The sequence below is a fragment of the Lactuca virosa genome, chromosome 6, assembly GCF_052849685.1.
Source record: "Lactuca virosa cultivar CGN04683 chromosome 6, Lactuca_virosa_CGN04683_v6, whole genome shotgun sequence".
Lineage (NCBI taxonomy): Eukaryota > Viridiplantae > Streptophyta > Magnoliopsida > Asterales > Asteraceae > Lactuca > Lactuca virosa.
The window spans coordinates 214,375,085-214,447,173 of NC_136431.1; the positions used below are offsets into that span (position 1 = coordinate 214,375,085).

The 72,089-nt window shown below is 38.6% G+C and overlaps 1 protein-coding gene and 2 long non-coding RNA genes across 3 annotated transcripts; 2 read left to right on the forward strand and 1 right to left on the reverse strand.

Annotated features, from left to right (window-relative positions):
* Window positions 1–31,483: 31,483 nt before the first annotated feature.
* Window positions 31,484–33,948, forward strand: LOC145120470 (uncharacterized). Its single transcript, XR_013714202.1, has 6 exons — window positions 31,484–31,716; window positions 31,810–32,034; window positions 32,957–33,054; window positions 33,146–33,242; window positions 33,317–33,562; window positions 33,671–33,948. It is a non-coding gene; the product is annotated as an uncharacterized LOC145120470 (long non-coding RNA).
* Window positions 33,949–36,100: 2,152 nt separating this feature from the next.
* On the reverse strand, window positions 36,101–36,625 carry LOC145118833 (uncharacterized). The gene is made up of 3 exons (XR_013713516.1): window positions 36,559–36,625; window positions 36,260–36,367; window positions 36,101–36,133 (listed from the first exon to the last, which is right to left on the reverse strand). It is a non-coding gene; the product is annotated as an uncharacterized LOC145118833 (long non-coding RNA).
* Window positions 36,626–46,464: 9,839 nt separating this feature from the next.
* Window positions 46,465–47,532, forward strand: LOC145119229 (putative aquaporin TIP-type RB7-5A). The gene is made up of 3 exons (XM_079054847.1): window positions 46,465–46,665; window positions 46,760–47,010; window positions 47,099–47,532. Exons 1-3 carry the CDS (start codon window positions 46,539–46,541, stop codon window positions 47,471–47,473), a joined length of 753 nt encoding a protein of 250 aa, XP_078910973.1. The 5' UTR covers window positions 46,465–46,538; the 3' UTR covers window positions 47,474–47,532.
* Window positions 47,533–72,089: the final 24,557 nt, after the last annotated feature.

Consider the following 72,089-nt stretch of genomic DNA (forward strand, 5'->3'; position numbering starts at 1 on the left):
CTGAACTGCCGACGGCAGGTCTCGGACGTAAAACCACCATTCTGAAAACATATCATATCAAACGTCAGAATACTAATATAACTGGAGGGATCATATACACTACAAGTTCCCTGGTCTTGTCTCAGCCTTCCTTGATTCGAGTACGGATCCTCTGCTTTCAGTAGTACGGGCCCATACTACCTTCCACATCTATCCGTACTTTCCCCAAGAACTGCCTCGACTCCACCAAGTCCCTTCTACTACTACTTCTCTCTGCTACTCTCATCCTAGGCTTGCCCTAGGGTAATCACCAACCCACTCTCCGCCATCAGCTGCGTAAGAAGTCCCTGCTTTCTTCCCCTAACTAGCTCGCGAATACTATTACATATTACTCAGACTAGATAATTCTTCGAATGAGAGATCCTACCCTACAACGGTTGGACTCAAACAAGAGTTGCGAAATAGAGCTAGACCTAACCTTCTGAAATTATTTAGTCCTTGCAATATCTAACTTAACATATTTGTTTACTAGTTAATGAAAGACAACTAGAACTCCTAAAAGCATAAAGCAAGCAGCATTCGGGCATTGAGTACACATAATCGAGCATATACTACTCTGACTATCATACTGTCTAATCTGTACTAGCATGTAGTTCTCATAAAGCTGAACACATATAACAGGCACATAAGGCATCCTTCCTAGATCCTTAGTCCTAATCTAGCATGTTGTTCTAATAAAGCTGATAATCATAACATAACATGATCTTGTATGGGTAATTTGGGAGTACTTACTTGAGCTCGGCTGATTGCATGCACCACACCCTTTTCTCTTTTCAAAGTTCTTTTCTTTCTAAAAATTCTTTTCGCTTTTTCTTTTGAAAACTTTATACCATTCCCTTAGTTTGAGTTCAGACACACTCGGAAGTGTCCCCGAATCCCTCAAACCAAGGCTCTGATACCAACTTGAAACATCCCAAAAATACAAGCCAAAAATTTCGTTTTCAAAATCATTTAGCAAACATAAATATCATCGTCATAGCATAAAACCATAAAACATGTATCTCAAAGTCTCATAAAAACTGTCATCATATCACAATCTCATATAACATATCAGAGTAAACTCCCAGGCTGAAGAAGGTGGTGTGTGCCATGCGATCATCCCGAGCTCTTCCCTTTGCTACCGGAAGTACCTGAAACCAAACTGAAAATGTAAGCACGAAGCTTAGTGAGCTCCCCCAAACTACCACATACCATACTCATAATATATAACAATCACATAACTCTGGAACTACTCCCAACTGCATCGGGACGAATCCCGACATCGGCTTACCCGGCATCGGACTCCTGCCCGGCATCGGGCTCACCCCAGCATCCGACTGCATCGGGCATCGGGCTCACCCCGGCATCGGGCTTGCCCCGGCATCAGGCTCACTCCCGGTACATACACAGCATATATCATAAACATATAAACCAGCATACATCGGGCTTACCCCGGAACATATAATTCATGGCATAAAATCTAACATACATCGGGCTTGCCCTGACATCGGGCTTACCCCGGAACACATAGCATATACATAATCACATACACTGCCTCGGGCTTGCCCCGACATCGGACCGGAGTCCGAAACATATAACACATAACACATAAACATGCATGAATCACAAAGACATCAAGCATACATAACTACTTCTCGGGACCGCCCCGGCATCGGACCGAAGTCCGGAAACATATATATTGCTTCGGGCTTACCCCGGCATACTACAACTACTTAAATGGGCCGGCATTGTGGCCGTAGACCCGTTCCAACTGGAAGGAAACTCACCTCGTGTGACTGACTGCTACAACTCTGGGTGGGAAATCTTTGTCTGCTGCTCCGGCGACCCTCCGGCTATAAAATCCCATAAAGGTACTTAGTCAAAAGCTGATAACTACTCTTAGGGTAAAACGACCATTTTACCCCTAGCTAAAGTCAACACCATGGTCAAAGTCAACTTCCTAGTTGACCGGACTCGCCGAGTCCCAATCTTCTCAACTACCCCAACCCGACTCTACTCGTCGAGTTTAGCAAGAACTCGATGAGTTCTCCTTCAATCATAACATCGAGACAATCTTCATCTGACTCGCCGAGTTTTTCCTGAACTCGTCGAGTTTATCTTCATATTAAGAACGTGTCCAGTCTGTGACTCGCCGAGTTGTATGAACAACTCGTCGAGTCCGTCTTCATGAGTTGGGAGATGGCCTTGGACTCACCGAGTACGTTCCTGCACTCCTCGAGTCCCATGGTTTCCAGGTCCATGGCTTTGTCCATTTCACTGAGTCCCCTCCCTGGACTCATCCAAATCCCTTCTGAACTAAAATGGGTTCCTTGGAGTCATAACAGTTTTGGGAACCAACTCACGACTCGCCGAGTCCCAAAAACGACTCGCTGAGTCCATGCATGTCCAAGACTAATAATTCGATTTATGATGGGCAAAACTCATCCAGAAGGTAGATCTAAGCTCCTAAGATCGGTATAACACGTAAAGCCAGGAACTTTACGTTCATGCATGGGACTTTTATGCTCAAGAGACCACAAATGAGGTTTATTTCATGCTTGGGGTTCTCATGGCCATAAAGATGGCACCTTTATGCCATGAGGACCCTCTAAGGTTGTAGATCTGAGTGCAAATCGACTTGGGACGTCCAAGTCTCAAAGGTCAAGCTCCTTCGACCCAAAACCTCATAAAGATGAGCACAAGGAGATCTAAGAAACTACAAGTCAAGTATGATGCTTGATTACCAGAAAGTGAAGAGAAGATGATGTTGTTCTTGGATCTACAATCTTCTCTTGAAGTCCTCTTTCTTCCTCTTCTTCTCACAAGCTTCAAATACACCCAATAACTCACAAAATCACAAAGAAAGCTCAAGATCACTTATGGAGGGTTAGGGTTTCAGGATTGTTGTTCAGGAGGTGATGGAGGATGGACAAGAGGCCCATAATGTTGCTTAAATAGGGTGCAAACCCTAAATATTAGGGTTTTCCCCAGACTGGCCTACTCGTCGATTCCAGGCGCAGACTCACCGAGTAGATCACTTAAAACCCGCGCCCAAACCTGGCATCTACTCGACGAGTTAGGGCTACAACTCGTCGAGTAGGTCTTATGACAATAAAAGGATTAAATTCGTACCAGAAATGGGGCATTACACTCTGAACCGACTGACCAAGAAGTCGGTGACATTCCGTTGGGGGCCTGTACAGCAGGCAACCTTCGAGACTCTCAGACAGCGATTATGCGAGGCACCGATTCTGACTTTGCTAGAGGGCGTCGACGACTTTGTAGTTTACTGTGACGCTTCGATCATGGGCATGGGTGCGGTATTGATGCAACGGGGTCACGTGATAGCTTACGCTTCGAGGCAGTTGAAGGCTCACGAGGCGAACAATTCTACTCATGATTTGGAGCTAGGGGCCATAGTTTTCGCCCTCAAGATTTGGCGAAATTACCTCTATGGGGTTCGTTGTACCATTTACACGGACCACAAGAATTTGAGGTACCTCATGGATCAGCCGAATCTGAACATGAGGCAGTGTCGGTGGTTAGATGTGGTGAAGGATTACGACTGTGATATCCTTTACCACCCGGGAAAGGCCAATATGGTGGTCGATGCTCTTAGCCGCAAGGCAGTGGCGGCTCCGAATAGAGACATATATATGAGGATGACAGTGATTACTCCGTTGCTGGAGCAGATTCGAGAGGCGCAGTTCGAGGGTATGAAGGAGGAGCGCCGGAAGTGTGAGCGGATCATAGGCCAGGTGGCCTCATTTGATTATGACAGTCATGGGTTGTTGACCCTGCATGGGAGGGTCTGGGTTCCGTACTAGGGCGGAGTATGACAGGTTCTGATGGATGAGGCCCACAAGTCGAGGTTCTCCATCCATCCCGGGGCGACGAATATGTATCGCGATCTTCACCCAGATTACAGGTGGCCCTATATGAAGCGGGACATTGCATGGTATGTGGAGTGATGCTTGACCTACAGGAAGGTTAGGGCCGAACACCAGAGGCCTCACGGTAAGATGAAACCGTTAGACATTCCCGTGTGGAAATGGGAAGATATCACTATAGATTTCATCACCAAGCTTCCCAGGACCGCACGTGGAGTAGATTCGATATGGGTCATCGTGGATCGGTTGACCAAGAGTGCTCATTTCATCCTGGTCCATGAGAGTATATCGGCTGAGAAGCTAGCCGAGATCTACGTTCGTGAGGTGGTGGCACGTCATGGAGTGCCCGTTTCGATGGTGTCAGACCGAGATGTTCGTTTCACTTCCAGATTTTGGAAGTGGTTTCATGACGAGATGGGTACTCGTCTCCACTTCAGCACCGCTTTCCACCCTGAGACGGATGGACAGAGTGAGAGGGCGATTCAGACTCTCGAGGACATGTTGCACGCATGTGTTTTGGATTTCGGTGGCATTTGGGATACTTATCTTCCGTTAGCGGAATTTTCGTATAACAACAGTTACCACGCCAACATAGACCGACCTCCCTTCGAGATGATATATGGGAAGAAGTGTATGACCCTAATCTGTTGGGACGAGGTCGGATAGAGGGTCATGGGGAGTACTGAGGTAGCACAAAAGACTACTGAGAGGATCCAGCAGGTCCGGAGCAGGCTCCAGACTGCTCAGAGTCGGCAAAAAAGCTATGCCGATAAGCGTCGTTCAGACTTGGAGTTTCAGGTGGGCGACATGGTTCTCCTGAAGGTGTCACCTTGGAAAGGTGTCATCCGTTTCAGGAAGCGGGGCAAGCTGGGCCCTAGGTACATCGTTTCGTTCAGGTTTTTGGCTCGGGTGGGCCGGGTTGCTTACCATTTGGCTCTTCCAGCATAGCTCAGCCAGATCCACAACACTTTCCATGTTTCTCAACTGCGGAAGTGCTTGGTGGATGACTTAGCGATCGTGCCTATAGAGGATATTCAGGTTGATGACATCCTGAACTACATCGAGAGACCAATAGCTATTCTCGACAAGAAGACGAAGGACCTGAGGAACAAGAGGGTGGAGCTGGTGAAGTGCAATGGCAGCACCGCAAGGGCTCGGAGTGGACTTGGGAGCCCGAGGAGGAAATGAGGAAGCATTACCCAGAGTTGTTTCCCGATGCAGCTGACTTCGAGGACAAAGTCTAAGACAAGTGGGGGAGAATTGTAACGCCTGGTTCCAGGTACGCATTTAATTATAATTTATTCATTTTTGAAGAGCAACTCGACGAGTTGGGAGCCCGAAAATCATTGAGTAGAAATCAGAATGGACGCGGGTTTTTAGCAACCTACTCGATGAGTTGAGAGCCCTCGACTCGACGAGTAGGGCTGCCAGAGTGAAACCCTAATTTCGGGGTTTTACACCCTATTTAAGCATCCTAATCTCCACTTGCTGACCTCATTTCCAGCCTCCAAGTCCCAAACCCTAGATTCAGAAACCCTAATGCATTTGTGAGCTTGTGAGCCATTTTTTAGTGAAACTTGGTGTGTTTTGAAGCTTGTGAAGGAAGGAGAAGCTTGGGGGTTCAAGAAGAAGCTAGTACATCTAGAGACTCCATTTCATCCTCATCATTTTCTGGTAATCAAGTCTCAAACTTGCTTAGTAGTTTCTTAGATCTCTTTATCCTCTTTTTATTGATTTTTTGGTCCAAGAAGCTTGATCTTTAGGATATGGACGTCCCAAGTAGGTATACCTTAAGATCTGGAATCATGGAGGGCTTTCATGGCATAAAGGTGCAAACTTTATGGCCATTGAAGCCCCATGCAAGCCATAGGGTGTCATTTTGGCCTTTTAAGCTCCAAAAAGGCCATGCATGTAGAGAAAGAAGGAATCTTTACGTGTTCATGTAGTGTTTAGAGTCTAGATCTCTGTTTGTATGCTTTAGTTTGGAGTATGGGTGGCTTGTGGTCCAAGATCTAGGTTCTAAAGGGTTAGGGTTTGAGCTAAACCAATTAAGCAAAGGTATTAACGGGTAAAGTTCGAAACTTTACCCTTAAAAGGACATTTTCAGTATATATGAGAAGTATGAAGCTTCTATCTAAAGAGTAGGGGCTTAATTCATTAAGATGGCCCAAACAGACTGAGGAACTCGTCGAGTCCATAGAGGAACTCGATGAGTTGAGTCGATTTGTCCCGATTCTGAATAGGGTAGAACTCGACGAGTCTGAGGAGGGACTCGGCGAGTTGACTTGAGTTATCACGACTACAAGTAGCAAGGGAAGTTGGCGAGTCAGGGAGATGACTCGAAGAGTTGGATCGCGATTTCAGGATTTCTGATTTATGGAACTCGGCGAGTTGATGGCTCAACTCGGCGAGTTGAGTCAACCCAGAATGTTGACTTTGACCATAATGTTGACTTGACCATAATGTTGACTTTGACCAGGGGTAAAATGGTCATTTTACCCTAAGAAGGATTATTGGATTTTGACTAAGTGTTATTGTGATATGATAGCCGAGGAGTCTTCGGAGCAGCCGTTAGAGATTCCTCGCCGCGAGATTTCACAATCAGCTTTGCGAGGTGAGTTTTCCTCCAGTAGGAACGGGTCGAAGGCACCAATGTCGGCCCGTTTATGTATGTTAGTATATGCCGGACTAAGGTCCGATGTAGGGTTGTGCCCGATGTAGGTTTATATGTTTCCGGACTTTGATCCGATGTCGGGGCAAGCCCGAGGAATGTTTGTATGCTTGATGTCTTCGTGATTCTTGCATGTGTCGGTTAGAATGTTTCCGGACTTCGGTCTGATGTCGGGGCAAGCCCGAGGAAGGTTGATATGTATGCTAGATGTTTATGTTTATATGTATTTGTTGATATGCTTATGTATACCAAGATTTGCTCGATGCCGGGCAGCGCCCGATGCCAGGCGGGGCCGATGCCGAATTTCGTTCCGATGCCCGACGGGGCCCGATGCTGGACTATGGTCCGATGTCGGGCGGGGCCCGATGTAGTGGGCTAGGCCCAAGATATGTTGTTATATTATTATGTGATATGTGTATGGTATGTGGTAGTTTGGGGAGACTCACTAAGTTTCGTGCTTTCAGTTTTCAGTTTTGGTTTCAGGTACTTCCGCTAGTTGGGGGAAGAGCTCGGGATGACTGCATTGCACACACCACAATGCTTAGCCTGGGATGATTTACTCTGATATTTGGACATGTGATTATGATATAGTGTTTTGATATGATATTTTGAGATATTACCACTTATGTTTTTATGAGATGATCTAGATTACTACAGTTTTATTCATAAATTAATACGAAATTTTTGGACCGTATTTTTGGGATGTTTCAGTTCGTCAAGTACTCAATCATGGTGGTCTTGATAGACCCGAAAAGCTTCGGTATCTGACCTGGGATAATAGTCACAACCTCATAAGAAATCAACGCCCTAATCTCATCCTCAATCAACCATGGTCTATCATGGCCACTCGCTTCAGCTCCTGACTCGAATCTCCTCATGACCACCATACTGAAAATAAACCAGAAAATATTAGATGAGGCACATTTCATACCATATGAGTTATTCTAAACACCAAAACCCTAGGGGTTGTGACTTCCCTGCTACGCGTACGGGTATGCTTCCAGTAGTACGGGTCGATACTACCTTCCACACCTACCCGTATTTGTCTCAAAAGGTCATCACAACGACCCTAACAGCACACACTAGAATACATATACATCCTATTCTAACTCCCTAGAGAAAGGCTATATATTCCTCAACTGGTCGTCTGCTTACACATAACCCATCCATGGAACTTCCAACACTTGCTAAAAATCCCCTCATAAGCACTACTTACTCCCTAGGCTATTCTAGGATCCACACCTCACGCTACCATCAACTGCTAAATGACCACCATTGGTTCCAACTAACTACTGCATGAATACAATCACATGCAACATAACTTAAATAATCTTATATTAAAAGATTCAACCCTACGACGGTTGCACTCAGATAAGAGTTGCCCCATAAGACCAAATCCTTTACTCTAAAATTATTTAACCCATGCAACATGTGACTTAACGTATTCAATTAATAGTTAATTCACACCCGAAAGAGTCCTGTAAAAATAAGCAAGAAACTCTATAGGAAATAAGGCATCATACATCATACAATTCTATCATGCAATTCCTGAAGATCCCTATCCTAGAACTAGCGTGTTGTTCTACCATATCGTAACAAATAATAGTATGGGTATCTTGGGGTATACTTTCTAGCTCCGGTTGATCGTATACATTGGATCCTTCCTTGGTTATTTTGAAAACAATTTTGAAAATCATTTAAAAACTTTTTAAGTTCCTTAGTTTGAGTCTGGATTCACACGAATGTTCATCCAATTCTCTCAAACCAAGGCTCTGATACCAACTTGTAACACTCCGAAAATCAAAGAAATTTAAAATTTTCAAAATCAACCATTACCCAACATTGTTTACAAAAAGAGACATTGTTTCAAAATCATTATTTCAAAACAGAGTTCCCAAGACCCAGTGACATAAAAAAGGGCAGCTGTGTATGATCATGCATTTGCTTTCCCACGATCCTCAGATGTACCTAAAAAGATAAACTAAAAACTGTAAGTCAAAGCTTAGTTAGTTCCCCCAAAGTACCATGTAACAGCCCAAATTTTCAACAAAACTTTTCATTTTAAGTAACAAAATCATTTCCATAAAATATAGCATTCCAATCACATTTGTTTTCAAAAATCCATGACATCAGATAAATTATTCAAAACATCAGAGTGTCCAAACTAAAATGTGGGAGAGTGCACGCCGCGCCATCATGCCAGGCCTTTGCCCTTAGATCCTGAAGTACCTGAAACAACCAACAAACTGTAAGCTAATGCTTAGTGAGTTCCCCATAACATACCCCACATAAACCACATAATCACATAGCCATATAAACCACATATATACTACATAAGCTATGCATACAAACATATAAGGATGTCGTGGACTCCCTCTAAGGTCTTACTCCAAGATGTCGTGGGCTCCCCCCAGGGTCTTATACCTATGCGCCATGGGCTCCCCCACATGGTCTTTAACTGGAATGTCATGGGCTCCCCCACATGGTCTGATATCCAGCTGCCACGTGATCCCCCCGGGGTCTTCCATGTAAGTATCTCAAAGACAACTAGCATATCACATATCACATAAACAACTAGCATACCCCATTCATACATACTAGGCATATTGTAACACCCGTAGATCCGGGCTAGTCAATTTAGAGATAATAGGGGTCGAAAACGACTTTTTGACAAAAGATTATTTAGAATAAATAATCTTAACCAAGTTTTAGAACACGTCTCAAGGGTTCCGTACATATAAAAAACGTTGAAATCCGAATTATAACGAAGAAGTTATGGTCCGTCGAAGTTTTACGGCAAAACCGGCACGACACCGGGAGACGTAAATAGTGAATTTACGATGGAGGACTTTTTATCCTTATAAATCTAAACAAAAGTTGTAGTATACGTTAAACCGAGAACATACAAAAAAAGAACGCCCAAATCTGACTTCGTATGAGGAAGTTATCAATTTTCTAAGATTTGGCATAGCAGTGCACGGCTCGAAACTCGAATTTTAGTTCGAGCGGTTTTTGGCCTACGCGACCTAAATGAAAATTGAAGATCTCATTAATAGGAACTCAACGTTAAAAAGACAGACGAAAACAGAGTCTGTATGTAGAAGTTATGAATTTTACGCGGACATTTAACAGTATAATCTCCTCGTATTGTTAAATTTAAGATCGGTCGAGAATTAGCCGACGGAGTCAAAATGAAAGTTGTAGATCTTATTTTTACCTACGTGTGGATATAAAGAACGTCAAAAAAGGAGCTCGTATGTGAAAGTTACGGATTTTAGAAGTCGGAAGTGTGCTGTGCGAAAATGGGTGATGTGGCACAATCTTGGCCATTGCTTTCTCCCCAAGTCTTGCCACAAGATGGTGACATGTGGCACCAAGTTCAGCCATATTTCACCCTATAAATAGAACCTCTCCCACCCTCATTTTCTTCACACCTTTCTCATTCTTTCTTCTCTTTACTCTCTCTTTAGAACCTTTCCCATTCTTTCTTCTCTTTATTCTTTCTTCACATCTTTCCCAAGTTAAGGGAACCTCCCTAGCACGAGGCGGAAGCCCCGGAGTGCTCGACGGCTCCGAGAAGAAGAGCTTTTCGGCTCGGGAACGCTGCTCCAAGCAAAGCCCGGTTATCTATAAAACCCGCTGTAAGTGAGCTACGCCTACACTATTTTTAATATAGCTTTTATTTAATTATAGTAACGTTATTAGGAACTTATAATAAGTACTTGGGCTATTATTATGGGTTATATAAGTATTGTTTAACGCTTATATAATAGTAATAATAGCTAGACTATTAATTAGTCTCGGCGAATAATAGACTAAACTCTAGTGGTAATAATACTAGGTTTCGTCGAAGGAAATTATTTTTAAGAAGCGAAGCGCTGTCTGAGTTCAGAATCACCACCTTTTCAAGTGAGTGCATAGTTACTTTGATCTTACACATATATATGAAGTATTTTATATAAATTACGTGCTACGTGTTCATATTATCTGTATACTTGCTATCTATGCTGGATGAACGATTTTATACATGTTTTAAATGATTTAAACTGTATATGTATTTTATATCTACAAAATGTGTTGGGTAAAACATGGTTAGATGTAATAGTTACTGTGTGACAAAATAAAATAATGAGAGGCCTCGTTATAGATGTTATTGATGATCCAGTCATCTAGCGGAGTATAGATGATGACCACGGACTATTCTAGACAGTCCAGTGGAACGCTAGCAGGCTCGCAACCTGTAGGTGTTTATTTGAACTGTGTGCTCACCAGCACTACTCCATCCCCCACATGTTTGCCTTATTTGACATGAATTGCTGAGGAACCCCCGAAGCATGTGTTGTCACCCCGATGAAAGTCCTTAGACTAGGTCCCTTGTGTTATGTAATGCTCGTGTTTCTAGGCTAGGCATTAATATTGACATTATAGTCTAGGTTAACCTTTGTGACTCATTTTGGAGAAATGAAAAGGAATTATGTGAATATTATGTGTTTTATGTGTTTTATGCTTAATTATTAGGGTTTAATTAATTAAGAATAAAAATGAGCGTCAAAATTAAATTTTAGATAAAGCCAATATCTATTAAGAAACTTGTAGTGGGCGTGACAAGGATTACGGATATATAAAGAATGCCGAAATCCGAGTTATAACGAAGAAGTTATGACCTGTCGAAGTTTCGCGACAAACCGGCACGGGGCCGAATGTCGTAAAAAGTGAGTTTTTGATAAACTACTTTTTGGCCTTAGTGATCTAAACGAAACTCGTAGTGTTCGTTAAACCGAGAGTAGGTATAAAAAGAACGCCCAAATCTGACTTCGTATGAGGAAGTTATGATTTTTCGAAGTTTCAGCTTAGCAGTAGACAGCTAAAAACTCAAATTTTAGATCGAGTGATTTTTAGCCGACACGACCAAAACGAGAATCGAAGGTCTCGTCATTAGTAGCTCAACGGTAAAAATTCTGACGAAAACGGACGTCGGATGAAGAAGTTATGAATTTTTAACGGATTTCCTGTCCCGGTCTGTTAAAAATAATAATATAAAAATTAAAATCAAAATTAGCTGACGAAGTCTAAACGAAAGTTGTAGAGCGTAATTTTACCTACGCGTGCATATAAAGTTATGGATTTTAGAAGTTTTTGCACAAAAATCGAGAAAATTCGCATAGTCACGTTTTTGCCACGTCACCCTCGCTTAGATCGTGCCACGTGTCCGAAATTGGTGAGTCATGCGAGCCACGTGTCCGAGCTGCTGAGTCATCCGAGCTGCTAAGTCATCCGAAGGGGTCCACTAGGAGTCCGACGCGTGTCCTATTCCTCGTGTCCGAGTCTCGCAGAAGGAGGCCACGTCCGAAGTCTCGGACTACACCTCGGTCCAATCAGCGGCTGCCACCGAGACTTCGCACATGCGAGCCATGTGCTGCGCACCCTCGCCCTGCTGCCGCGTGTCCTCGCCTGATGACTCTCCCCTCCTGAACCGACTTCGGACCCCCTATAAATAGAAGGGTCCTGCAAGCCTTCTCGGGTACTTTTGGGATTTCACCATCTTTCACCCCTTTCTTCATATTTTCTTCATCTTAACATTCCCCAAAGCCCCGGTATCGATTATAAGCCCCGAAATACGCCACGAAGTGCCCGTGAAGCCCGGAAAATTTATCTTTTCGGTTTCGAAGCCCGACCCTCGCAGAGCCCGGTTTCTGAATAAAACTCCCGGTTTTATTAGAAACGAACGTTTTAGGAAACGAATTGCTGCCCGATTTTTATCAAAACATGTGAGTGTATAGCCACTTTCATTTTACACATAGATATGAAGTATTTACCTTATAATACGTGCTATGTGTAAATATATTAATTGTTTATTTGAAGTGACTGTTGAGTTGATGTTTTATACAAGTTTTAAACTGTATAAGTATTTTTATCTACAAATATGTTGGGTAGAACATGGGTAGATAGTGATGTGTGATAAAATAAAAGTAATGAGAGGCCTCGATGTGATTTGTGATTCAGTCATCTAGCGGAGTTTGGATGACGACCACATACTTTCTAGACAGTCCAGTGGGAAACATTAGCAGGTCCGCAACCTGTAGGTGTTAATGAACTAGAGTGTTCATTCGCTGTACTCCATCCCCCTCATGGTTGCCTTTAGGACATGTATGGCTGAGGAAACCCCTTAGCAGTAGTGTCCATCCCGATGATATTCTTTAGGCTAGGTCCCTTGTGATAAATGTTTAGGGACGTAAAGTGAGGATAACGGGAACGGGTAATCAGGGTTATTGTTGATTGGTGAACTTAATAAGTTTATTATTATTGTTGGTTGAAAACCCTATATGCTCACCAGGCTCCCAAGCCTGACCCACTCAGCTTTTTATGTTACAGGTAGTGGACCCCGAGCATAGTCGGAGGACGATGAGAGATTTTGGATTACAGGCCAGTAGTTGTAAATAACTGTTAAAAGGCTTATAATGTCTTGTTTATGCTTTTGATCTGTATCGGAACATGACATCCCGAGGTTTTGATATGAAATGAAATTATATATTTCTTAAAGAAAGGTTTTGACAAACTTTTATCATATTTTGTATTGGGGACCAATTCCATAACATCTTTTAAAAAGATTTCTCTGATTTTACTTTAAAAAGCATAAATTAAATCGGTCTTTTCTGGCCGAGAAATTAGGGGATGTCACAGTTGGTATCAGAGCATTAGTTTAAGCGAACTAAGAAATTGTAGGATTTCTAGACTTAAACTTAGAATGCTAAGTGTTGATTGTGAAATGAGTGTCTACCATATTTTAGACACGAGCACTAGTTTATTTTAGGAAAGATGCCTAAAATGCCCTTATGTGTTAAATGTTATGTGTTTGCCATGTGTGCCATTATTTGTTCGGATCTATGGTCTGTTGCCGACCGAATCTGGAAACCTTATGTGTGTAGGATTCTAACCGTACGATTACGAGATTAGAACTAACATATAAACGTTTCAGAGTGATAAGGGAATTGAAATGTCTAACAAGGATAAACACCTAAATTCGCCTTATTCGGTATATAGATTGTAATGGCAAGAACTCGTAGTGGAGTTGCAAATGCAAACGGAAACAGGGATCAACAGCCTCAACCTCAAGTAGTTGAGCAAGTACCTGTTGTAGGAGCTGCACCTGAGCCAATAACGATGGCTGGGGTACAAGCAATGATACAGACGATGTTGGATTGCCAGATGGAGGAGACAAGGCGATTACTACAACAGCATAGGGAAGAGACTACGATACCTGTTGAACAGCCTGTATTGAATGAAGGGCAATCAGTAGGAGGGAACTATAGTGGGACTCTTGGTCAAGCCAACCCACCGATAGTTAGACAAAACAACCAGGATGGAGGAGCTGATGGACGCGGATGCAAATATAAAGATTTCATGGCATCTAAACCACCATGTCTATCTGGAAGTCCGACACCGGTGGAAGTCATGAACTGGATCTCCGAAATGGAGACGATGTTTGAAAGCTGTGAGTGCAGCAACAAACAAAGGACCGCACTTGCAATTCCTCTGTTAAAGTCTGGTGTGTTGAGCTGGTGGAAGTTACTAGCTGATTCGATGCCCAAGGGAGAAGCTAGTAAGATGTCTTGGGAAGACTTTGTGCTACAACTGAAATTGTAGTACTGCTCTGAGCAGGACCTTCTGGAAATTAATAATGAGTTCCAGAATTTAAAGAAGGGAAAGATGAGCGTTACTGAATACGCTGCTAGTTTTACAGAAAAGCTGAAGTTTGTTCCTTATCTAGTTCCAACTGAACTCTCTAAGGTTAACAAGTTTGCCCTCGGATTACCAGCGGACTTTGGTCCGATGGTTAAGCAAGCACCCACTTTGAAAGCCGCCATCTGGGCTGCTAAGAATGTGGAGGTTTAGATCAGGGAGAAAGGTCTGGAGAGGGCAGAAGTTGGTGAAAAAAGAAAATTTGAAGGAACTTCAGGTTCCAACAAGAGAAGCAAATTTTCTAAGTCTAAGAAGTTTGGAGGAGGAGGAGGTGAAGTGAAATGGTGTGAGAAGTGCAAGAAAAAGCACTCTGGGAAATGTAGTGAGGAGGTGACTTGCTTCAAATGTGGAAAGACTGGGCATTATGCCAACGTGTGTCCGACCGACAAGAGGGTATGTTTTGAGTGCCATGAAGTCGGGCATGTTTTAAAAGACTGTCCAAAGAGGAAGGATACAACAAAGCCAAATCTACCACCAAAGCCGAAGGCGAGAGCCTTTCAGATGACCCTTGAAGCTGCAAAAGAAGAAGTCGATGTCGCTTCAGGTACCTTTCTCGTAAATGAATTGCCTGCCCAAATTTTGTTTGATTCTGGAGCCAATTACTCCTTTATATCGCATGAATTTGTAGAAAACTAGCTTTGCATGTAGATAGACTAGTTAATGCCTTATTAGTCGAGATTGCTAGTGGCAAGTTTGTACCTGTTAGCCATCGTATGAAAAATATCATCATTGACTTGGATGGGAATAAGTTCCATGAGGAATTATTGCCTATTGAGTTAAATGGATTCGACATAGTTTTAGGAATGGATTGGCTTAGCACCAATGACGCCGAAATATTGTGTAGGAAGAAAATAGTAAAAGTAAACCCGCCAGGGAGAGAGTCGTTTATGGTGTACGGAGACAAACACAGAGTAACTCTGGAATCATTTCCCTAATGAAATCCAGAAAGTGTTTGGCCAAGGGGTGTACATCATATTTAGCGTTCTTGATCGATGCTAAGAAGGAAAAGAAGGAGGTGCAGAATATTCCGGTGGTGTGTGATTATCCGGAAGTCTTTCCCGAAGATCTTCCCGGATTGCCCCCTGATCGACAAGTGGAGTTTCGTATCGACTTGTTACCAGGAACGACGCCGATAGCAAAAGCACCGTATCGATTAGCGCCAACCGAAATGAAAGAACTTATGACACAACTTCAGGAGTTATTGGACAAAGGTTTCATTCGACCTAGTTCATCACCCTGGGGAGCCCCTGTGTTGTTTGTAAAGAAGAAAGACGGGAGCATAAGAATGTGCATCGATTACAGAGAGCTGAATAAAGCGACGATAAAGAACAAGTACCCGTTGCCGAGGATCGATGACCTGTTCGACCAATTGCAAGGTTCAAGCTATTTCTCGAAGATCGATCTTAGGTCGGGATACCATCAACTGAAGGTGAGAGAGCAGGATATCGAGAAGACTGTGTTCAGAACAAGATATGGACACTATGAATTTTTGGTTATGTCGTTCGGATTAACCAATGCCCCAGCAGCTTTCATGGATTTGATGAACAGGGTTTGTAAACCATACCTTGATAAATCCGTGATAGTATTCATAGACGATATCTTGATCTATTCGAAAAGCAAGCAGGAGCATGAAAAGCATCTGCGTGAGGTGCTAGAAGTCCTGAAGAAGGAGAAGTTGTATGCGAAGTTCTCCAAATGTGAATTTTGGATTCAAGAAGTCCAATTTTTAGGTCATGTGGTTAACCAAGAAGGAATAATGGTTGACCCAGCAAAGATTGAAGTTGTGATGAAGTGGGAACAAGCAAAAAGTCCTACGGAGATTAGAAGCTTTTTAGGATTAGCTGGATATTATCGAAGATTTATCCAAGGCTTTTCTTCGATCGCTACTCCATTAACAGCTTTGACCCACAAAGGAGCTACTTATGCTTGGAATGAGAAGCATAAGGAAGCCTTTGAGAAGTTGAAGAAGAGACTGTGTGAAGCACCGATTCTTTCGTTACCTGAAGGAGTTGATGACTTCGCAGTCTATAGTGATGCCTCTGGAGTTGGGTTAGGATGTGTTCTGACCCAAAGGGATAAAGTGATCGCGTATGCCTCGAGATAATTGAAAGAGCATGAAAAGAACTACCCCACTCATGATCTGGAGTTGGCAGCGGTAGTATTCGCCTTAAAGATATGGAGGCATTATCTTTATGGTACTAAGTGTAAACTTTTCACTGATCATAAGAGTCTTCAATATCTCTTTAATCAGAAGGAATTGAACATGAGACAGCGGCGCTGGCTGGAACTACTCAAGGACTACGACTATGAGATACTTTACCACCCTGGTAAAGCAAATGTTGTTGCTGATGCTCTCAGTCGGAAGGTAAATCTTGAAAAGAGAAGGCCAAGAGCGTTGAGAATTGAAGTTGTCTCGACAATTGTGGAAAGTATAAAGAAAGCTCAGGAGGAAGCTTTAGAGAAAATTGACCGTAAGGAGGAACGTTTGGGCAAAACGTTGGTGTTTGATACAAACGGTCAAGGATTGAAGGTATTCAAAGATAGGATTTGGGTACCTAAGACGGGAGGAGTAAGACGTCTTCTGATGGAAGAAGCTCACAAAACCATGTACTCGATTCATCCCGGCAGTACGAAAATGCATAGGGACCTAAAACCCTATTACTGGTGGCCGACTATGAAGCTCGATGTTGCTAAGTATGTGGCCGAGTGTCTAACTTGTGCTAGGGTTAAGGCACAACATCAGAAACCGTATGGGAGTTTAGAACCTTTACTTGTACCCATGGGTAAATGGGAAGATATCACTATAGATTTTGTGACTAAACTGCCCAGAACAAGGAACGGTCACGACATGATTTGGGTGGTCGTTGATCACTTCACTAAGAGTGCGCGTTTCATAGCCGCTAACGAGAAATGGTCTATGGATAAACTTGTGAATTCTTATGTGAAGGAAATTGTGAGGCTACACGGTGTTCCGTTAATGATTGTATCCGATCGTGACAGCCGTTTTACCTCAAGGTTTTGGAGGAGTCTACAAGAGGAATTGGGTACCAAATTGTGTTTGAGTACAGCTTACCATCCGCAAACCGATAGTCAGAGCGAACGAACGATTCAAACATTGGAGGATATGCTGAGAGCATGTACCCTAGAATTCCAAGGTAACTGGGATGAACACTTACCTCTAGTAGAATTTTCCTATAATAATAGTTTCCACTCAAGCATCAAGATGGCACCTTATCACGCTTTGTATGGAGAAAAGTGTCGAACGCCATCATGCTGGTTGGAAGCTGAGGAAAAGCAGTTTATGGGACCTGAAATAGTCCATCAGACTGCTGAAAAGTTAAAAGTGATAAGGGAAAGGATCTTAGCTGCTCAAGATCGACAAAAGAGTTATGCTGACAAGAAAAGACAACCGATATCCTTCGATTTTGGAGATTCGGTTTTACTTAAAGTCTCGCCGTGGAAGGGACTTATAAGATTTGGTAAGAGAGGAAAGTTGAGTCCAAGGTTTATTGGACCATTTAAAGTTCTTCAGAGGATCGGGAATCAAGCTTACAAGCTAGAATTACCAGAAGAACTGGAGGGTATTCATAACACATTTCATGTGTGTTATTTGAGAAAGTTCACGGGAGATGTGCCCGACATAATTCCCATTTCTGAGTTAAGGTTGGATGAAAACAAGAGGTTGATCGAAGAACCTGAGGCAATCGTTGACCGTAAGACTAAGAAGCTGAGACGCAAGATGGTCGATTTAGTTCTTGTGCGTTGGAAACATACGAATGGGCCAAATCTCACTTGGAAAACGGAGAGTGACATGATGAGTCGCTACTCGCATTTGTTTGCTGATGTGTGATTCCGGGGACGGAATCATCCTAAGGGGGAGAGAATTGTAATGCCTGTGTTTCTAGGCTAGGCATTAATATTGACATTATAGTCTAGGTTAACCTTTGTGACTCATTTTGGAGAAATGAAAAGGAATTATGTGAATATTATGTGTTTTATGTGTTTTATGCTTAATTATTAGGGTTTAATTAATTAAGAATAAAAATGAGCGTCAAAATTAAATTTTAGATAAAGCCGATATCTATTAAGAAACTTGTAGTGGGCGTGACAAGGATTACGGATATATAAAGAATGTCGAAATCCGAATTATAACGAAGAAGTTATGACCTGTCGAAGTTTCGCGACAAACCGGCACGGGGCCGAATGTCGTAAAAAGTGAGTTTTTGATAAACTACTTTTTGGCCTTAGTGATCTAAACGAAACTCGTAGTGTTCGTTAAACCGAGAGTAGGTATAAAAAGAACGCCCAAATCTGACTTCGTATGAGGAAGTTATGATTTTTCGAAGTTTCAGCTTAGCAGTAGACAGCTAAAAACTCGAATTTTAGATCGAGTGATTTTTAGCCGACACGACCTAAACGAGAATCGAAGGTCTCGTCATTAGTAGCTCAACAGTAAAAAGTCTGACGAAAACGGACGTCGGATGAAGAAGTTATGAATTTTTAACGGATTTCATGTCCCGGTCTTTTAAAAATAATAATATAAAAATTAAAGTCAAAATTAGCCGACGAAGTCTGAACGAAAGTTGTAGAGCGTAATTTTACCTACGCGTGCATATAAAGAACGTCAAAAACGGAGCTCGTATGCGAATGTTATGGATTTTAGAAGTTTTTGCACAAAAATCGAGAAAATTCGCATAGTCACGTTTTTGCCACGTCACCCTCGCTTAGATCGTGCCACGTGTCCGAAATTGGTGATTCATGCGAGCCACGTGTCCGAGCTACTGAGTCATCCGAGCTGCTGAGTCATCCGAAGGGGTCCACTAGGAGTCCGACGCGTGTCCTATTCCTCGTGTCCGAGTCTCGCAGAAAGAGGCCACGTCCGAAGTCTCGGACTAGACCTCGGTCCAATCAGCGGCTGCCACCGAGACTTTGCACATGCGAGCCATGTGCTGCGCACCCTCGCCCTGCTGCCGCGTGTCCTCGCCTGATGACTCTCCCCTCCTGAACCGACTTCGGACCCCCTATAAATAGAAGGGTCCTGCGAGCCTTCTCGGGTACTTTTGGGATTTCACCATCTTTCACCCCTTTCTTCATATTTTCTTCATCTTAACATTCCCCAAAGCCCCGGTATCGATTATAAGCCCCGAAATACGCCACGAAGTGCCCGTGAAGCCCGAAAAATTTATCTTTTCGGTTTCGAAGCCCGACCCTCACAGAGCCCGGTTTCTGAATAAAACTCCCGGTTTTATTAGAAACGAACGTTTTAGGAAACGAATTGCTGCCCGATTTTTATCAAAACATGTGAGTGTATAGTCACTTTCATTTTACACATAGATATGAAGTATTTACCTTATAATACGTGCTATGTGTAAATATATTAATTGTTTATTTGAAGTGACTGTTGAGTTGATGTTTTATACAAGTTTTAAACTGTATAAGTATTTTTATCTACAAATATGTTGGGTAGAACATGGGTAGATAGTGATGTGTGATAAAATAAAAGTAATGAGAGGCCTCGATGTGATTTGTGATTCAGTCATCTAGCGGAGTTTGGATGACGACCACGGAATTTCTAGACAGTCCAGTGGGAAACATTAGCAGGTCCGCAACCTGTAGGTGTTAATGAACTAGAGTGTTCATTCGCTGTACTCCATCCCCCTCATGGTTGCCTTTAGGACATGTATGGCTGAGGAAACCCCTTAGCAGTAGTGTCCATCCCGGTGATATTCTTTAGGCTAGGTCCCTTGTGATAAGTGTTTAGGGACGTAAAGTGAGGATAACGGGAACGGGTAATCAGGGTTATTGTTGATTAGTGAACTTAATAAGTTTATTATTACTGTGGGTTGAAAACCCTATATGCTCACCAGGCTTCCAAGCCTGACCCACTAAGCTTTTTATGTTACAGGTAGTGGACCCTGAGCATAGTCGAAGGACGATGAGAGATTTTGGATTATAGGCCAGTAGTTGTAAATAACTGTTAAAAGGCTTATAATGTCTTGTTTATGCTTTTGATATGTAGCGGAACATGACATCCCGAGGTTTTGATATGAAATGAAATTATATATTTCTTAAAGAAAGGTTTTGACAAACTTTTATCATATTTTGTATTGGGGACCAATTCCGCAACATCTTTTAAAAAGATTTCTCTGATTTTACTTTAAAAAGCATAAATTAAATCGGTCTTTTCTGGCCGAGAAATTAGGGGATGTCACATGTTAGATGTTTTAGGGACGTAAAATGAGGATAACAGGAACGGGTAATCAGGTTTGTTTGGTTTGATAAAGTTAATAAACTTATTTATTGTGGGTTGAAAACCCTATGTACTCACCAGGTTTCCCAACCTGACCCACTCAGTTTATTTATATCACAGGTGTTGATATGAAGTCACATTACACTGAGAGATTAAGGAGATATAAATCACTAGTGATAATGAATGTAAGTTCTGTTTATGCTTATGTTTCTGTATTGACGATGACATCCCAAATTTTTTAAAATGAATAAAAATATTTTTCTTCGGAAATGCTTTGATAACGTATTTATCATGTTTTACTGGGAACAAATTCCGCGACATTTTTATTAAAAGAGGTACTCTGATTTTTATAAAGCATAAACAAAATCGGTCTTTTCTGGCCGTGAAAATGGGGATGTCACACATATCAATAATGATTCCATCATAATCATCACAACTAACTGAATGGGCCGACCTTGGTTCCTTCGACCCATCGGTATGGTGAGGAGACTCACCTCTGTGTGCTGAACTCGAAAGCTGCTCGCCTAACCGTCTGAAACCACGAGTGCTGAACAATAATACAATTAACCCTTAATTAGGATTAAACACAATCTGATTGAAGGACCCAATTACCTAAGCCCAAGTCCTTTGATAAAGGCCCAAGAGTCTTTCGCTTTGTTAATGGGCCCGAAATCCATGTCCAAATCTATTAATGGACCACATGGCCCAATAAGGCCCAACTAAAACAACTATGGTCCCAAAACACAATATCAGCCCAAAACTCTAAAAAGGAACCAAATCCAACGTTTAATAAGGCCCAATATGCTTTCAAGCCCAAAACAAGCCCAAACCCATCTGAGTGCGTATGCCTTGCGTACCACTCCAGTACGCTCAACGTACTATCTCTTCAATTCGTACGCGTTGCGTACATGCTACTGCGCGCGGCGTACAAGTCAGGCATGCAGAAATGACCATTAAGCTCTTAATGCTTGGGATATTAACGTCAAGCTTTAGATTTCAGTCCATTAAGACGTTCTAAGGCATAAAGTTGGCAACTTTATGCCCTTGCATGCTCTATATGTTCCCAACAACCCCTTATAACCCATTAAGACCTTTCCAAGGGTCTTAACTCATGCATGAGGTAAAAACACTCATCAAGACTGCATTTTTATGGTATAAATAAACTAAGGGACCTCAGATCTACTCTTCCTAAGCTCTGGAATTGCTCAAACTCCCATGAGATGATTCATGAACACAAAAGGGGACAATATAGCAAACACTAGCTCAATCTAATGAATAAGATGGCAAGATTAAAACTTTATACCTCCAGAAGCTCCTCAAGGTGAACTAGATGCAGGATCTTGAAGCCCAATGCCACCCCAAGCTTGCTTACTAACCTCTTCTTCTCGAATAAGCTCCAAAATGGCCACCAACACACTTTTATGCTCTAAAATCACACTCTCAAAGGAAAACTGGGATAAAGGGACAAAATGAGACTTTAGAGGCTGATTAGGGTTTGGTCCAAGTGGCTTAAGGATAAATAAATAGGTCTTAAGTTGGGGTTTTAGGGTTTTGGTCCTCTGTCGCGTAAGCCCCGCGTACCTACATGTACGCCTCTCAAACTCAATATTCCTTCGCGATCCTTCATCCATAGTACGCTAAGCATACACTTTGGTACGCCCAACGTACAAAAGGGACCATTTTTGCCAAATTAAATCATTTCAAAGGGTTAGAACGGTTTACCTGATTTGGAGTGTTACATACCTAGAACACCACATAGCAAACAAGCATAAAAATATGAGAAGCCAGCCTGACTGGACCGCCTCGCAGGGCCTACAACCTATTTGGACCGCTCTGCGAGCCTTCGGTATGACTGGACTGCCTCGCAGGACCTACAGCCTATCCGGACTGCTCTACGGGCCGCCGGCCTGATTGGACCGCCTAACAGGGCCTACCGCCTATCCGGTCGTCCCCGGGTGTCTTGGCCTACAGCAAAAAGAAGGACCGCCTCAACTAAACATAATATGTCGACATATGCAATAGATAACCATAAACACAAAGCCAACAAATACAGATACTCATACAGATCTACTAAATAGCTACAAACTAGCATAATAATATCCTAACCAGGATAAAATAATCTAGTGGCCCGGCATTGGTCCCTTCGACCCACGGGTACAGTAAGGAAAACTCACATCTCATTCGGAATGTAGGCTAAATAAATCTCTACTCCAAAAATGAGCTCAATGATCAATTAACCAAAACTAAGGACCTAATCTTAATTAACAACTCAAAATACCCAAAATACCCCTAGATCAAAACTATGATCAAAGTTCAATGTCAATGAGTCAACTCGGTCAACTCAACTAAGTATGCGGGACGTACTCAGCTCCTACGTTCGGCGTACTCAAGCTTTGACTGAAATCGGGTCGTTGACCCCATACGTGCGGCGTACGCTGGGTTACACACAACTTATGCACTGAAACCCTTTTTCCTCAATAAGAGCTGAATGCACTAAGCTCTCACGTACCAATTGCAGATCCAAGGCCAAAATACCACTAAGAGTCATAAAGTTTTCAAATTTATGACTTTGCATGCCCATTAAGTGCTTAATACGAACAAACTTAACTTCTTAACACCTAAAGACCTTCTAGAGCATGCATGGGCAATAACTTAGCATCAAGGTCTCATTTTTATGACTCAAGGCCGCTCATTTGGTCTGAAAGGACGTCTTGTTTGGTTAAGAGCATGTCATTCTAAAGAATCACCATAGTTGGGACCAAAAATGCCCTAAATGAAGAAATGAATAGATCTATAAGATAAGATGATCAAGCTAGAAGCTTTTTACATCCTGGAGGTTGCTAGAAAGTAGAGAATTCCATATCCAAGCTTCTTCCAAGCTCCAAGGTCCTTCTACCACCTTCTTCTTCTTCAAGAACACCACCAAAACACACAAATAAGCTCAAAATGCACTCTTCTCACTTAGGGTTAGCTAGTGGGACAATTTTTAGGTGGACGCTGATGAGGGTGAAGGTCTTGGGGCCATAAAGAAGATTATATAGGGTGCAAACCCTCAAACTAGGGTTTTAGGTCTGAACAGCATACTCGAGCGAGCGTACCTGAGGAGTACGTCGGGGGTACACGTGCAAAGCCCACTTCCTTCATGCATGAGTACGCCATGCGTACACTCTGAGTACGCACGGCGTACGAACCAAAAATGCCAACCTTTTTAAAATTTAGGCTTAAATATGTACCTTCTCGGAATGGGTGTTACACTCGAGGTGGTCCGGATAGGCTGTAGGCCCTGCGAGGCGGTTCAATCAATCCGAACGCCCGTTGAGCGGTCCAGATAGGCTGTAGGCCCTGCGAGGCGGTCAAGTCAGGCTGAAGGCTCATATTTGCATACTTTGTTTATTATGTAGTGTGTTGGTACTTTGGGGGAACTCACTAAGCTTTGGTTTACAATTTTAGTTTATTGCTTTAGGTACTTCTGATGATCGTGGGAAAGCGAAGGCTTGATCGTGCACATCTTCCTATTTTCATGATATAGATTTTTGGGACACTCTGATATGACTTTAGTTTTGAAACAATGACTCTTTTTGTAAACAATGATGGTTAATGGTTGATTTTAAAATTTTAAATTTTAAATGATTTTTGGAGTGTTATATTACATAAGAATTCAAGGTTTTGAAAACCGACTGAACCGACTGTTTTACCGGTTCGATGGTTCAACTTGTCCAACCGGTCGGACCACCGAAAAAAACCGAATGATGTCATAATTATATTATTATTAATTGAAAATATAAAATATACAATAAATAAATAAAATATATTTTTAAAATTTCCAGTTTTACCGGTTCGACCAGACCAATTTTTTTTACTAGTTCACAACACAAATAGTTTTTTGGCCTGTAAGAACCAGATCCGAGACCGGTTCCCAGTCAAATAGGTTGAACCAGCCGGTCCGGTCTAGTTTTCAAAGCATGGAATACACAATCAAAATATAAATTTGATCCATAATCTCATGATTAATCTATTTCAAAAACAAGAAAAAGGTTTAAACCTAAATTCAGAAAGTAAAAACAATATGAAATCAATTGGAATACTAATCATGGTCAGAATAGCAAACTGAATATTTTTCATCATGAATTAGCTCTCGAATTCGTCAGATCTTTGCTCCATATCAGCTTAACGTCCCTCCGGCCGCCTTCTAGACCCTCAAAATGGCAACTCTAAGTTGTATTGTCGCAGAAATTGAAGTAGGTTGTAAGATATATCATTAAGGTTAATTTTCGGATATATTTATAGTTTTCAGCGACACCACGACGTGGTATCGGGTTTCTGTATTGTACCTAAATTCGTCGACATGGAAAAAATAGATTTTTTTTAGTTTTCGAAAAGACGTGACACGTCTTTAAATGGGCGCGACACGCCTCTTAGATAAATTCAGCATTTTCTTCAGTTTTCCGTTCCAGCTCCGTTTTTCAGCGTTTGTGCTTTCTTTTTGCTCTAGCTACATATTATATCTGTAATTAAACATTTCAAAACATTTTAACTATTATATATCTTAAAATATAACATTTTATTCAAATATATTAAAATAATGGCCAAAAATATATAGTTATATAAAGACATATCAAGACGCTTCCTCGTCGTCATTCAACTTCTGTTTTCCTGTTCCGTCAACTGTTATTTTTTTCACGTTGCTTTTGTTATTTATTTCGGCTCTTTAGTTTCAGCAACAATTATGTCATCGTCGTCATCGGAAAGTCGAGTATGAGAAGGTTGTGGTTGCCGGTATTGAAAACAATTTTGTTGATATTGGTTAGGGTCGGGTTGTTGGTAGTTTTGCTGGTATGGGGATTGTAGATAAAGATTTTGTTGGAATGGAATGTGATAGAATTAATGGTATGGAAATTAATTGTTGACATGTGATTGTTGTTGAATTGGTGTTCCTTGTAACAAATTCATAAACTCTTGTCTTGAATCATAATTTGATGTGTTCGGAGTATTTGGGTAGTTTGAGTATTGATCCGTAGGTAGAAGAGAAACATAAGTAAAATTGTATAGAACATAGCAGTGTGTTAAATGTATAAATATAAAGGTTGGTATTTTATAGTAGTTTAGTTTTTTTTTTTAATATTTTTTTAAGTCAAACAGTCTTGTCACTAGTACAAAAATGACTTACGGTCATATTTTTCAAAAAACGGCATGTCACACTTTTTATTAAACGTGTGACCAAATGTCACTAAAAATTTAGAGACCGTTTTTGGATACATTTAAAGTAGTTTGTGTGGTTATTGTATAGATAATCAAAACTTTAACTACACTTAATTATACCAAGTGTGACAATTATTAGCCACACTCGAATACGGTGGCCATATGTCACCATTAGTCACGATTACTGATTAAGATTATGATACTTTTTTTTATGCGACAATAGGTAGATATATGGTGACATGACGCAATTGTATATGTTTCTGTATCATGGTGGCTTTTAGACACATGAAATCCAATGTAGTTAAAAGGTGATACATATGACCACATTAAATATCTGTGTGTCCATAGGGTGATGTTTACTAGTGACTTAGTAAAAGCAAGAAAACAAGTTTCTTGTAGTAGTTTATAGTCATGTGCCTTTGTCAAAATATGATGAATTAGCTTTGAAAAAAAACAATATTATGAGTGTAAGTAGCATTTAGTGTTATGTTTATAATTAATTAATTATTATGTGTGTTTATAGGTAAATCTAGGTATACAAGAAATATAATGTCTGATCAGGATAATCATAGTATGGTCATTGAATGTGTGACTATGATTATAGAATGATCATTCTTTTTGTACTAGTGTATGTCTAAAGTTAAAAAATGGTCTTCATAAAACGAAAATGTGTTGTTGTATGTATTTTCTAGGTGACTTATTAATATATTTTGTGCTTCGTTTTTTTTAATTTTTTTGGATAGGGAGATCCTTTGGCAATTTTGTAGTGTGATATATCTGATGATCAAATCAATTGATTATGTAAAATCAATAAAAGACAGACATATCTAAATATAATCTGGTTTGCTCAAATTCACGTCTGAAAGAGTACAAAGTGTAAGAGTACAAAATATGATGAAAGTGTTCGAACTGCTGCTCAGACCTAAGTATTTACCCTATTTATAGGGTACATCAGACGCACAAAAAAATACAAGGACTATACATGACATGTAATGCCTGATACCAACATCAAAGTGATATATAGCTCAGTTCAATTATAGGATAGTTTTCTCTAATTTATAGTGTGTATCTAAAAGTGAGTAATACATTATGATAAAGAAAAAAGAGTTGACCATAAGTACTTTTGTCATTAATACTCAATGTTTTATAGTTAAACTCTAGGCATCTTGTAAAATAGTGAAAGTAAATATAGCGACAGTTTAATTGATTACATGTGTCAACAAGATAATAATTAGTGACACTAAATGTGTGTGATGTGTATTTGTGATTAGTGTGTGACTATGGTTTAAATGGACTATGTGTAAAACTAAGGTTACATAAATTTTTCCTTGTCCAAGCAAACTTCCATTTCAATTTCTAGTTTTGCTGAAGACATGCAAAGGGGATTTACTATGTTTTAGGTTTAATTGTCTTTTCAAACTAGGCGGGAACCATATCCACCAATAATGTTATTTAATTTGATCGAAGATGAAAGCAAATAATATAAATTCATATAATTTGAATGGCAACAAAATTTATCAAATAAAAATAAACGCAAGGAACTTGGAAAAATACAATTACAATAAGAGAAGCATAAACTACAAGCTAATAATAAAGCTCGTTACCATTTTATTAAAACTAAAGTTTCGCAATAAAGGAATAATTGTGAATTTGGGGCCAAAACACCAACCAAATAAATAAGTTCCAATTCTAAATTGACATTTTTCCAGAGGAGAACTCAGCTACTGGCCTACACTTCTAACTTCTTATATGATATTTTAGGGACTAAATATTACTATCATATATATAATATCATTTGTCTCAAATATGTTTTTTTAAACTATAACTAACAACCAGTTTAAATTACTTGGTAATTCCTGATTAAATATGTACAAATAATGTAATTTCTAATGCATTTTATATAATAAGAGGTCAAACATAATTATCATGAATTGTAGTCACAATAATTGGTTTTCCATAAAAATTATACAGAAGTATACATAATTTTTTTTATAGTGTTAAAAGCATAAACCTTGTCATCTAACTAATACAAGATAACATCATTTGATATTGTCTTCGACTTCTTTGATGCATGTGTGAACCCCACAATCATATCCTATAGTAACCACCTACAAAATATAAATATAAACAAATTAAACATGAAATGCTTTTGGGTAGAAAAATGGTGACAGCCGAACAACAATATTTGCAAACCAAGAGAACAACACAAGCTCTGGGAAAACGAGAGACAATTGTCAACATCTGAATTGTTATTTTGAATTTTTAAGATCTAAACTTTTAAAAGGTCTGAATTTCTAAGAGGGTCTGAACTTTTAACATGTTGTTTGGTTGAAACATCTAAATTGTTGTGTTGAATGATAAAAACAACCATTTTACCCTTCAGTATCATTTCTTTTGATTACAACATTGTACTTCCAACATTTTCCTTATTAAGACATCATACTTTGTAAACTATAATCAATTCTAACATTCTAATTGGGTAGAAATAAGAAGTACAATGCTATATATAGCTAAGTGGAGAAGTTTAAATTGGGATACTTCAACAATATAAAGCTAATTTACATGTTTCCTACATTCAAATACAATAGCCTTTTCTTCTAAACAAAAGATAGCAACATGAAGACATTTGGAAATGAAATTTGGGTAAAACAAAAGAATAGAGATAACTTGTTGTACTATTAAAACAACATACAAACAAGTTCCAAAATTATTCATGCCATGGTTCTAGTAATAAAGATTCCTTTCTTGGCCTTTTCTACAACTGGACAAGCATCATAAGTGGTTCGAGGCACTAGCACGTTGTTCTTTTTGTGCTTTAAAGTCTACATTCAACTATTAACCAAATTAAACATAAACTCGTTGCAATTGAAAACAATTCAAACTTTAGGGGTGACAATACGCCAATCTTCTTCCCTTTATTCTAAAAAAATGAGTCTAAACAGGTTCAATTTTGTAAAAAAAAAAAGAAAAAAAAATCACGAGCAAAACAGCTAGAAATCATTATAGCTAATTATATGTAGATAAACAAGTGGTAAATGGATTAAAATGGATGCTTTTTCTTCCATTGAGTGGTTATACAGATTTCCAAAATCATTTAACACAATGTTAGTAAAATTTCATTTTTATTGGTTATAGAGATTTCCAAAAGCATCTAACATAACGTTAGATAAGATGGGGTTGCATTCTAAAGGAAACTATACTCAAAATTCATATGGTTAACACGAAAATAGTTTTCGAGAATTCTGAAACTAAAGAAAAAAACCTTCAAAATTCGTTCCTCATGTGTTGCAGTTGAATTTATATCTTATAGATGAATTTGACTCATCATTCAACATACCTAAATTAGTTACAGTAATGAACTGAACTTACCAAAATCAAAGGGGAAAGGGTGGAGGGTACTGTCGTTGGTGGAGGACGGTGATGGAGGAGGGTGGGTCGCTGGCAGAGGCACCAGCGACGAGGGCATAAGGCGGAGGTGGAGTTTCCAGGAGGAGATGCGTTCGGAAATAGGAAAGAGAATAAGTTAAAAGGGTCGGCGTGTGACCAAGATAATCATACAAGGTAAACCCTTTGTCTACTTACCAAACTAAGATTTGACTTTTGTTGACTTTGGTTGACTTTTACAGACTTGTAAATAACGGGTTGTCACAAATACTCCACACCTAGATAATCATACAAGGTAAACCCTTTGTCTACCTACAAAACTAAGATTTGGTAAAAATTCAACTCAAGTCAAAGCAAAGTCAAATTCATCTGATCTCTACGTCGTGACCAACCTTGGCCACGCCGTGGCCCACGGGCCTAAACCCGATCCAGATCTAAGTCAAAGAAGTCAACAGGCCTTCAGCGAGTCCTCCACGACATGGCATTCCTTGGCCACGTCGTGGGCATAAGACGACAAAACAATCGACTGGTCCTTACTCGCCACGCCGTGGTGGCCTAGTGTCATGCCGTGGACAACAGTCGAACGGATTAACCAAGTTAAGCTGCTTTTAACTCAAAACCAAAGGATCAAAATCCTAAATCTACTCCTTCTCAACGCCTTAATGGATAAAGTTTCCAACTTTATCCATTAAGACACTCCATTAAGACAAGAACTCTAATTAAGGTCTAATAATGTAACATCCCGACTCCCAGGTATAATATTTAATTAATTTGCATTCATAATTTCAGAGCAACTCGACAAGTTGGATGCCCCAACTCGCCGGGTAGAGGAGTTAATGGCCACGTGATTTTTAGAGTCTACTCGACGAGTTGGAGGACCCCAACTCGACGAGTAGGTGTTGAGTGAGAAAACCCTAATTTTCATGGTTTGTGTCCTATTTAAAGGACCTTAAGCCTCCATTTCCGCCTCCCTTATCACCCTAACACTCTGTGAGAAATCCTAATCGAGCTATAACCTTGTGTGAGAGAAAGAGAGGCTAATCTTGTGTGTTCTAGTGCACTTTTGGAAGGAGGTTGGAGAGCATCAAGGCTTGGAACGATGAGGGACTTTTGGATCCAGTGTTCTTCAGTGTTAGCTTCTGTTTGGAGGTAAAAGGCTACCACCTTGATCATTCCTTTTGTTAGATCTCTTTCTAGGGAGTTTTAGGGTTTTCTCCCATCCATCTTTTGGGTATTGAGTCATTTGAGCATAACATGAGTTGAAACATCAGATCTGGACTGGATGAGGTCCTTTGAGTCCAAAGATCCAAGCTTTATCAAGCTAGTGACAAGCTTTTATGCATTAAACCCCCATATAGAGCTTATTATGGCATTTCGAGCCCTAGATGTCATGCATGGACGTAAAGCCTGTAGCTTTACGTGGTATTTCAGCCTTGGGAGGCTAGATCTAGAGTTTGGGACATTATTTCTGCTTAGAATCTACTGAATGATAATTGGTCTGGAGGGACTCGACGAGTGCATGAGCCAACTCGACGAGTCAGCTAGGGTTTTACCTGATAGACTACTGGACGAGCTACAACTCGACGAGTTGACGAAACAACTCGACGAGTTGACGAAACAACTCGACGAGTTGAGTTGGATTTTCCCAATAGTTTAGAGAAAGTGAAGGAACTCGACGAGTCGCATAGATGCACTCAACGAGTTTAGCTTATTAACTTATAGCATATGCTTTTGTTTCGACATATGTTTAGGTTAAGGGGTATATTTGTCAATTTTTTGAATGCTGAAATAAGGAGTTTTCGATAAGTAAGGGATAAGTGACTTATCAAAAAATGACTTATTAGAGATTCCAAACAGCTATAACCTATTTTTTTAAAAACTTTTAGCCAAACACTATTTTTGACTTATACCGGTGTGGAACCGATAATAAGTCAAAAAACTCATTTTTTAAGCTTTGCCAAATACCTTCTAAATATATAAAAATCTACACATACACATCTAGATGAATACCCACATAACATAAATTAGACCATAATATAATTGATTTTTATATTAAAATTTAAAATATTAATACTTAATAATTTATATGGAATACCCACGTAACATAAATTAGACCATAAGATAATTGATTTTTATATTAAAATTTAAAATATTAATACTTAATAATTTATATGGATGCGTGTACTGATGTATATTATAATAAGAATAAGAATAAGAATTAAGATAAAAAAAATAATTAAAAAATAAGGAGTGAAAATGCGAACGTGTTCTGCTCTCCCATGACCCACTTAGCTCTCCTAGATTCAAAATTACCCACGTCTTTGATTTTGATTTTTCATGGCTTTGAATGAGCGGGATTTTGAAAATTTGTTTCCTTTTTTCTAATTCCAACCCTTAACACACACTCTCGTCTCTCCCCCTAGCATAATAAATTAGCAGGTAGCAGATACGCCATCACAAGTCACAGAAAATATCTAACGATGACTCCTTTCCAGCGGTGACGCCTTCTCCGGCTGCGACACAGACACCATTTCCGACTGAGACGCCTTCTCCGGCCATCACAGGTACAGAAATCAAGCTCTTTCTCTATCCTTGAGTTTTAGATTCATTGAGTTTGTGGCTACTGCTCCAGATTAAGTGAGTTTTTGTCAATGTAGCATATTCCTTATTTCTACAATTCGATTGCAAGAAATTTCCAACCGTGGAATAGAATCAGTAGCGGTGGTAATTGGTGAGACATGTTAATGAAAGAGCATTAAACTATCTTAGATTCTACACAAAAGTCGCTGCATCATGGCAGGAACTATGGTCGTCACCCAACCACGCCCTTCGATGCGATTCTAAAGCTCTATCGATCCACCACTATTATGTTATTCCACCAGGTGCGCCCCCATTTCTTTACTTTTCATTTGCAATTAAAAATCCTCTGCACCACCAATCAGGATTTCTCCTCCCGCCCCTGCTGCTGAGATGTCCAAACACCCACCTGTTGGTTCGATTTTATTCTTCACGTCAAGGAAATGCCTAATCAATTCAGCCGACTGCCTTCCTTCTAGTACTCATTGTGTCTGATTTCTTAAAAATAGTTATATCAACTCAAGTGGTGCTGGAAAAGGCATCTATGAACTTGTAAGTTGAAGTTTTTGATGGAGATAAAATCATTGTTCTTAAAATCAATTATCTGGATGCAAATGGCATTGGAGATAAACTCACATGGTCTCTTTCTCTCTTACGCTTTAAATTATCACTTAATTGTGTTAAATCTCTTTTGTTTTAGGAAACTAGTCTTGGGTTTTGAGCCCTAACTCTAATTCTTCAAAATTCATCTCATTATCCAGTTTAAAATTATGATTCTTGATGTTGATGCTTCACGAAACGCTTTGCATGCTCTAAGAAGCAAGCTTTCAGATTAATATAAAATTCAGATTCTGCTATAGGATTTCAGGTCAACATTGTGTTAATTGTTGCTGCTTATTATTATTTTTTTTTTTAGAAAAAAGGCAAAGGGGTCAGCATTGTGATAAGTGTCTCGAACTTTCCAAATTTGCCTCAAACACTTGTAAATGCAAGTCATCTTAAAAACTTCATCACTTGAAAATGTTTATGTAAATTGCATTTCTCAAATAAATCGTCCCCTTTTTCTTATATTTGCTAGGGCTTTCAATTGACATGGTTGTTGAATCATAACCAAAGAACCAACAGAGGAACCCTTAACACCATTATGTCATCACTTCACAAGATTGTTGTCATTATCTTTTTTGTACTAATTTCTGATTTTTCATTTGGGACTTTCACTTTTTTTAGGGAATTGTAAAAAACACCAAAAAAAAAAAACAGTTCAAACTAAGTCTGCGACTACAATTCTCGATAAACCATCGCCTTCTTTAAAATTCGTAACACGAGTACGTATTTACTTAACAATTTTCATTGCTTTTAATTTATCTTTTGTATTAAATCCTAATTTTCCATATATGACTTAAATTTATTTTTTAGGAAATTGCAAAAACCACCAAAAAGGTTGTTGAATCTAAGACTTTCACTACAATTCCTTAGATACCAACACTTTCACCAAAAAAATCCACTTCCACAGGTCAGTTTTTTTGACATGCTAAATATACATTTTTGTCTTTCTTCTTCTGATGTTAATATCACAAATCATTGTAGGCATTCAAGTGTAGTCTATCATATCCGGGAAAAGGAACATCGTTGCTCGTGGTGCCATTTACTTATCATCAGAAAGACAATTCATTCATGGAGTTTTTCTGCATGATGACTGTTATAAAGTGTTCATTGATGAAATTGTAAAAAAAGATTCATTTATACCCCATTAATGGAGAAATTAAAACAGTTGAGCATGCATATAAAACTTTTGTCCCATGGCCAAAATACATTGTGAAACCTGATTCAAAGGTTTGTTTACTCTGTTAACTTGTTTGTGTATTACATTTTTTTTTCCTTCGTAAACTACTCTACTAAGTTTTTTATTTACTCAATTTTGTTTCAATTTTGTTGATATAGGTACCAAATATGAAACCACTTCAAGACAATGAACTTCAAAAACTTAAAGAAGTGCAAAACAACTTTCTTTTATATCGAGCGATAGCCTTCTTATGAAGACAAAGAACAGTACCAACAAGATGAAAGCGTAGTTATATCTAGCTTTTGGTTTGCGATGTTTTTTCTTTTGTTACAATATTTTTAGACTTGTTATTAGTACAGGTTTTTTTTTCTATTTTAATTAGGTATCTTATGTATGGATTTTCATTTCAATTATTAATATTATCGATTTCTTTTTATTGTTTCATATTGTCAATTTATGGTTACTTTTATTTCTGTTGTTTTGATGTGTCTGAAATATAGTAAAAAGTAACAATAAAAATTGAACTAATGTCACTGAATGTTAAACAATAATCACACTTCAAAATTTTCATGTGTCTATAATATATATTTGGCCATATCTTAAAGTTTTTCAATGTTTCTAAATATATACAATTGTCACTTTATATCATTTTTTACATGTGGCTAAATGGTTAGCAATAGTTATGATCTAAATTATATATGCGTCTATAAATTAATTATGGCTATTTTTTAATTGATTTTCTATGTCAAAATAATATAAAATAATCATAGTTATGACTTTTTATATGTACGAATGATATCATCAGTCATAATAAGTAATACAAATATGGTCGTAAGCTAATATTAAATCCATCATTTTAATAAAATGTGTCTTTATAATACTTATGATCATATTTCACTTAATTGTGTATCTCTATACGGTAGACAATAGTCATAATAAAAGATTGTTTTTGTGAGTAATTATTAGCAAATCGTCACTTATGGAATTAATTACATGTGGCCATTTAACGAACATTGTCATGCTCACGCTAATTACATGTTTGTAAAACATACCCAATAGTTTTAATAAACTTTAAACTGTGTGACAGTATATTAGAAAAAAACAACACTAAAACAACATGCATGTCGCAAGTTGGTGATATACAGTCACTACAATTACTAAATAAATATGTCTACTGACTGTTTAACGCCACAATATTGGATAAAATGATTGATTTTAGCAATAAAGTTCTCTACCCAATTGCCACACTTTTATAATACGGTCACATGTTTTCATATCATACGGATACTACATTTTAAAGTCACCATAAAAACCATACGATGGTGTCACCTTCTGTCACACTTTCAGTGAAAAAATAAGTCATTATGTCGAATCTTCTCCCCTTAAACTATTACATATTTCACGTTTATATATATATATATATATATATATATATATATATATATATATATATATATATATATATATATATATATATATATATATATATAGGCTTAGGTTATTCTATTCAAGGTAATTATTGTGTTATTGTATGCATAAATGTGGGCCAATCATTTTACTTATTTTAAGAAAGTTATTAATACATATTATTAAATTAAAGATAATTGAAAAATACCATCTAATTTCATTCTAAGGGTATTTTAGACAATTGAGATAAATTTAAAAAACGAAAATTCCATATTTTTTAGGATAATTAACTCTCTTGATTTTAAAATTCTAATTTTTGTAATTACTTTAATTTTAATTATAACACAATTTTTATAATTAAACCCGATTTTATTCTGTTAGAATGACATTCTGTTAGAATCATATTCTCTAGGAATTTCAGGATACATATTTCTATTAGAATGATATTCTATGAGAACGTCAACACGGACTAATAACAAATTTTTGGATACAACTTCAAATTTTTCATTACATTCTTAAAAAAGTAAAAACTTTATATAATAGTCTATGACAATGAAATACTCACTAATAACAAACAAACCCATGTATATTATTCGACCTGAATATTCTAGCAGAATATATTATTACATATACTCCTATCATTCTATTATAGATTATTCTATCAGAAGAATATCTCTTTCCTTTGTGAAGACCAGTGACAATTGTTCAGCCATCATCTAATCTTCAAGCCCTTGATCATCAATGAAATTAGACATTTTACAAAAATAACTGCCATGAATCAAATCATGTAAGAATAATATTCTCTGAGAATGCTTTTACATGGCAAATAAATAACACAAAAATTTAGTAAATCTGACATAATGAATACCACATGGTCTGGTCAGATTATTTTTCAGGAACTTCCACAAACACCTGTCATGCATCATAATAAGTTCTATGACAAATTTCACCAAAAGATTGTTAATTTGAGGTTGAAGGTGAATTTGCAGGATGATTTTTGAAAAAAGGGGAGTCAACAACAGAATAGAAGCATGTGATGATTTCAAAATATTTAAATTAGTCTAATTTCCTATGTTATTAAAAAAGGGGGAGTGAAAAGAATGAACCTATAAATTTGATGGAAATTTTATAAATTTTAGTTCATACAAGCCCATAAAGTCCAACTAGCCATGCTGCAACAACTGCACCTAGTTCTTCACTGCGCAGTGTGAGTCCTGTATATGGAAACAAGAAATTATAAGCAAATTAAAATTTTTTAAATGGTTTAATAACCAAAAAGACATACAATATTTGCCATTTTGGTGAATAACTTAAAGCATGACTTTCTTTCAAGTAATAACCTGATATGAGAAATATCCCACAAGTGCTAAATTTTGCTACATGATATTTGTGAGCAAGGCATCCAAGACTAGGGTTTATGAGGCCTAATGTTACTCCACTAATAAGAGCTGCATCATGTTAATTAAGAAACCAAGTATCAGTAGGCATTCATGATTCAATGAAGTTGACAAAAGCTTGATTGAAGCTACATAAAAGCTTCAAGTTTGTCTTTTTTTTTCAGACCCTTTCTTCTAGTATTTTGTAAAACACTGTCATAGATACAGAAATAATCCAGTTACACAAAAGCAGATTGCATTACCTAATGGAAGAAAATTGCTACCAACGAAATTCAACAATGGTTTTGCAGGAGCCAAAAAAGTCGATGCTTTTGTGTAGCTTTGTTCAGTCCTCGATGTATCTTTGTAAGCCTTTATAAGGAGCAGAAACCAGTCAATATATCATCATTGATCATTCAATCGATATCTCAGCTATTCTTGCTTTGTTAAAACGTCTTAAAAACACACTACTACTATTCCTCAAATCATACATATAACCCCTACCCGTTAGAATCCACAGTATGTAAAGCTTATAAAACGAAATATCAAAATGAATCAAATAGCATGAGAAAGCTAAAAACCTGAGCAGGATTCACACTTTTCCTGATTATGAGTGTTCTAGTAACTGAACGGAGTTCTCGAGGAAGCAACGAATTGCTTCTGGAGGCACCGAAAGAGCGATTCCCAGAAAACAAAAGATGTGGTGTCGTAAATGTGTGTTTCCTCGATCGGAACAGAGGCACTCCTTTAGATATAGTTTCCTTTAGATAGCTTTGATTCCTCATACGTTGATAGGTCTATTTTCCCCCTTCACACATCACCATCAGACCAGGAAGAGGGCTTCACAGATTCTTCCCACCTTCACTGCTTCGACCTCGTCGATTCCGGAGACGACCTCCTCTCAAATCGATCGACCAAATGCGACCCTTTGCACCCCCTTATCGCGTTCGTGTTTCCCTCTCACTGTATTCCCTTCGTCTGTATTCTTCCATCTTTGTCCGGTCTGTTAGTTAGGTGATGAACACGGGGAAATAAAGCCCTTCTTTTTGTTTCAGTTCATTCTTTTTGATGAAAGACATCGATGAGGCTGTATATAAGAAAAGAAATTAGGTTAAAATTGAATGCTAGCATGATTATAGAGATTATTTGTGGAAGCTATTTATCAAATTACTAAAATACCCTTGTTTATTTATTTAATTATTTAATTTTTTATTTAATTTTGATTGGCCCATATTTATGCATACAATAACACAATAATTAGTTTAAACACTTGAACCCAGCTCTCTCTCTCTCTCTCTCTCTCTCTCTCTCTATATATATATATATATATATATATATATATATATATATATATATATTTGCACTATGAGAATATATTTGACATAAAAAAATTACATATTAAATATGTGAACTATTACATATTATCTTTGTAATTTTTTTGATGAAAAATTATAATTCTTGAAATTTAAACACTACAAGAAATACGGCCTTTAGCGGCGACACCAATAGCGGCGGTATCGACTTTTAGCGGCGACATATTGAAAAGTCGCCGCTAAAGGTAAATGTCGCCACTATTTGTGTCGCCGCTAAAGGTCCATGACACTGATCCGCGCTTTGACGTTCTGGTAAATACGAATTGTCCGATCGTGTTTCTAATCCAACGGTTGGGGTGCTCGTGGAACGCACAAAATCAATACCGGCGACTATTGTCGCCGCTAAACACCTAGAAATGTCGCCGCTAAAGATCGTAAAATGACGCGGCAATAATTCCCTCCGGAGAGTCGCCGCTAAAGCCCTAAATGTCGCCGGTAAAGGTGTCGCCGCTAAAGGTCGACGCAGTTAACCCAAAAAGATCGACGCTTTTTTCCATTTGCTCTTCCTTTCGCTCTTCTGTGACTCTCGTTGCTGCTGCGTTTTACTTATTCTCCTGCTAACTTACATCGATTCATCAATTAAGTGGGTGATTTCCGGTGAGGACCATTAATATCCGGCGACATTACTCAATTTTTGGCGGCGAAGACTATATTTTCCGGTGAGGACCATTAATCTCCGACGACATTTCTCAATTTTCGGCGACTGAGAGGTATTTCCAGGATAGTTTCCTTTCTCTTTTCTCTTGTAACGTCGATTTTAAGCTTATTGTAGTGCTTAATTTCTAAAAATTGTCAATTTCAGTTTTTTTTACTGTGTTCCTGACCACCACCCGCGACTACCGCCACCACCGGACCATTTTCGTTGATTTTCGTCACAACATGTTCAATTTACTTCTATTTATTGTGAAATTTGAGTTTAATTGCAAAATATGTATAGTTGTATAAATTATATGAAAATTGGCATATGTGTGTATATGTGATATTTGTATGTGAATCTATGTATATTTGGTGTATATATGTCAATGTATGTATGTTTGATGTATATGTGGTATATGAGTATTTGGTAGAAGTACGATGTTATTATCTATATATGTGAAATTATGTGTATTTGGTATAAATAGGATGTTATTATGTGTGTGTGTAAATGTATATGTGTTTGTTGTATATGTGGTATGTGAATGTAAAATTTGTGTATTTGGTATAAGTAGGATGTTATTATCTATATATGTGAAAGTATGTGTGTTTGGTCTAGGTAGGATGTTATTATGTGTGTATGTGAATGTATTTGTATTTGGTGTATATGTATGTGAAAGTATGTGAATTTCATGCTCTTATGTATTATGTGAAAGTATGTGGTTTTGGTATAAGTAGGATGCTATAATTGAAAAAAATAAAAATAAATTATTGTTATAATTGGAAAAAAAAACAAAAAAATGTTATAAAATTGTTAAAAAACTTATATACGAATACTAGAAAGTTTCTAGTTTGTTCCCAAACTAACCCCAAATTAACCAATAAGTTCCAAAACTTATATACGAATACTAGAAAGTTAATTTCTTAACTTTTTAGCTCCAAACCTAGTAAGTCAATATTTTTTTTATTATTTTTATTTTTTTTATTTTTTGAAAGAGAAGTCAATATCATTTTTAAATTTATTTGGCAAGTTTGATTCCTCCTTTTGCAAATCTTCAACTTAACTTATAATGTTATATTTCTATAGTTTCATATTTACTATATTAGCTCTCAAAGATAAAGTTTCTTACGATTAAGTACAAATTTTAACTAAATGAATTTATTCAAATTTCATTCCCTAAAACAAAAGTTAGAAATTGTTATATTTTCATGTCTTTTTTAGTTTTTAAATTTTTTATTAGCAACATATTTATACAATGCAATAAATAAAAAAATATATTTTTTAATCTCGACGGTAAAAAAGAACAACATAATAACATAATATAATTTTTTAAAGTACAATGCTATAATTGAAAAAAAAACAAAAAAAATGTTATAAATAAAAAAAATATAAAAAGGTACAATAGTAAGAAATGTTTTTTTATGGATATACCAAATTATTAATTTTGCTTTATTTAATTTTTTATTCAATAAAAACTAATCACTAAACATATTAAAATAAACAGACAATTTTGTTTTCAATAATCATATGTATATTTGTACATCTACTATAAATAAAACAAACGTGTAGAAAAAATTCATTCGTTGTTTGACCATTTTATTTAATACATACAACTTTTTCCTATATAAATTACAAGTAATTGTAAAAAAAAAAAAAAAAAAAAAACAATGTTAATTCTGTATACTAAACTCTAAACCCAAAATTATGTTTTAGCAACATCATGTCTATTGATAAAATATGGACTAGTAATCCACATCGAAACTATCCCGACTTCCAAGCAGGACTCAAAGCTTTTATCGAGAAGTCCAAGTCACACCTTGATAGTAATGGTAAAATCAGATGTGCATGTCAAAAATGTGATAACCGTTACTTCAAGTACCCGACTGTAGTGGAACGCCATATATTTATAAATGGTTTTAGTAAGTCGTACAAAACTTGGATCTATCATGGTGAATCTTTTATTCCTCCAGTCGTCTTGCCAAGTAACGAAATGGTCGATTTAATCGACGATGTGATGTGGCAGTCGAGAGAAAATGATACCAACCTCGATGAAGGAACCTCGAATACAAGGGGTAGCGGTGTGGATGATGATTTTGCACAATTGTTAGAAGAAGTGGAAACTAAATTGTATCATGGTTGCACCTTTTCTTCCCTTGAGTTTCTAGCAAAGTTAATACATATCAAGGTGAACAACAAATGGACTGATAGTTCATTGGATCAACTCCTTGAGTTGTTGCAATCAGCATTTCCCAAATGCAACAAGGTTCCCCTTTCACATTATCTAGCCAAAAAGAAATTGAAGTCTATTGGCCGGGGGTATGAGTCGATACATGTGTGCAAAAACGACTGTTGTCTCTTTTGGAAAGAACACGATTCATTGCAAGTTTGTACCGTTTGTAAAGAGAGCCGATTGATCGATAAAAACACCAAGGGTAAGAAAGTAGCTCATAAGGTATTATGGTACTTTCCTGTGACCCCGAGACTACGACGTTTATATTGTTCGGGGCACACTGCCAAAAATATGATTTGGCATAGTACCGAACGTTCAGAAGATGGTGTGATGCGTCATCCTGTTGATGGGGAACATTGGCAAGATTTTGATAAAAAAATACCCCGACTTCTCGAGTGAACCTCATAACGTACGCCTAGGTCTTTCAGCTGATGGTTTTAATCAATTTGGAAACATGTGTAATCTACATAGCACATGGCCGGTCATACTCACCACATACAATCTGCCACCCTGGCTTTGTATGAAAGAGTCATCATTCATGTTGACTTTGTTGATTCCCAGCCCGAAAGCTCCTGGTAAGGATATGGATGTTTTCCTTAGGTTGTTGGTGGACGAACTTAAACATTTGTGGAACTCAGGCGTACGTATTAAAGAAGCTGCGACAAACACATTCTTCACGATGAGAGCTATGTTGTTGTGGACAATAAACGACTGCCAGCTCGTAGTAGTGAGCAGTCTATCAGGTTGGAGTGGGCAAGGGTATAAAGCATGTGCTAGTTGCAATGAAGACACTCTTTCGTACCATGCAACAAATAAAGTCGTATATATCGGTATATGAAAAAACTAAAAAACTATGTCAGAAACAAGGCGAGGCCGGAAGGTTCTATAGATGAGGGTTATCTTGCTGAAGAAGCTTTATTATTTTGTTCGATGTACCTTCGAGATGTAAATAATAAATTCAATCGTCCGGAAAGAAATTAAGATGTTGTCATTGAAAAAACAAAGTTTTGGATGTTTGAGTCCAAATGTCGACCTACTAGCACAACTCAAATCAAAACTCTTAATTTAACGGAAATGCATAACATGGAATAGTTTGTATTGAATAGCCGTGAAGAAGTCACACAGTATATCAAGTAACTATTCTTATCTATAACTTTCATCCTTAAATTTTTTTTTTCTTAAATCTATATCTTTTTGTCATCAACGTAGGAAATTCAAATCCGAACATCCCCAGAGTGATGAAAATAGAGAATTTCGTAATTGGTTTCGTGAAAAGGTAACATAAATTCATAAACAAAATTGTTTCATTGATCTAAAGAATACATATTACATATTACTTTATATTTGCTAGGTTCATCAAATGAAAATAGAAAACTCTCCAGAATTCCATAAAGAGTTGTCGGCTCTTGGAATGGGTCCGCAAATGAATGATTATTCTTACACCGCATGCATAGTCAACAGTGTTAGGTTTATGGTACTTAGTCGTGATGCACAACGCACAACACAAAACTCTGGGGTTTTAGCGGTGGGTGAGAAAGGCGAGAAATACTATGGCCAGTTAGAAGAGATTATGCAGTTGAGGTATACGCATGATTATTCAACTGTACTATTTCGTTGCAAGTGGTTTGATACTCGAACAAGAGTTATTTCTAGTGATAATTTCACCAGTATCGACACACGACGCGAAGCATACAAAGATGATCAACTCATATATGCTTCACAAGCCAAACACGTGTTCTACATCAGAGAGCCAAACAATAACCATTAGTGTGTTGTCGAGCATGTTAATCATCGAAGTATTTGGGATCTACCATCGAACGATGATCGTGTCCAACTTGTTTACAATGACTCTATCCAAAATGTTGACAATGGCTCACACGAAAATGTAGACAATGTCGACGTACTTCAAAATATCTCTTCATCCGATGCTCCACTTTTTATCGATTTCAGCATGTACTTTCAAAACATTCCTAGAGTCATTGTTAATGTAGAAAGTGCAACCGAAGTTCCTCCACCAACTAGTAGAGTCAATGATGTTTCTGATTGCGAGACTGATTACGATGAGACCGATTATGATTATGATACCGAAGAACACACTGAATGATATGAGGAAGATTTTGATTAGAATAGTTCTTATGTAATACTTGTTTGTAATATGAACTTTATTTGGATTCCTAGTTTAAATAGAAATGTTTATTCCTATGTAAATGTTTATTTCTATGTAATGTGTATTTGTAATAAGAATTGTATCTATATATCTTATAATTTTTCTGGAAATGATGTCAATATGGCTTTTGTTTGTGTATACCATGGCTGCTGTTATGGGTCGTGGATATGGGGGGTGATGGAGTTGAGGACCCACCTTTCCCAGGTGGTAGAGGTGTTGGTCATCATGAGCAGGACCGTAAGTTTTATTATGAATTTTTATTCAGTTATTATAAATTAAATACCGTTTCTAATAATTTTTAATTATATTTGTAGTTGAGCAACGTGCACGTAGGAAAGTCCGAGGCAAAGCCAAAAATATAAAGCTTGAAAGAGCGCTCTTACAGAATAAGGGCAAACCGATTACCATGGATTATGATAGGGATATAACATATGATCCCGTAGGAGAGCTGAAAGACATCTTTTCACGAGAAGTTGGAAAAACAATGTGGCATATGGTCCCTTTTGATAAATGGACTTGCAAAAAAAGTTTTCTCTACAATAAAGGACACCGTAATACAACATTAAGGGGTAATTATCTATTTAAAAATATTTTATATGGTTAATTATGACTGGTTTTTACTTGGTTAACTTTTTTTTTGTAGACAAAGTTTGATTTGGATCGGATTTACCAGGATGTACAAGCTAATATGTTGACAGAGATTTTTCAAGCAGCTTTGTTAAAATGTTATCGAGACCGTAAAGCTGACGCAAAATAATATTTTTTGGCAGTCGGAGGGTATGATGATATCCCGAGAGCATTTGCCAACCCTCCAGAGGGTATGTATGTTGATAACTGGAAGAAAGCAGTTGAGTATTTCCAAACGGACGAACACAGAATTGCTTCAGACAAGAACAAAAAAGTATGTCAAATGCAAACGAACGTGAATCATGGGGGGTCGAGCTCGTATAACAGTACTTGCTATAAGAAGGTAACGTACGATACATGTAATTATTTATTTAAAATATAATTTAATTTTTAATGTTAAGCAGAACCTTAAGAGAGTGGAAACGTTTCGCAAGGCTCATATCGATAGAGATGGTGTATTTGTTACTACCGAGGCAGAACAATAATATGTAAGTATTTAATTATAGTTTTATCATATAATTATGTGTTTATTTATACTTAATTGTTACTCACTTTTGGAAATTACAGAATCGATTAGTCGAAGAGCTCTTAGAACAAACCCAAGGTGAAAGTGAGTTATCACCCGCTCAAGAAAGAACTGCTTTTGAGAAAGTATTAGGAAAGCGACGTGGCCATATCAGAGGCATCGGCCGTAAACCTTCTGCTCTCCCACCGATTTCACAACCATCGCAACCATCACCACAACCATCACAGGTAAAACAATCTACTTTGGTTTTTTGTGGTGATTATTTGCTAAAAGCATTGGTAATTGGGTTTTTGTCCCAAGTGCAAGAAATAACAATGTACCTTGGTTTTTTGTCTTAGTTTAAAAATAGCAATCTACTTTGGCATCATAAAATGCATGTTGATTTGGTAATTTTGGTTTTGTGGTGATTATTTGCTAAAAGCATTGGTAAATGGGTGTCCAAAGTGCAAGAAATAGCAATATACTTTGGTTTTTTTGTCTTAGTTTAAAAATAGCAATCTACTTTGGCATCATAAAATGCATGTTGATTTGGTAATTTTGGTTTTGTGGTGATTATTTGCTAAAAGCATTGGTTATTGGTTTTTTTGTCCCAAGTGCAAGAAATAGCAATGTACTTTGGCTTTTTGTCTTAATTTAAAAATAGCAATTTGATAGTTTTTGTTTATGTTTGATAATTTAACTTATAAGTTTATATATTATATGTTGTTATTTATTTTGTAGTTGGAAAATCTTCGGGAAATACTCAACGACCCGACATGTAGGGATGAGCTTTATTTGTTTTTTCAATCACAGAATAATCGAGGAAACGAGAACGAAGATGATGGTATGTAGGGAGGAGATTTATTTGTATATTACACTTGTTGTCACGCTTTTCTACTTGTTAGAATTGTAAATTTTGTTGTTGTTTTATGTAATTACCGGCGACACTATTACGGCAACCAAAATCGTTGATTAAAAAAATATTAAAAAATAAAAATTGTTATTACCGGCGACTATACTCTTTAACGGCGACACAAGCATTAGCGGCGACTATTTTCTTTAACGGTGACAAATTGATCAATAGCGACGGAGCAGTGGCGGCAACTTATTACCGGCGACAATGAAATTAAACCCTTTGGAGTGGCCGCTGATTGTCTTTTTCCTTAGTGGTGTTTGTAATTTAATTTTATATGGATCAAAGTACTATATTTCTTTTCATAAACATAATTGTGTTGTTTGTTTAAGATTTTTATTAATTAAAAAAAAACATAATCATCTCCCGCCTCCCAACCCGAATACATTTAGAACGTTTGGTAAAAGTAAATAATCTATAAACTAACTTCCCGTAATTTAGCATTCAATAAAACAATAAAATAATTTATCATAACTTAAAAAATAACTTATAATTATCAGTTAACCCATCAACTTAGAGTTTAATCGTTTTTGACTTGTTCGGTATAAAAGTTTCCTCCATTACACCATATTTACTAATCATGACATCTTATTTTTATTCAATTCAATCCAATCTAACCATTAAATTATCTGCTTCGATACAAACCGGATTTCATGCAAAAGATGATCGCTAACATTTTAAAATACTAATCATCTTGTCCCCATATACTTTACTTTAAACATGACAGCCAATCCTTGATTACTTGCTCCAATTTTAAATAAAAAATGCATCATAATTGCCCATTATCAAATTAAGTAAACTCACTAAATTATTGTTTTATGCTATTTTTAAATTTCAAAACCTTTTTTTTAAATAAACATGATTCCTCCACTCAATCATTTGGATTTTCATGTTATTAAATTAATTCATGGAAAACAAAAACTCATGACAATCTTTTTATAAGCAAATATCTTTATTTTGTTGGGCTTACATTAAAATAGGAAAACTTAGAAAGGTCTAAAATCAAACAAAATAAATTGAGACATAAAAGGTTTTTATGTGGATTTATTCAACAAAATTGAATTATTATTAAGTTAAGTTATTAATTTAACGTGTTTGATATGTTTAACTCTAAATAATATCTATTTTATTTTTATGTCAAACCGATTAAATAAAAAAAAATATCAGTTAAAAATAAATCAAACTTGTCAAAAATCAAAAAATGTTTTTGATTTATACAATTTGTAGAACTGTTTTATCCAAAATTGAAAATGCTTTCATAAATAACATAGCTTTATACTATATATAACACATTACTTTTGTTGTAATAGACAAAATAAACAAGCTTCTTATTCAACCCTTATTGGTAAGGACAAGAAATTATTCGTTTCGACTTAAAACAACTTTAAAACATTATCTATTTATCGTTTTTCCAATTTTGTTATGATAATCTTAAATAATCCACTTACTATTTCGTAAATACAAGTTTAGTTGTAAATGATGCCTCCACTTCCCATTCATTAACAAACAAACATTTTAAAAATCATGGCCGGTGGTGGCGGCACCAATCAATGGCCAGGACTGAGCCATCATGGACCCACGGTCGGTGCCAGCACAAATTCTCTATACATAGGAGCTTCTTAGCCGCATGTTTAAATGTTTAATCAACCTCACTTTAAAACTTAAACAATTATATTTATTATAATATTCTGAAATTAAGCACTATATAACACTTTGTTGAAACCATTCATAAATCACACTTTTAACAAGTCAGCCATCTCATCTTTTGACTTTTAGCTTCAAAGAGCTCTAAATATGGTGAAGTTGGCAATTGGTAGCATTGGTGACTCTTTTAGCGCAGGTTCAGTCAAGTCTTACTTGGCTGAGTTCATTGCCACCCTTCTTTTCGTCTTTGCAGGTGTCGGATCAGCTATTGCTTATGGTATGTTACATTTTTTTCTTAAACCATATAAAATGAAACCATGCATTCTTTTCATTACAATCTAACGTATAACGGAATTTTATAAACTTTTCAGGTAAGCTCACAGCAGATGCAGCACTAGACCCAGCTGGACTAGTTGCAGTGGCCATAGCCCATGCATTTGCGCTCTTTGTTGGAGTCTCAATAGCTGCCAACATCTCCGGTGGCCATTTGAATCCAGCTGTCACCTTCGGATTGGCTATTGGTGGTAACATCACCATCATAACCGGTCTATTTTACTGGATTGCCCAACTTCTTGGATCCGTCGTTGCATGTTTCCTCCTACAATTTGTCACCGGTGGCTTGGTAAGTTTTCATATATCATATCTTCGGTGCTAAAACAACTTCTGATTCAAAACCTTGGATTTGTATTTACATATTTGGAATTTGACAGGCCGTTCCAACCCACGGAGTTGCTAGTGGCATGAGCAGTATTCAAGGAGTCGTGTTTGAGATTATCATAACTTTTGCTCTAGTCTACACAGTCTATGCCACCGCTGCTGACCCTAAAAAAGGATCACTCGGAACCATTGCACCCATCGCAATCGGTTTCATTGTTGGAGCCAACATTTTGGCTGCTGGAGCTTTCAGTGGTGGCTCAATGAACCCAGCTCGGTCATTCGGCCCAGCTGTCGTTAGTGGTGACTTTTCACAAAACTGGATTTACTGGGTCGGCCCACTTATTGGTGCTGGGTTGGCTGGATTAATCTATGGTGATGTTTTCATTGGATCGTATGAGGCACTTCCAGCCTCAGGAGACTATGCTTAAGTATATTCTTGTCCTATTCACTTTCTTTTGGGTTTGTATTTCATGTTCTTTTGCTTAAAGGTCGAGGATGTAACATCCTTATTGTGAGGGCCATTTCAAGAATTGTGGAGGGCAGGGTAAAATTAAGAATTGTAAAATAATCTTATGTAATCTTGAACTTGTACTCGGTTTTTCTTGGTTTCTTTGGAAAAATTTCATGCTTGCAATTTCGATATGTGAATGAAAAAGAAGTTCCCATAATATACACTTGTAGTTGTTGGTTTACAAATTCTTCTGTCGCTATTTATTTCTTTAAATAACTTACTATCGCAATTAATAATTAAATATTTTTGAACATATTTGAAATATAACAAAAAGGAAAGAATAACAATGACAACACTAGATTATACGAATGAGCTTTAGAACCGGACCGCCGGTGTCAATGTCGGTTTCGGTTCCGGTCCTGATTTTTCAGTTAGTTTTTTTAAAGTTGATATGTTGTAGAAGCTATGTTGGCTGTAGATTGTCTAATATTTTAACAAAAATATGACTTTTTACATTCTAAAATGATGTACAAATATTAAATTACATTCTGAAAAAAAAATTAAGTAATTCCGACCTTATATGACTGAGTTATGCGTATTTTAAAAAGCGAGATAGATTCTAAAAAAACAAAATGCCGAAACGGAAAAATCACAACATTAATATGTTGTCTTCTCAGGCCTATAATTGATTCAATGATATGTATTGAGTTATTATAATGATCGATGACTAGTGGTTTGAGTTTTGATTCGTTTCAAATCAAAAACAAAACTTACACTGTCAAGAGAATCAACACCAAAATCGGCAAATTTGGTTGCAGGGACGTTTGTGCTCTCATCAATCGACAACCGATTAGCAATGGTGGCGTGAACTATTTTGAGTGTCTCAGGTTGAGCCTGTGGATAGAAGATGACGATGATTATTCCTTTTGATTAACATATGATAAACAGACTCGAATAAATAAGGTTTAAATTTTGTTAGATGTTAATCTTACAATGGAGCATGAAATCGTGATTTTAAAGCATTGAGAAAGTGGTAATGATATTTCATTGCCTTCAAGATCATAAATATTTGTCTAACCTGTAATAATAAGAAGATACAACACAAACAAGTTTTAGAACATGTGAAATTAATAAAGGTAGAAACTGAATAGCACGCGGAAAAGAAAAAAGTTACAAAGATCATAGATTATGGGCGTGAAGAAGGTCTCTATTTGGGAGGGAGGAATGTGGGAGACGAAATAAGTGGGAGGGAAACAAAAACTTGAATAAAATAAATATGAGGGATCCCTAAAAATTTAAAGGATCTTGCGCCCAATGAAAAATTTGAATGAAATAACACATTTATTGGTGCGATTATTGGAAAACCGCACCAAAAATACATTTATTAGTGCGGTTTTGGAAAACCGCATCAAAAATGCATTTATTAATACTGTGGTTTTGGAAAATGGCATCAAAAAATACATTTATTAGTGCGATTTTAGAAAACAGCATCAAAAAATGAATTTATTAGTGCGTTTTACGAAAACAGCATCAAAAAATGCATTTGTTAGTGCGGTTCATTGATTTATTGATGCAAAAGTGTTTTAATGGTGCGGTTTTAGGCAACCACCGCACCAACAAAAAAACTCATCGCACCAAAAAATACGTTTTGTACTAGTGTAAAATAAAATGAAGTACACACACCAAATTAAATTCTAGAAAAAAAAATAAGTAATTATAACTTCATATGAGTAATTTATGCACATTTAAAAAAAATGGGACATTAAAAAAAAAAAAAGATGCTAGAAATACAAAATACACAACATTGGTATTCTGTCTTTTCGGGGTCTATATCTAATTTAATATCTAACCAAAATATGTGTTTGTATTGTCTAAAATTGTAACACACGAAAAATTCAAGCCAATTTAAACTTTTAAAAACATTTCAAATCCATTAACTATTACAAACTTGTTTTCAAAATGTATCGTATCAGAGTATCCCAGAAACAAAGTCATAAAAAATGAGGAGTTGTACGATCACACATTTGCCTTGCCACGATCCCATGATGTACCTGCAACAATAAACTAAAACTGTAAGCCTGAAAGCTTAGTGAGTTACCCCAAAATACCGATACACATACAGTCCACATAACCATGTCAGCAATATCATATCATAACAAACTGAACAGCATATAACGGGTCCACAGCTTTATAGGCTGGATTACCCCTGGGCCCACAGTGTGAGTCTGGATTGCCACCGGGCCCACAATACGAGTCTGGATTGCCTATCGAGCCCACATCTCGTATCTGGAATGCTCCCGAGCCCACAGTACGAGTCTGGATTGCCTACCGGGCCCACAGCTCGTATCTGCAATGCTCTTAGGGTTTGTTGGCTACCGCACGGAGCAGTACAACCTCAACACATCCCACATAACATATCAACATATAACATAACTACTAAGCATGCAGATAATCATATAACAACACAAGTAGTCCTACCGATCTACCTAACTGGCATAACCACTAGCATGCATCACTAATTCATACTCAACATCTAACACTGCTAGGAGAACATATCCAATAGGCCGGCCTTGGTGCCTTAGACCCCTTAGTATAGTGAGGATAACTCACCTGGCACTGCTGAAGTCCCGCAGATACAACTCCAGCTGCTGGTTGACAGAATCCCAAACTGTCAACATCAAACAATACCCAATTAATACTTGGGTTCGAAGCCCAAGGTCCAACTCACACTACAAAAGCCCAAAAGTCAAATAATGGGCCAAAGCCCAACATTTGGCCCAATCTTCCAAATTGGGCCCAGACCTCTACATGGTCTTTCCTTAAGGCCTATCCAATTACTCCAATCCAATTCCCATGGCCCATTATCACATAATCATAAAGGCCCAATTATGGCCCAATTTTCCAAATTAGGCCCAAGTCCTCACACGGGCCTTATCCTAAAGCCCATCTAATTACTTTGGTCTATTAACTTGTTCTTGGATGGCCCATCAATAGTCCAATCGCCAAAGCCCAATAGGAAGGCCCAATTCAAGTCCCGAGTGAGATTAGGGCTTTCACCTGAAATGATGCTTAGGGTTAAGTGTTTCTTACTTAACCCCTTAAGGACTTAATCCATAAAGTCCATTATTGGTAAGTTAGTTTGCCAATGATTATTAATTATTATTTTAAGTTTAATAATTAATTCTCGTGTGTGTCCCAAACAATTCCCACAATTAGGGTTTTATGCTCTTAGGGTTTTCCAAACCCTAATTAGGGTTTACCAACCCAATACTAGCCCATTAGTCCATTGGTTGGGCTTTTAGGTCGCTTTGGGCCTTATTGGGCCCATTAGGATTTTATTAGGTCAGTAGGGTTTCTTGGGCCCATTAGGGCTTCATTGGGCCCACTTTGACCAAGCATCCCCCAAACGAGTCAAACACAACAAAGCAAGCACACCGCCACCCGACACGGCGGCCGGTGGCGGCAGGAGGCGGCAGCCACCACCTCACGGTGGTGCTTTCAAGTTTTCTATTGATTACCGACACTATTACACTTTTACCAAAACTACACAAACACATACACTCACGTAAATAACACACACACACACACACACACACACCGCCGCACTGAGGCGGCAGGTGGTGGTCGGAGGTGGCAGTGAGGTTTTTTTCTTCGGATCTCCAGCCAATGGACACTCCGGCAGCCTAATACCATCACAGCACCCGAACACGAGCAACACAAACCGCACACCCACCCTATTTTCTTAGGAAAATAAATCCAACACCCACCTGTGGTGGGTGGCGACGGTAGAAGCCCAAGAAAACGGCAGCAGTAGCGGTCATTGGCGGCGGATGGCGTCGGGACGCAGCAGCACTAGCAGCAACCGTGGCGTCTAGAGGTAATAATAGCAGCGGCAACGAAAGAAGAGGGGATAGAGATGGTGACAGGAGAGCGGGCAGCAACAGCGTCTCAGCGGTGGCTCACCTTGGTCTCGTTGCTTTCCTTCATATCCGACTACACGACGTCCCACCGCCGGTCTTGGTCTCTAGCAACGTCAGAAATGGCGGCAGCGGCTAGCCTAGCGTTTGGCAGCGACTGTCAGCGACCCTTCGGAGTAGCGGCGACGATTACAACAACGGTTCTCTGATCCCTAACCGGTGCAGCTACCTTCGACTGCTCACGATGGTTTCTCTGCGGCTACGTACGACGTCCGACAACGTAGTGTTGGTGGTGTTCCGATGGCAAAACGGCAGACGACGAGGTGGCGGCTGAGGCTAGTAGGTGAGGGAGGGGACGGTTGCATCCAACTATTTAGGGTTAGGGTTTTGAGGGTGACGAGTATAACACAGTTAAATACCCCGAGCCCCATATGAAATGTATCCCATAACGACCAAAATGGCCCCTCCTTCACATACTTCTTTCAAAATAAATCCAATATTTATCATTTAACCCCCTCCTTCAGAAAATCCGTACAATTCAAGTCCCGAAATTACCAATCAGCCCCCTAAGCCTTTAATTCATTTCAATTTAAGTCCATTAATTACCAAACACACCATGACTTCCAAAATCTCTTCAAATTAAATCCGGAACTTCCTCTTTAACCCCCAGATATTCAAATCTCGTCATTTGGCTTCCCGAAACCAACACCCCACTAATTATTATTTGATTTTGGGCTATAATAACATAAAACAATAATAAAAATTACTTCTAGGGGTTCCGACTTATTATTTAATTATTCTACTTTAAACAGGATGTTACAACTCTCCCCCACTTAAATTTGATTTCGGCCTCGAAATCATTTCTTCTCATTCCTTACACGCCAAACAACTTGAACCACAACCCCGAGCATAACCCTAGCTTTTCCAAGGCAACCATAACCAACCCTCGCAGGGTTCCAAAACCTGAAAATAAACGAATCTCTTCCAATATGATCACATTTACTCAATCCGTAATCTGAAGTCTCGAGATGGTCTGGCTCCCTGAAAGACTGCCCACACTGGATCATTGTCGAATGCATTGCACTTAACTCCCAACTAGCTACTCAACTTCTGATAAGCTGAGGTTCCCGCTAGAAAACAGAATCACAAATCCCACACTGCTAACTATGATCCTTTAGTTCTCGAACCACATACATATAATAACCGGCTCATAAGCACAAATACTCATACCTGGCCCAATCAGCCTCGGGCTGGAATACTAGGCATGCCTACGACGGGTCCAGTCATCCTCGGGATAGAATACCCTCGTATCCTACGCATGTTTGGCCCAATCAACCCTTGGGTTGGAATACCAACACGCCATGTCCAATCAATCATAGGGTCCGGTCATCCTCGGGATGGAATACCCTAGATCAAAATACCACTATATACGAAACTCGGGTCTAAACTCATAACTTGAAGTTCAAGGACCTACCCTTGTATTTCTCACAAAATCTTTTGATTCCTCCTGGCCGCTTACGGCTTGCCCAAATCTCAACAATATGTCTATTCCGAAAGCGCTCAAACAGAAGAAATAGACTACTAAGATCACTAGGCCCACAGCCTATGCCTGGAATACCCCTACAAGGCCCTCAGCATAGGTCTGGATTGCCTCTGAGCCCACAGCATGAGTCTGGTATGCCCTACCTGGCCCTCAGCTCATGACTGGAACGCTCCTGATAAACTATCAACCTTATCCAAAAGAAAAGGCCTAACCAACGTCCTTTACAACACCAACCAGCGCCACAATGCTGAAACCCCACCATGCACGATTCACTTATATAATAAGTTACTATCCAAACAAAATCCTACCAACCCTGGGTCGCACATGAACCTAGAATAGAATGATAGCCGAACTCTGAATCTGATTGCAAACTACATCCCAAACCTGATCAAGCACGTAAGCCGAACCAACCCTATTGCCACCTTGAATACCCGCCGTTGCACATGAAGAATCACTACCATGTACATAATTGGGAATCCCTAACTCCACATTTACTTGCCACACAGCCCATACTGGATCGAGACTGGTCCGATTCTACTAATACCAAAACTAGTCCAAGAAAACTTCCACAATTATTCCCAAGGTTACCGAAATCCATGTCCGATATGAATCAAAAGTCTATTCCACTATTGAGGGGAAACATACCCCAAAGACTTAGGAAATGTAAGCACACTGCACAAGGAAATTGATGACGCGTTCCTAGCTTCTCAACTGTCGCCTCTTGAATTTCCTTCGGAGAATTTCCCGCTTTCTGGGAGGTTCACCGATTAACTCCTGTCCGACCCTTCTTGAAACCACAATCTGAACAGCAACAGACAAACTTTCAATGGCTGACGTTCAACCTGAAAATTCCCAATTCTGCTGTCAAGCACCGAGATGGCGCGATTCACACACTGGGGAGTTTTACCAAACTCCTCACTCACACAAACCTCAAACCAAACAGCCACTTGGGTTGTCTTCCTTTCTGACAACGATGCGAAACTTATCCCATTTTTAAAACCGCTCCTGTTTCTGAATCTCAGGATAATTTTCCCCCACTTAGATTTGACTAAGTCTTCACAACACATGAAAATTGGAGAATTCCCGATTCTTCTCATTTTCCAATGAACGATCCGATGACAACCAACTCCTTTCAACTAGTGCTCCATTACTAGCCAATCACAAGTGATCACACACTTCTAAGAACTAGCTGAACACTTCCTGAATCCCCGTGATACCGACAATCCCTAATACTTGGATGATCCCCCACTCAAATCCTGAAGTCCAAAAGGTAGATGCTCCAACTGACATCTCAGCAACGGGTTACTTCCCTTGGCGCTTTCCTCCGCCAATCAATAGCAGTTACTGGATTACTATATCCTGACAACGCTGAATAACCATCCCGTGGGACCCTGTCGCAGACCTCCCATATAATACCCTTCTTCCCAAGGTGCTCCAACAAATCTCCTGCCGTCTGCTCTAGAATTAATATCATTTAGGGTCTCGCACCCTGACTCACTCACCAGCTCGATCATCCACAGTTGAACTGCAGTAGCTGAAGCAACCTCTGCCCTATATCGAGCTACAAACTGCCCCCAAGACATAGTCTCCATTCCCAAAAGTGCACTAGGTTGTACAATTAATCCTTACCACCCGATAAGAGATCCAAGGCGAACCGGACCTCACAAAATACTTATGTCACATTGACCCACCCGCACTGACCAGCGCTGAACTACTGTCGCCAATCCCGGCGACTAACTGACCCCGATCTGGAAATACAACCTGCTCCCGGGCCACAAACCTACTCAATCCTTCGAGCTCGAAAAGCTGAAAGGGCACAATCCTTTCCCTAGAAAACAACTACCCATCGATTAACCATTCTACTTCCAATTGCAAAACCCCAGCTGAACGTAATCATCACTCCCTTACGGAGTCCCTGCGACTCGAATCCCGACCTCGAACAAGACCCCCGAAGCCTCAAACCAGGAAACTCACACCACCTTCTCCTGCTCAACCCGCGGAGTGCAACGAGTACGAAACATTTCCCTGATCCCAAGTAACTGCAGCTCTCTGCTCATCAAGATACGTCCTAATAACAAGTCTTGATACTGAGATGCTCGACCGGCTCCTTCCCCTGCCGTCGTTACAGCTGTTATAGTTGTCGCGGAAACCGTCTTGACAATGGCTGCCTAGCGCTCGTCGAAACATTCAACTATGGCGGTCTTAATAGACCCATATATCTCCGGAAAACTGTCCCCGGATAATCCCGATCACCTCCTCCCGGATGATCTCACTGACACGATCCTCTGACAATACTGACCAATCCTGGCTGCCAGCTCCCGATCCTGACCCGGATCTGGTCTCAAGACGTCTCGTAACCACCATTCGGATAATACGCCATCTCTGATAACCCATATAATGACAAAGAACCAATTCCCAACCAACCCTAGGGGTTGTGACTTCCTTGCTACGCGTATGGGTCCTGTGCTTTCAGTAGTACGGGCCTATACTACCTTCCACACCTACCCATATTTATCTCAATTATCACCACAACACCCTAACAATATACATAAACATAGCAAGCGCTCAATCCTCACTCTTAGAGGAATGCTAAATATCTCATAACTGGCCTACCGGCCTCACACAACCCACCCATCCATGAAACTTCCACCAACCCTACATCACTAGTATATGCTAACTATACATAACACTGGACCCTATAGACTTTCGAATACCCGATCCTTCTCTAATCCCTTCATCAAACAAGAACAGGAAATAAGGCAAAACCAAACATTCTCAGGCTATAAGATCTTAATTATGTACGGTCGTGATGCATACACTAAGCAACTACAGTAATGATGTCAATTCCATATAGAGAAAACCCTAGGCTAGCAGGCATCACGTAGTCAGGCAATTCTATCATGCAATTCATGAGATCTCTAGCCTAGTACTAGCATGCTGTTCAAACATATTGCAATATCAAATAACTGTATGATATTTTGGGATCTACTTACTGGCTCCGGCCGATCGTACACCCTACATCCTCCTTTGATATTTTGAAAACCTTTTTAAAAAATCTTTTTGAAAATCATTCCTTGATTTGAGACTGGATTCACATGAATTTTCTTCCAATTCACTCAAACCAAGGCTCTGATACCAACTTGTAACAACCCAAAAATTCAATCCAATTTAAACTTTTAAAAACATTTCAAATCCATTAACTATTACAAACTTGTTTTCAAAATGTATCGTATCAGAATATCCTAGAAACAAAGTCATACAAAGTGAGGAGTTGTACGATCACGCCTTTGCCTTGCCACGATCCCATGATGTACCTGCAACAATAAACTGAAACTGTAAGCCCGAAAGCTTAGTGAGTTACCCCAAAATACTGATACACATACAGTCCATAGAACCATGTCAGCAATATCATATCATAACAAACTGAACAGCAAGTAACGGGTCCACAGCTTTACAGACTGGATTACCCCTGGGCCCACAGTTTGAGTCTGGATTGCCTACCGGGCCCACAGCTCACATTTGGATTGCCACCGAGCCCACAGTACGAGTCTGGATTACCTATCGGGCCCACATCTCGTATCTGGAATGCTCCCGAACCTACAGTACGAGTCTGGATTGCCTACCGGGCCCACAGCTCGTATCTGGAATGCTCCTAGGGTTTGTTGGCTACCGCACGGAGCAGTACAACCTCAACCCATCCCACATAACATATCAACATATAACATAACTATTGAGCATGCAAATAATCATATAACAACACAGGTAGTCCTACCGATCTACCTAACTGGCATAACCACTAGCATGTATCACTAACTCATACTCAACATATAACACTGCTAGGATAACATATCCAATGGGCCGGCCTTGGTGCCTTAGACCCCTTAGTATAGTGAGGATAACTCACCTGGCACTGCTGAAGTCCCGCAGATACAACTCCAGCTGCTGGTTGATAGATTTCCGAACTGTCAACATCAAACAATACCCAATTAATACTTGGGTTCGAAGCCCAAGGTCCAACTCACACTACAAAAGCCCAAAAGTCAAATAATGGGCCAAAGCCCAACATATGGCCCAATCTTCCAAATTGGGCCCAGACCTCTACATGGTCTTTCCGTAAGGCCTATCCAATTACTCCAATCCAATTCCCATGGCCCATTATCATATAATCATAAAGGCCCAATTATGGCCCATCTATGGCCCAATTTTCCAAATTGGGCCCAAGTCCTCACATGGGCCTTATCTTAAAGCCCATCTAATTACTTTGGTCCATTAACTTGTTCTTGGATGGCCCATCAATAGTCCAATCGCCAAAGCCCAATAGGAAGGCCCAATTCAAGGCCCGAATGAGATTAGGGCTTTCACCTGAAATGATGATTAAGGTTAAGTGTTTCTTACTTAACCCCTTAAGGACTTAATCCATTAAGGACTTAATCCATAAAGTCCATTATTGGTAAGTTAGTTTGCCAATGATTATTAATTATTATTTTAAGTTTAATAATTAATTCTCGTGTGTGTCCCAAACAATTCCCACAATTAGGGTTTTATGCTCTTAGGGTTTTCCAAACCCTAATTAGGGTTTACCAACCCAATACTAGCCCATTAGTCCATTGGTTGGGCTTTTAGGTCGCTTTGGGCCTTATTGGGCCCATTAGGATTTTATTAGGTCAATAGGGTTTCTTGGGCCCATTAGGGATTCATTGGGCCCACTTTGACCAAGCATCCCCCAAACGAGTCAAACACAACAAAGCAAGCACACCGCCACCCGACACGGCGGCCGGTGGCGGCAGGAGGCGGCAGCCACCACCTCACGGTGGTGGTTTCAAGTTTTCTATTGATTACCGACACTATTACACTTTTACCAAAAATACACAAACACACACACTCACGTAAATAACACACACACACACACCGCTGCACTGAGACGACAGGTGGTGGTCGGAGGTGGCAGTGGGGTTTTTTTCTTCGGATCTCCGGCCAATGGACACTTCGGCAGCCTAATACCGTCACAGCACCCGAACACGAGCAACACAACCCGTACACCCACCCTATTTGCTCAGGAAAATAAATCCGACACCCACCTGCGGTGGGTGGGGACGGCAGCAGCAGCGGTCATTGGTGGGGGAAGGCGTCGGGACGCAGCAGCACTAGCAACAACTGTGGCGTCTAGAGGCAATAATAGCAGCGGCAACGAAAGAAGAGGGGATAGAGATGGTGGCAGGAGAGCGGGCAGCAGCAGCGTCTCAGCGGTGGCTCACCTTGGTCTCGTTGATTTCCTTCATATCCGACTACACGACGTCCCACCGCCAGTCTTGGTCTCTAGCAACGACAGAAATGGCGGCAGCGGCTAGCCTAGCGTTTGGCAGCGACTGTCAGCGACCCTTCGGAGTAGCGGCGGCGATTACAACAACGGTTCTCCGATCCCTAACCGGTGCAACTACCTTCGACTGCTCACGATGGTTTCTCTCCGGCTACGCATGACGTCCGGCGACGTAGTGTTGGTGATGTTCCGATGGCAAAACGGCAGACGACGAGGTGGCGACTGAGGCTAGTAGGTGAGGGAGGGGACGGCTGCATCCAACTATTTAGGGTTAGAGTTTTGAGGGTGACGGGTATAACACAGTTAAATACCCCGAGCCCCATATGAAATGTATCCCATAACGACCAAACTGGCCCCTCCTTCCCATACTTCTTTCAAAATAAATCCAATATTTACCATTTAACCCCCTCCTTCGGAAAATCCTTACAATTCAAGTCCCGAAATTACCAATCAGCCCCGTAAGCCTTTAATTCATATCAATTTAAGTCCACTAATTACCAAACACACCATGACTTCCAAAATCTCTTCAAATTAAATCCGGAACTTCCACTTTGACCCCCAAAGATTCAAATCTCGTCATTTGGCTTCCCGAAACCAACACCCCACTAATTATTATTCGATTTTGGGCTATAATAACATAAAACAATAATAAAAATTACTTCTCGGGGTTCCGGCTTATTATTTAATTATTCTACTTTAAACAGGATGTTACAAAAATAAAGTATAAACCTCAAATTACATGTTGGAAAAAAATTAACTAATTCTGACTTCATATGAATGAGTTACGTGCATTTTAAAAATCAGTATAAATTTTGGTTCGGTTTTGGTATTTTAGAACCGAAGAGGTTTTAGAGTGGAGAACCGGTAACCAAACTTTATTGCTAAATTTTGTCCGATTGCGGTCAAATTTTCTGAAAACTTATGGTTTTTAAGTAAAATAAAACTTAAGTCTTTTTCCAAGCATTTATATAAAACTTAAGACTTTTTGGGTATTTGCCCTTCCTTTTGTGAAACGAATTTATTTACATAAATGATATTCGTATATCTATAAAAACAGCTTATTTAATAATTAAACATACAAATATCATAATATAATTATCAAATATGTATTGTACGTACTTTATATGTATAAAATAAATTTTTTACTTTTTTTATGTAAAAAAAAGTTTATGTATAAAAATGTATTTTTATGTATTTCTATATGTATAAAAATCGTATTTGATGTATATATATATATATATATATATATATATATATATATATATATATATATATATATATATATATAGGTTTAGGTTTAGGTTCTATGGAAAACAAAAAACCCTAAAAATCATAAAAATGCATAAAAAAATACTTAGACATCACAAATCTTTTTTTTGATTTTATATTATGAATTTTCGCAGCTTTTTATGTATTTTCGCTGAAAAAAATTTTGAAAAAAAAATCGATTTTTTTTCAGCGAATTTCTAAAAAAACCTGCGATTTTTTGGTATATAAATTCAAAAAAAAGATTTGTGATGTCTATGCATTTTCATGATTTTTAGAGTTTTTTTGTTTTTCATATAACACTTCCATATATATATATATATATATATATATATATATATATATATATATATATATATATATATATATATATATATATATATATATATAGTCTTTTGTATGTATTTTATGTTTTCTAAAATATAGGTATATGAATACGATTTTATGCATACACAAATACATAATAATATATTCTTTATACATAACAATGTTTTCTACATATAAAAATAAGTAAAAAAAAAATATTTTATACATATAAAGTACATATAGTACCTATTACATACTTATATTATGATATTTATATGTTTAAACATTAAATAATTTGTTTTTATAGATATACGAATACTATTTGTGTATATAAATTTGTTTCACAAAAGGAACGGTAGATACCAAAAAGTCCCAAGTTACACACTTGGTTGGAAAAATCCCTAAGTTTTCTTTTACGCAAAAATCATAAGGTGTTGTTTGGTTCGCAAAATGTTTCAGAAAGAATTGGAATTGAAAATGGAAAATGAATTTGTCAGGAATTTGAATCCAATTACATATCGTATTTGGTTGGGAGGAAATGAAGTTTGAATTAATTCTAGATTCTGTTTGGTTCACAGAAAATGGATTTGAAATCTATTAAAAAGGACAAAATTACCTTTTTTGTCGGTTGTGTTTAATTTTACTTTATTTTAAAACTTATATGTATGATATAAATTATAAAAATAGTAAAATCTCGGCAGTGGCGGCGGTAGCGTTGGTGGTGGTGTTGGTGGTAACGGTGGTGTTAGTGGTGTTGGGTGATGGTAATGGTGGTGGCGGCGACGGTCGGGGTTGTGGTGGCCGCAACAATAGTGGTAGTGGTGGTGGCGATAGTGGTAGTGGTGATGGGTGATGGTAATGATGGTGGCGGCGGTGATAGTGGTGGCGTTGATGGCGGCAGTGATGGCGGCTACGACGGTGGTATTGGTGGCAGTGAAGGTGGTGTCGGTAGTGGTAGCGGCGGTGGGTGATAGTATTGGTGGTGAAGGTAACGGTAATGGTGGTGTGGCAGTGGAGGTGGTAGTGGTGGTGGTAATGGTAATGTTGGTGGGCGATGGTAATGGTGGCGACGACGATGGTAGTGGTGGTGGTGGTGGCAGTGGTTGTTGGTGGTAAGTGATGATAGCGGTGGTGGTGATGGCGGCAGTGATGGTGGTGCCGACGGTGGTATCTGTGGCGGTGGAGGTGTCGTCGGTGGTTGTAATGGTGGTGGTGGTGGCAGTGGAGGTGGAGATGGTGGCGGCGGAGGCGATAGTAGTGGCGGTGATTGTAATGGTGATGGGTGAAGGTAATGGTGGCAGTGGCGGTGACAATTGGTGGTCGGTAGCACTAGTGGTGGGTGTTCGTTTTCTAATAATTAACAGGGGTATTTTTGTAATTTTCCACTTTCCTTGATGAGAAGGAAAATTTTCCATGTTACAACTCAAAAATCACAACAATTTTAAACTTTTCAAAGCAACTCATAATCGTAAAATGTTTACAAAATCATTGTTTCCAAAGTGTTCATCAATATCAGATTTTCCCAAAATCATAAGGCCATAAAACCGAGCAGGATGTGTACGGTCACGCCTTCGCCTTTCTGCGATCATCAGAAGTACCTGAAACAATAAACTATTATTGTAAGCAAATGCTTAGTGAGTCCCCCTAAAGTACTACCACATAAACATAACAAACTACATCATGCATAAATGAGCCTTCAGCCTGACTGGACCGCCTCGCAGGGTCTACAGCCTATCTGGACCGCCTCTCAGGGACTAGAGCCTATCCAGACCGCTCTCTAGGCCTTCGGCCTAACTGACCGACTCGCAGGGTCTATAGTCTATCCGGACCTCCCCGGGTATCTTGGCCTTCAACACAAAGCAGGACCGCTTCAACCCAACGAAACATAACATGTCGACATATACATAATAGATAAACATATAACCAGTCAACAGACAATCAGGCAGATCTACTGATCACTACCACATACTAACATCCTATATACCAGGATACCGATCTAACAGATCTCTACAACATAATAACATACTATCATATAACATGATATTCGATCCAATGGGTCGCCCTTGGTGCCTTCGACCCACAAGTAAAGTGAGGAAGACTCACCTCTCAATCTGAAAAATAGTTGATGAGGTGCCGACTTCGATTCTCAACTCTAACCATCACCTATCCATCCAAATGACCAATTCTCAAACACAATCCAAAATACCCCTAGGTCAAAATCTGGTAAAAGTCAAAATTCCAAAAAGTCAACCGAGTGAACCCAGACTGAGTACGCCCTGCGTACACACGATCCAGACCGGGGCTCCTTTACGCATACGCCCGACGTTCAACAAGCTACGCTCAGCATACACGATGGCTTAACAACTTCATTTTGAGGACTTATTTCTTTAAGTCACTACATCTAAATCTCAGTCTTGGTCCCAAATGGCATCCCAAACCATAAATTTTCCAACTTTATGGTTCTACATGTCTAAATAGAGCCCAATAACAAAACCTTAACATATGTTAACCACTAAAGCTCTTAATGGATTGCATGAATGAATCTTAGGGGCCAAGATCATATTTTTATGACTCAAGACATGGAAATACGTCCAAAAGGACAGCCCAAACGTTCTATAGCATGCCATACACATGAAGGGTCATATTTGGGGACAAAAGCTCATATTATAATCATGCAATCTAGATCTAGCAACTTAATCATGAAGCTGGGAACTTTTTACCCTCTTGAGATGGAGAATGATGCAATACTTTCAGATCCAAGCTTGCTTGTAGCTTTTAACGTTCACCACCACCTTCTTCCTCCTTTGGAACACATAAAAACACGCTCAAAGGTCTCAAAATGCAATAAAGGTAGATTAGGATTTGCAAAAACGTTTTGAGAGGATGGAGGCTGATGAAAGGAACCAGGTTTGAGAGTTAATGAAGAATAAATAGGGTCCAAACCCTAAATATTAGGGTTTGGGACTTCACCCTGTATGGCCAGCATTCACAAACGTAAGCCCTGCGTACGTGGCTCCGCCCCACAATTCCAAAAATGGCAATATTAGCCCCTCCCAGCCACAAGTCTTACATTTTAAGGAGCAAAATGTAATAAATCTTAATATAAGGGTCAAAAGTGAAAGTACCTCAAAACAGGATGTTACATTCCATCCAACTTTGGAAGGAATTTAGTTTCCTCTATATGGTGGAAAGTTTATTTCATTTAGGAATCCATTTCCCCCCTCTAAGTCCAACCAAATGCATAAATTCGAAGGAATTGGAATCCTTTTCTCTCGAATTCCATTCCTTTCCTACCAACCAAACGCGTTGTATTTTTTTATGAAAACCTTTCATATAAAAAAAGGGTTGACTGGATAATAGCTTTAAAGTAGAATATCATCCGAAAAGTTGTGGTTTTAACCAACCAAAAAAAAGTTATGAATTTTTTCTTTACATAGTCGTTGAACTCGATACTAAGAGTGTGTTTGGATAAGCTTAAAAAGGATATTTTTAGCTTATTATGTTACATCCACAAAATCAGAGTAAATTTAAATTTTTCAAAAACATCCCAATAACCATAATCGTTTACAAAACCATTGTTTTTAAACTGTTAATCAATAATCAGAGTATCCCAAAATCTAAATAACATAATCTGAAGGATGTGCACGATCACGCCTTCGCCTTGCCACGATCATTTGAAGTACCTAAAATAATAAAATGAAACTATAATCCAAAGCTTAGTGATTTCCCCAAAGACAATGGGCAGATCTACAGATCACTACCGCATAACAACATCCTATATACCAGGATACAAATCTAACAAATCAATACAACATATAGGCATCCTATATACCGGGATACACAATCTAGTGGGCCAACATTGGTGCCTTCGAACAACGAGTATAGTGAAGAAAACTCACCTCTCAGTCTGAAAAGACCGTCGATTAGAACACAACTCCGAATATCAGCCCTATTGGTCACCTATTCATCAAATAGTGACCACTCTCAAATACAACTCAAAATACCCAAATTACCCTTAGGTTAAACTTGTTCAAATCTTGATCAAAGTCAAAAAAATCTAAAAGTCAAACCCTAGTCAACATAGCTGAGTACACTCAGCATACTCAGCTTTTACGCTTAGCGTACTCGAGCTTGACCAAAAACGGGTTGGCTGACCATATAAGTGCGACGTACTTGGATTATGCCCAGCGTATCTGATGGGTTCCTTTCCTTTCTTATTAAGAGCTTAATCCTTTATCTCTTTTGTTCAAATTCCAGATCTAGCCCTCGAATAACGTCTTTAACCATAAAGTTTCCAACTTTATGGTCTTGCATGGCTATTAAGTGCCCAATAACAAAAACCCTAACTTCCTAACTCATTAAGGCATTATAACCCATGCATGGAAGGAAACTAACAATCAATATTGCATTTTTATGACCTTAGATACTACAAAATGTCTAGAAGGACAACCCATTTGGATCTAGATCATGTCATACTCAAAAACACCATTGATTGGGGACAAAATCACACAATAACATCATACAACCTAGATCTAACCAAATAAGCATCAAGGTAGCAACTTTACACCTTCTAGAGATGAAGGAGGGTGCAAAACTTCCAGATCCAAGGTTCTTCTATAACAACCCGTTATTTCAAATCAATATAAGTCAAACATATTCAAATAAAAGTCTAAACTGTAATCGTGTACAAGTGAATAACGTTGATACAATAAGAACTTCGAATGCCATAAATGCATGTTTATAAAAGTATTGTATGAGAATGCTTTGAAAACCATACATATATAAGTTATATATACTTATAGATTGAAAACCTTGCATACATATGTTTATATAGGTTGATATGGTTATATATAATAAATACTATGATGAAATAAGATAAAATGAGTCAACATAAGTCAAAAGATTTAAGTTGAAAACAAAACATATGTGATTTTGGTTTTTGGTATCTTGAATCAAATTGGTTTTTGGTTTTGGATTTCCACTAAGGCCGAAATCTCCTTCATAGGAGAACCTAGGACCGAAATCACTCCGTGAGCACACCTTAGGACCGAAATCTATACCATGTTACACATATGGACCAAAATCCCATTTCTAGGAACCACTTAGGACCGAAAACTCTTCTTGGATCATGTCTATGTCCGAAAACTTAACCCATGGACCATACCAAACCGAAATCTAACCACTTTATGGCCGAAAACACCCATAAAAATCTAGATATTTTACTTGATTTAACTTCTCAATGTGATAATTCCATTTACCAACGTAAACATCACCTCAACCGCCTATCCTTTCCTTCCTATGTAAGATACAAATTGGAAACATTTACACATATATCAAACCATATTCCTTCCATTCTCTAAATTTCAAAGATCAAACTTCCCTGGGACTCCTTTTCTTCAAGCTATATCCTTAAGAAATCATTGTAAGTCCTTATAAACTAGTGTTATTACAATCATATTTATGTTAGATCATAATATTTACACATTATTATGTTTTTAAAACAACTAGGACACGATTAACTTCCCGTGTTGTAGCTCGAAGTCACCGTTACTATCTTATTAACTAACAGCGACTACGTACAAGGTGAGTTCATACCCCCACGTTTTCATGATTTTTCACTGTTGTAGGGGGGAATACAAGTGTAAGACAATAAATTTTGTGTTAATATCTAAAATGATTTCAAATATGGTCAATCATTGTCGTCATTAAAAACATATATTTATATATATAAATTATATAATTAAGATTCAACAGGCTTAGAATTGATGGTTTTGCTCTATTTCTTGTTCCTTGTTTGGTTGTGGGCTTAGGGTAGAATTATTTATTCGACCGCCTTTTTAATCGTAATTATATAAATATTATATTTATATATGTATAAAACTATTTAAACTTTTTAAACAAAAACATTATTTTTGCAATCTATTTTACTATCATTTGGACATAAATGTTAAATTTACGAAACATATTTATCAGGGATTTTACGATATAAACTTGCAAAATGGTTAACAATACAAAGGTTTTCATTTCAGTAGAACACACACACATAAACTATAATAAGTATAGTTATTGGAACTTACATATCATTTTACCAAGTTCGAGATATAATACAGAAAGAAACATATAAACTATAATAGGTATAGTTTATGGATCATATGCACTATATTACCATATTCAAAATACAACACGGAAAACAAACATATAAACTATAATAAATATAGTTTATGAGATACATACAGTTATTTATTACAAAAAAGACTTTTCATTATTCTACACGTAACCGTCAATTTAGGTTTGTGAGACATACTTCACGTACTTATCTAAGTACCAACGAAAGCCCTGAAATTATAACCAGAGTCTCCTGAAGGGAGAGTGTGACACTTGTGTATAGATCTATACGGGACTGACAATCTTGCACCTTAACTATTAGCTATAGTTAGGCCGGCAGGCCTGGGGTGACAAATGTCGTGCCAATTGCGACGCCTGAAGAACGTCGTGTTCAGGCCAACTTAGGTCATCGAGCATGGTTATGATAACTCATAAATTGGTATTGAACAATACGATTAGTGTATGAATAATTAAACAACTTCAAATGGTTTTATTAAATAATGAAACTGCAATACAGTATTCTACAGTACCGCTGGTGGATCCAGGCACATACACTCACAGAATTTCATACAAGTACAACTACAGTATACTAATTTATTAATACAGAGAAACTTACATTTTCAAGAAACATTCCTTTTATGGTTTTATATGAATTAAAACTACATCATACTATTTTAGAGTACAACAACATCTACACGTTTTTGGTCTTAGGGTATTAAGACTACAACACAGAACCAACAAAAAATATAGGATTTTCTGGGAGAACATACTTACAGTTTCAAGGAACAAATGACAGATTTCAATTACAAACATGCTTATGAACTCACCAACTTAATTGTTCACACTCTTTTCAAAACTACTTGTATTCTCAGGAAATCAGTAATCAGGTACTCACAGGTTTTTAGAAGACGGAGCTTCATAGTGTCACGTCTTTTAGTTTTTGCTATATATTTCGGTGTCAAGTATATATTGATTTGAACACAAATGTAAAACAATACTTTATCAATGTAATGGTTGTTGTAGTTTGATTACTATTATGCAATTGTTGTGATACTAAACATGATGTCATCCGCCCCCGAACGTTTCCGTCGTTCCGGTTTGGGGGTGTGACAGATTGGTATCAGAGCATTGCTTATAGTGAACTAAGTATATCAAACCACAAAAGATATACAACTATAAATACAATGGGGATGAAATGCTCTGACTAAAAGTATACTTTTAAAATCTAAGTATTTTATAAGAAGTATACTAACATGCATACTTAGAAGAAACAGTATCACAGTGAGAACTACATAAAAGTATTTAAATGTTGGACACTACAGTTAAACCTAGACAGTTATGTAATCATATCGGGGATAAATATAGTCTGATCAACTATATTTATTTGAGATATGACCAAAATGTGTTTGGGAGTGATTGTGGTGTTGCAACAGGTCTAAAACTTACCAACTCTATATACAAGAAGAACTCTAGAACCAAACATGAATTTAAAATACTATAGGAGTATTTTATGGCACTATAACACTAGAACAACAACATTAATGCCTCGATAGTTACATAAACTAATAGTCGAGAAAGGCCTTCTTACCAAGATCAATCATGTGAAAACAAAGGACTCTTGCTGGTAGATCTATAATTGCTAAGTGCATACGTAAGAGTTATATATAATTAAGATTTTATAGACTTAGAATTTGTGATTTAGCTTTACCTCATGTTCCTTGTTTGGTTGTGTACTTAGAGTAGGATCACTTATTCGAAGGTCTATTTGGTCTTGGTTATATATAATTCGTATACACTATGTGATTATAGGAGGACCTGGTATGGAATACATTATACGAATTCATTACAAGTGTTGCTATAAATTTCATAAATTGAAATTTGTGATTGTTTACTTATATTAGTAGACTTCTATTGTAAATCGCTTAATAGAACACTATAAGAGTCAGGATATGATGCGTTTAGAACTAAGATATATCTTGTTCAATATCACCTGACTCATAACTACTTTAGAAGACTTATCATTACTTCCTCATTAATTCTTATAGAAAAAGATGCCGCCACGTAAATCAAACAGGCATTTCAACAATACTCCACAAAATCCACCACCGCCCCCACCTCCACAGCGTGACCCTTCTGTTTTCCAAGCAGCAGTAACAGCCGCCGTGGCAGCCGCCATGACTCAAATCAGCGCAAGTGGTCTAGTGGGGCGAGTAGTGGCGCCAACCCTTCTAACCACGGAGAAAGTCACGGACACCCAAGGGAGTGTTCTTTTAAAGACTTCACACATGCCAAGCCCAAATCCTTTGATGGCACTAGAGGTGTTATTGCTCTAACATGCTGGTTCGAGAAGACCGAATCAGTGTTTGAAATTTGTGCGTGCCCTGAAGCTAGCAAAGTGAAATTTGCAGCATGCACTTTCTTGGACAGAGCCCTCTCTTGGTGGAATGGCTATGTCAAGTCATTGTATCTCCCAGTAGCCAATTTCATGAGCTAGGAAGACTTAAAAGTCCTAATGCTAGCGGAGTACTGCCCGAGGGGCGAGGTGCAAAAGCTAGAACAAGAACTTTGGGTTCTAACGATGAAGGACTCTGACATTGCTGCTTATACTGCCAGATTTAGTGACCTGGCTATTCTATTTCCCGGGATGGACACCTCAGAAAGTAAGAAAGTGGAGAGGTATATATGGGGGTTATCTCCTCAGATCCAAGGCAATGTGATAGCTGCAAACTCACTTACTTTCAATAGTGCCAAGCGTCTGGCACAAACACTCGTAGATCATGGAGTTCGTCAAGGCTTCATGACAACCATTCCGGAGCAACCCAAAGAAGGAGGTAGGAAAAAGAAATTTTAGAATAAAAGAAAGGGCAAATCGTCTCAAGAGTCCACAAAGAAGCAAAAACGGTGGCAGTTAATGCTGCTACTGTTCCAGTTGTTGCTCCTGCTTCTATTCCTACCTTTGTTTCTGCTACTCCATCACCACCGAATCGATATGCTGAAACCTTGCCAAAGTGTAACAAGTGAAACTTCCATCACACGGGAGTTTGCAGGGAAAAGCACTGCAAAACTGCAACAGAAAGGGGCACACCGCCCGTTTCCATAAGGTGCCGACACAACCCATCTCCCAAGTCCCCAGCATGGGAGTAAGCCAGGCTTGGTACGGGTATGGTGAAACAGGACACTTCAATAGAGATTGTCCTAAGTCAAAGAATGTCGGCGGTGTAGGAAGGGTATTGGCAATTGGTCACAAAGAAGCGATAGCAGATCCTACCGTGGTTACCGGTACGTTTCTTCTCAACAATTCTTACGCATGCATTCTTTTCGATAGTGGTGCGGAGAAAATCTTCGTGAGCCATAAATTTAAACACCTACTTAAACAAAATCATCAATCACTAAAATATACATTCACCGTAGAAATGGAAAACAGAAAGACTGAGAGCACTAACGACATATACATAGGATGTACACTCACTCTAAACAACTATTCTTTCCAAATCGACCTTATGTTGGTCTCAATTAAAAGCTTCGACGTTATCATCAGCATGGATTGGTTAAGTCTTCACCGTGCTGATATCCTATGTTATGAAAAATCCATTCGTCTTAATCTACCAATTAGTGAATCCCTCGTTATCTATGACGACAAACCCGGTACGAACCTTCAAATCATTTCTTGCGTCAAGGCCCAGAAGTATCTTCGCAAAGATTATTGTGCCTTCTTAGCTCACGTGGTAGATAAGACACAAGAAGTGAAAAACATAAAGGATATCCCTGAAGTTTGTGATTTCCCTGATGTTTTCTCTGAAGATCTCCCAGGAGTTCCTCCTAAACGCCCAGTCGAATTCCGAATCGACTTGATTCCCGGAGCTACCCCCGTAGCCAAATCCCCGTACCGTTTAGCGCCATTAGAGATGCAGGAGCTATCCAGCCAATTAAACGAACTTCTAAGCAAAGGATTCATAAGACCTAGCTTCTCACCCTGGGGAGCACCGGTCTTGTTCGTGAAAAAGAAGGATGGATCGTTTCGCATGTGCATAGACTACCGGGAACTAAATAAGCCCACTGTCAAGAACCGATACCCTTTGCCTCGAATCGATGATCTCTTTGACCAACTACAAGGAGCAAGTTTCTTCTCTAAAATCGACCTAAGATCAGGATACCATCAACTACGAGTCCAGGAGGAGGATATTCCTAAGACCGCATTCCGAACTCGCTACGGTCACTATGAATTCGTAGTAATGCCCTTCGGTTTAACAAACGCACCTGCAGTGTTCATGGACCTGATGAACCGTGTGTGTCGACCTTACTTAGACAAGTTCGTTATAGTTTTCATCGACGATATACTAGTCTATTCCTGAAGTAAGGAAGAACACAGCCAAAACTTACGTCAAGTCTTTGAAACATTAAGGGCAGAGAAGTTGTATGCAAAGTTCTCAAAATGCGAATTCTGGATTCGGAAAATGGACTTCCTAGGTCACGTGGTCAGCGAAGAAGGGATACATGTTGATCCCTCCAAAATCAAAGCTATCGAAAACTGGGCGACCCCACGAACCCCAACAGAGATTCGTCAATTTCTAGGTCTCACTGGCTCAGAAGGGTGTAACCTTCAACTTGAAGGAGAAACAAGAAACTGCTTTCCAGACACTAAAACGAGCCCTATACAGCGCCCCAATCTTGTCCCTCCCAGAAGGGACGGAAGATTTTGTAGTTTACTGCGATGCGTCCAAGCAAGGGTTAGGTTGCGTTCTTATGCAGCGAGGAAAGGTCATATTCTATGCCTCGAGACAGCTTAAGAACGACGAGGCCAACTATACCACACACGACCTCGAACTGGGAGCTGTTGTTTTTGCTCTGAAGATTTGGATGCATTACCTTTATGGTACAAAATGCATAGTCTTCACAGATCATAAAAGCCTCCAACATATCTTCGATCAAAAAGAACTGAACATGAGGCAACGACGATGGGTAGAACTACTCAATGATTACGAATGCGAGATTCGCTATCATCCCGACAAAGCCAATGTAGTAGCAGATGCCCTTAGTCGGAAAGAGTACTCGGGCCGCTGAGTAAAATATCTAACTATGACAATCCATTCACACGTGTCCGTCCAGATCAAAGAGGCTCAGTTGGAAGCCTTGAAACCCAAGAATATGACAAGTGAAGCTTTAAGAGGAATGGAAAAGAACTTGGAAATCAAGGGTGACAGAGTTTGTTATCTCATGAATCGGATCTGGACACCAAAGTTTGGTGGCTACAGAGATGTTCTCATGAACGAAGCCCATAAAACCCGATACTCCATTCATCCAAGTTCAGACGAGATGATCTGGACCTTAAGAAACTCTATTGGTGGCCAAACATTAAAGCTGAAATTGCTACCTATGTGGGCAAGTGTCTGACTTGCGCCAAAGTCAAGTTAGAATATCAGAAGCCTTCGGGTTTACTGCAACAACAAGAAATACCCAAATGGAAGTGGGAGCGGATAACTATGGATTTCATTACCAAGTTACCCAGGACAACGAGTGGTCATGACACCATTTGGGTGATCGTCGATAGATTAACCAAATCCGCACACTTCCTGCCAATAAAATAAACTGACAAAATGGAGAAGTTAAAAAGGATGTACATTAAAGAGATAGTACGATTGCATGGTGTGCCAATATCCATTATCTCTGACCGAGATAGTAGATTTACCTCGCGGTTTTGGAAATCATTACAAAAGTCCTTGGGAACCAAACTTGACATGAGTACAACGTACCATCCCCAGACTAATGGGAAAAGCGAGAGAACCATACAAACGCTGGAAGACATGTTGAGGGTTTGTGTGATAGATTTTGTTAAAGCTTGGGATACCCATTTACCACTCATCGAATTCTCGTACAACAATTGCTATCACACTAGCATCAAGGTTGCTCCCTTTGAAGCTCTCTATGGCCGTAAGTGCAGATCTCCTCTGTGCTGGGCTGAAGTGGGTGACACGCAAGTAGCCAATAATAAAGTACCCGACAGTACTTTAACTGGTCCCGAGATCATTCGAGAAACAACAGAGAAAATCGTCCAAATACGAGAACGTCTAAAAGCCTCTAGAGACAGACAAAAGAGTTATGCGGACAAACAACGAAAACCCTTGTAATTTCAGGTTTGTGA

Coding starts and splice junctions, on each gene's coding strand:
- LOC145119229 (XM_079054847.1), top strand. CDS start 46,539: ATGGTGAAGTTGGCAATTGGTAGCATTGGTGACTCTTTTAGCGCAGGT. Junction 46,666..46,759: donor CGGATCAGCTATTGCTTATG/GTATGTTACATT, acceptor TAAACTTTTCAG/GTAAGCTCACAGCAGATGCA. Junction 47,011..47,098: donor AATTTGTCACCGGTGGCTTG/GTAAGTTTTCAT, acceptor GGAATTTGACAG/GCCGTTCCAACCCACGGAGT.